At 35.6% G+C, this 72089-nt stretch overlaps 4 protein-coding genes across 6 annotated transcripts in view; 2 read left to right on the top strand and 2 right to left on the bottom strand.

Moving 5' to 3' along the window:
* The window catches only part of LOC128219934 (uncharacterized), a 14532-nt gene extending 3941 nt beyond the window's left edge, over window positions 1-10591 (bottom strand). The window contains exons 1-3 of the mRNA XM_052928120.1: window positions 9608-10591; window positions 5136-5285; window positions 1231-1343 (exon numbers count right to left, since the gene is read on the bottom strand). Coding sequence (XP_052784080.1) covers window positions 1231-1343; window positions 5136-5285; window positions 9608-9983 — 639 coding nt within the window. The 5' untranslated portion in view covers window positions 9984-10591. The remainder of the gene's footprint in view (window positions 1-1230; window positions 1344-5135; window positions 5286-9607) is intronic.
* Window positions 10592-16810: 6219 nt separating this feature from the next.
* LOC128220461 (renin receptor-like) lies at window positions 16811-27126 on the top strand. The gene is made up of 8 exons (XM_052928870.1): window positions 16811-16892; window positions 18115-18257; window positions 19593-19727; window positions 20243-20341; window positions 20979-21167; window positions 22180-22329; window positions 23124-23252; window positions 25164-27126. The coding sequence occupies exons 1-8, from the start codon at window positions 16844-16846 to the stop codon at window positions 25362-25364; spliced, it is 1095 nt and encodes a 364-aa protein (XP_052784830.1). The 5' UTR covers window positions 16811-16843; the 3' UTR covers window positions 25365-27126.
* Window positions 27127-29407: 2281 nt separating this feature from the next.
* Window positions 29408-36214, bottom strand: LOC128218839 (zinc finger protein 560-like). Of its 3 annotated transcripts, none has more exons than XM_052926562.1 (4): window positions 36177-36214; window positions 35340-35391; window positions 34476-34621; window positions 29408-33543 (listed from the first exon to the last, which is right to left on the bottom strand). In XM_052926562.1, the coding sequence occupies exon 4, from the start codon at window positions 33431-33433 to the stop codon at window positions 30827-30829; it is 2607 nt and encodes an 868-aa protein (XP_052782522.1). In that variant the 5' UTR covers window positions 33434-33543; window positions 34476-34621; window positions 35340-35391; window positions 36177-36214; the 3' UTR covers window positions 29408-30826. The 3 variants fall into 3 exon arrangements, with proteins under 3 accessions (XP_052782522.1, XP_052782523.1, XP_052782524.1); XM_052926563.1 differs by having other exon boundaries at window positions 36074-36209; XM_052926564.1 differs by having other exon boundaries at window positions 36186-36203.
* Window positions 36215-61210: 24996 nt separating this feature from the next.
* The window catches only part of LOC128219559 (uncharacterized), an 11867-nt gene continuing 988 nt past the window's right edge, over window positions 61211-72089 (top strand). The window contains exons 1-5 of the mRNA XM_052927377.1: window positions 61211-61369; window positions 64658-64790; window positions 67140-67280; window positions 68700-68783; window positions 71654-71864. Of these exons, the coding sequence (XP_052783337.1) occupies window positions 61352-61369; window positions 64658-64790; window positions 67140-67280; window positions 68700-68783; window positions 71654-71769 (492 nt within the window). The 5' untranslated portion in view covers window positions 61211-61351 and the 3' untranslated portion in view covers window positions 71770-71864. The remainder of the gene's footprint in view (window positions 61370-64657; window positions 64791-67139; window positions 67281-68699; window positions 68784-71653; window positions 71865-72089) is intronic.

A 72089-nucleotide genomic window follows, 5' to 3' on the forward strand; every position in this document is an offset into this window, starting at 1 on the left:
ATTCTTACATCGTAACAGACATGACGTCATAATTTGGTTCCCCACCTGGTGAAAACTGTTTATAATTTGGTTCCCCGCCTGGTGAAAACTGTTTATAATCGAAGCCTCATAATTTGGTTCCCGGCCTGGTGAAAAATTTAATGATCTAAGCGTCATAATATGGTTCCCCGCCTAGTGAAAACTGTTTATAATCTAAGCATCATAGTTTGGTACCCCGCCCAATGAGAACTATATATGATCGCTAAGCCAAAGGGGTACATCACCCATTTGATCTAAGCCTTTTAAATTCTTAATGACTAATGCGCATCCTCTGCCCTTCTTTATCATTAAGATTTAACAAGATATTTTTCTAGCTATTAGCTTAACGGAAAATACATTTGAATTATTAAAAGTGTAAAAAAACGCTCTCAAGTGAAGCAATAATTTGCATTTTCGAAGCGTTTACTATCACAATCTAAGTCAATCTGAGGTATGCTTATAATGATGCATTGTTGTTTCAATTAAAAACTGAATAAATCAAGTATTTGTTTAATGAAACCCAGTTTGTCACAAATGTCAACTATATGTTATATATTATAATACACCATGACGAGAAAGCGTTTTTCCCAATAAAAAAACCCTTCACTCTGGAACAACGTATCACGATTTCTGTTGTTTGTTTTGTGTTTTCTTTCTTGAGATCAAATAAATGTTACAAGAACAGTGTGTGTATACCACGTGATAATCACGTCGTATATGCTACGTCGGAAGGCAACACTTTTCTTAAAATGAAGACTTAAAACAAAGATGATTTCTTTTGCTACACAATTTTAATTGAAACAAACGGCCGTCTAGTGTCGCTTAAAGAGCCATGCCTTCGTTTAACTACCGAAGTTTGATGAGGTGATTAGTTTCATCAAACCTTTCGGAAACCTGTTTTTAAAATAATGTTTTGACAGTGCTCCATCAGACGGCCATTTCGTGAAAAAGTTTGTCGAAGTGTTTTAGAAAAATAAAATCTGAATCAAACTCTTGTGAAAGACCGAAGGCGGAACTCCGTAAGTGGCGTAGACTGCGCTGCGTTTCATTAAAAATGGTGAAGAGTTATCTCTGTTTAAAGTCTTCATTCGATGCAAAATGTTGCCCTCCGACGTAGCATTTATGACGCAATTTATCACGTGGTATACACACACTGTATAAGTTCCAAAGAATAACGAATAACTGATAAACAAGGTCTATCATGACCTTTACCTGAAGCAAAAATGACGTCTTGACGATGCCCCGATGAACACACAAGTCGGCGGCGGTGGATAGGAGATATTGCTCGCTGGCCGTCACCGCTACCGTTACCCAGCACGTTATAGCTGAAATAGAAGAATGAACAGGTCAAATATACAAGCATCCACATGTACGTTCCGAATGCGGATTCAGTGGAAAGGTCGCACCCGGAACGTGCGCATCCCCCAACCCCCGGGCTCAATTTACCGAGAATACTCAATATTTCGAGAAAATAATCATAAGATACGCGCGACATGCACCGTTACTGACTAGAAATTGTTAAAATTGTATAGGGGAGTACCCACAAACCTCTATGCCAACAATTAAACCAAATAAATTTTCGGTTTTGATGGAAGGATGCAAGTCATACGCCCCCTGAGTTATGCCCCCTCTAACGTCAAACCCTGGAACCGCCCCGCATTCAACATTCGGTCAAAACAAGGAAAGATTAGTTGTAAAAATAACATTGAATATAACATTGCAGAGAAGTTGGCGCACGTGTCTACGGCGATGTATTATGTATTTTTGACGTCACGTTAAAATGATAGAATTTGCCGCTAAAGTAGTGAAAATATAACATTTCTTTTAAGATTGGTTACTGCAAAAAAACAAAGTGCGCCGTAGGATGAATGGTAGGGTTGTTATGGCAACAGAAATATAGCAACTAATTTTAATTCGTAATTTTATTTTGGTTTTGTTTAAAGTGTAGATTTTAAATTATTTATAGGAGAATTTTTAAGACGAACACTCCAATATTATTATCATATTTATCCTTGTGCACGGACTTTTCGGACAGCCCTCGTAATAAGTTTCGCAGAGGCGGAGATGGTATTATCCACTGTTCATTTAGTGATTTATGCGACTTATTATTTATGTGATTTGCATATGAAAACAGTTCGATTAAAAAAAAATGATAACGATGCATTGGTTGTCCGATTTTATAAGACGGCGTCAGAGGTCAACATCGGCAACAGCTTGTGTGAGCATATCGTTAGACTTAAGCATGCGTACAAACAAATATGTTACGTTGATTTGCAACAGCTATTTGTCATAAAACATATTGCCGGTGAACGCTTACAATACCTGTCATAACAAGGAAACTGATACTAGTTTATGGAACCTGATTTTCACATTTTTTTCCACCCATTCCCGTGTAAATGACGTACACCTAGGCGAGACGGTGGATGAATTGTTCAGTAATACTTTGAACCGGTAGCAGTGTGTGTGTACTACGTGATATATTGATAAATAAAGATATCTTCACTATTTCTTCACCATTTTTAATTAACCATAGCGCCGTTTACGGAGCCCCGCCTTCGGTCTTTTACCAGAGTTTGATTGAAAGTTTAGTTTCCTAAAACACTTCGACAAATCTTTTCACAATACGGCCGTCTGACGAAGCACTGTCAAAACAGTATTTTGAAAACAGGTTTGTCGAAGGGTTTAATAAAACAAATCACCTCATCAAACTCTGGTCATAAAACGAACGCGGGACTCTTTTAGATGCATAGACTGCCCTTAGATTCATTAAAATGGTGTAGTAAAAGAAAAGTTATCTTTGATTAAAGTCTTCATTTTAAGCAAAATGTTGCCATCCGACGTAGTAGCAAATATGACGTAATTTATCAAGTGGTATAAACACACAGAGTAGAAATGATATTAAGAGTGACCTTGTGGTGTATGTGACTGGCTCTTTCCTAAGAAGTTGTGGATTTCCACATTTTTTTCACCCATTCTCGTATAAATAACGTACACCAACGTGAGACCAGGAGCGTCGCTAGCCATCTATTCATGTGGATTCATAATTGTGCTAGGGGGTTCGGTGGCATACCCCCTCGGAAAATTTTGAAAACCATGGTGCAATCTGGTGCATTCTGGGCATTATGAGGTGCTTTATTTAGTACTGGAAAATGGACAAATTTAGGATCAAGTAGTCAAGTACGCATACGGCAACTTTGGCTGATTGTTTATATTTTTGTCAGAATCATGTGGATTCAGCGGCGTACTCGCGTATAGGCAGCTACGCGCCTGGAGACGGTGGAATAATTGTTCTGTTATACAAGTAAAAAGGGTTATTGTTAAAACGCAATTAGTCACTTCATAACGACTTCGTTGTTGCAGGATTGCTTGATTGATATTATCACGTGATGTTATCAATGTACTGTTTAGATGTAAAAGTTTCTACTACTTTTGTTAAAGTCCAGGTGACCTTGTGGTTTAGGCATCGGTTTTCTAGTGTGTTTTTCTTGACTTTATTTACGTGTGTTAGTACCCCACTAAACCCCAAATACTTTTCTTATACTGTAACTGTATTTTTTCTGCAATTTCGATATCATGGGGTAAAATAGTGATAAATTATCTCGGGGGTTTCATATGCATTAAAGAGAAAACTTATTTTGGGTCCAAAGCGTGGGCGAATACCTTTAAAATATGAAAAACTAATATACTTAGCCTTGTCACTGTTCGTTCAGATTAACATTAAAGCTGCACTCTCACAAATTTACCATTTTTACAACTTTTTTTATTTTTTGTCTTGGAAAGAGCAAATTTTTGCGTAAATATCTGAAAACCGATGATAAAATACTGCTGACAAAAGATCAGATCGCAGATTTTCATATTTCCGTTTGAAAATTAATGTTTTATGGCTTAAACCGTGTAAGAAAATTGCATAAAACATCAACTTTTGAATTTAAATATAAAAATCTGCGGTCTATTTTTTTTTCAGCAGTCTCATATAACTGGTTTCCATGGATTTTCGTAAAAAATGGCTCGTTCCAAGACAAAAAATAAAAAAAAGTTGTCAAAATGTTCAATCTGTGAGAGTGCAGCTTTAAGTGACGTCCAACTACTTGTTTGTATGCATGAAAGCTCTATCGAGATGATTTAAACTTCATACAGAGTTCCGTATCGTACTATATAAATTATTCACTATGATCATATTAAACTCAAATCCGGAACGAGGGTAATTATTGCATGGTTATATTTTATTAAACGATATCTAAGTGACAGACAATGTACTAACGGAGAAATTTTACGACACGGGGATACACGCTGGATTAAATGTGGATGGCCACTGAAACTGGAAATATATCTACAGTCGAACCCCGTTGCCTCGAATTCGCTTGGCTCGAATTCATCATTGGCTCGAACTTGATGTAAAGGACCGATTTCATAATACTGAATGTAAGCATTTCCGCTTGGTTCGAATTTTCCGAGGCTCGAGGTATTTTCGCCGGTCCCTAGGAGTTCGAGCCATCGGGGTTCGACTGTACATGATAGTTATAGAGGCCGGTAACAATTAAGATAATGTCGAGAATTGTTTGATAAAATTAGACTTTGTTAAACCCGATAATAATTCGAGGTAATTTCAACGCCTTCGCATCATTGTGGTTCCCAGGGACAATACACATGTGTAAAACTAGGCGCATAAGTCTGACTTTTATAAATGGTGAAGTATGCATTTGTCACTGAAAAAATAACAACAAAAACAGACGGGCGTTGGTGTTCGCTCAGGGGCTCTCCTTTTTATTTTGTGACTTAAATTTAGTAGTAGGTTGACAAGTAAGAGCACAATTTTTGCGCACATTCATCCCAGGGGTTCAAGGGGGCGGGGTGCACCCGGCGCCGCCCCTAATATTGTCCTAGATTTCTTTTTTGTCAAATATCTGAGGAAAAGGTAAATATACGCTCAAAATACACCATTTCGGACTAAATATTGTTAAAATGTTCTCTAGGGTGTATCCCCAAATCTACCTGCTAACATTTTAAATCATTTAAATTTCGGTTCTAAGGTAGGGACGAATGTAAAGAGGTTACGTCCCCTCTAGTGTCAACCTTTGGAGCCGCCTCTAGTAGTTGAGATTTAAAATAACACTTACATGCCACAATCATGATGGTGGAGAGGCCATAGTACACGAGCCTGGAGGGACGACTTGACGCGCAGCACGTGCAAATGATACCGAGCACGAGGAAGACAAACGTCAGTACTGTGGACAGGCTCTTTGGCAGGATGCTCTCAACCAGTAGCCCTGAAAATAGACACAGGTTGCTATGGTTATCATTCGGAAATGACGTCATAACACCGGAAATGACATCTAGGTGAATAGCAGAATTATGAAACCGTCCCTGCTGGTTTGACTTTCTGTCGACTAATGATTTGTATGATATTTTCTGGTCTAACTTATGCACTAGTCAGTTGTAACCACGCCCCCCATAGCGGATGTTCTTTAATATCGTATTTTTTGACAAATACAATATCGGACGCTATGGTAACTTCTCGGCCATCTCCGGAAAGGCCAATTCTTAGCATACTAGCCGACTGTTTTTCGACTCCAGCGGTGGGGAAAACCGACTGTTTCACGTTCACACAAATCTACATGAAAATACCAAGGAGGACTTTACACGATCTTTATCTTAGAAATAAGACAGGATATAACCCTTGTATTAGAAGGACCCTTTCATTGTTTGGCTTTCAATTATATCCGGAATTGATTTCCGACCATAACATCTTGATTTACTTGATATATGTGTCGTTCAGTTTAAAATTAAACCTCGTCATACATTTTGAAGAGGAAAAAACAGTCAATCAACTATTCAACCGTATTCGAAATAGGATATTAAAAATATTGTTATTTATACAAAGAAATGCTTATTATGCATGAAAATGAACGAACATCACATATTTTGCATCCCTTTTAGTTATTGATGTTTGGTATCACATTTTAGATTATAACCTGTATTTACAATCAATGCCTACAATCAGTACCACGCGTGACCAGTGAAATATGACTTTTATTTCACTGAGAGTAGAGTTTATAATTCACCAGTCAATTGTAATCCACCCCCCCCCCCCCGGACCCGGGGAATAGCGGAGGGAGTTTCGGTTCAGCCAAGCCCGGGTAAAATCCTCGCCCTGCGGTGACGAACTGCTGGTAAAATCCCCGCCAAATGTCCCCGCACCCTAGGGACCCTAGGTAAGGCCCATTCCCTGCTAGTTTTGGCACGAAGAGAAAGCCACCGCATTCACCCGGCACTGGTCACCTGGAAGGTTAAAACACGGCCGATTTCCACGACTATCCCCGGTATACCCCCGGACCTGTGTGGCGTGGTTATACAACTGACTGGTGCATAAAGGTCTGCCCGCGCCCATTGGCTGAACTATGGCCTAAACAACGCTTAATCGCTCGAACCCGCAGTTATATAGCTTCAGCAACATAACGTCGTGGTTAGGAAACATCTATTAATCTAAGTAATTTCGCTCGGTCCGCCCTTCTTAATCATTAAGATTTTGCACAACAGTTATATTATAACCATCACTCACCATTTCTTTAATATTTACCAACAGTTAAACATATATGCAAGTTGTATAATTTAATTGGCAAGGATGAACGTTTCAAACTCTCAAAATGTACTTTCTGCACCTGAGTATTCGGTGATTTACATAAACAAAACCTTGAAGACATTCTCTCGTTTAATTAGCTTGTATTTTTTTTAAATGTCGAGGTATTGTGAATATCGTTCTTGTGCAAAGACTTTAACTTTAAGATATTCGAATAAGTAGAGGATAATTGTTTGTTTAATTGTAAGATTGAAATATATATTTCACCGAGTGAGCACTAAAAGTTATATTTCATAAAAGGCGCAGCCACGAGTGAAATATTCACTTTTAGTATTCACGAGGTGAAATACTGTGCGATTTTGCATTAAAATAAACATATTTTTTTTTTTAATTTATTACATAAACAAGATATTAAATGACATATAATTGCAGTATTTCAGAAAATCACCTCAACAAAACGTCATTTTGGAAATGACGTCGTTGAAACTGTGCCCAAGCCCTGCACGCGCAGAAGTTTGATTTGCACGTGAGAACGGGCTAAAATTTCAAATCAGTGAAAACTGATATTTTCACTATTTGAAACAGTTAAATATGACTTTTATTTCACTAACAAGTCCCTATAAATCATCGGAAAGCTTATAATAAAAACTTGGTACACATGTTGCCAAAGATAATATGCACAAGTACAGCAATGTTGACATGTTCTGCAAATAAGATTTATTTCTGTCTTAATGCCAATGCAAGCTGTTCCATCTATATCAATATAAAATGGAAAGTTGCATATAGCTATGTATTCTATTGCACATGAGACAATGGTTACAGACAAGAATAATTCACAGAATACTATAGCAACAACATCGTTGTTATATAAAATGAAATAGTTGATGATAATTTGATGTTCTTTTTGTGAACGCTGTAAAGAAACTCTTTATTTTTTTCGGATTGTAATAAAATACAGCATTTGCTACAGCTGTTACACCTATCTCCACTTGTCCTGTAATGGAAGACGCAATTGTTGCTCATATAATCCTTATGTTTTATATCTAAGGACAGCTTTTATTGTATTCGACGGACCTACCACCATCAACTATGGGCCCAGTTTACGATTTTTATTACCTCCACAGTAAGTTAATATAGATGTATTTTTACATTAGAAAATCTCCATTTGGTAGAAAAAAATGCACATATATATATACTATACACCGGAATACTATATTAGCCTAAGTCTTTGAGCAACCCCACCCCTCCTTCCGCCACACTCACAAGCTATCAGATACTATTCATTCAACCTACCATCTGTTGGATTCTTGGGTAGGGCGCAAGTCCAAAGTTGCCCCCCCGCCCCCCCCCCCCCTCACAAATACACACACCGATCGCCAAATAATTGCCCTGTCAGTATATAGATATTATACGCACATTGAGGCGTGTGTAAACTGACAAGTTTGGATCACAACCTGTATGGTATTATGATGCCCACGATGCTTTACGTTTTTAAAGAGACTTGATCATGTTTTGAAAAATGCACTTTTTATGACGAAATACAGTGTGGCAAATCATAAGGATTGTTGAAAGAAAAGAGACTAATGAAAAGCTAAGGTGTTTTTTTGTGTTGGTAGTAAACTAGTTTTGGTTTTATATCGGTTTCACGAACTGTGTATTTGTTGTAACAGTTTCAAATATAATTAAAACCGGTTTAATCGTTTGTTTTACAAAAACACTATATAACTATCGAAACCCCCTCCGGAGGCAGTTTCGTCGGTTCGTTTCATCCGAAAACTAGTTCATTTTGAAAAAACACAAACATGGCAGACAGTGACCCAACAAGTGTGTTCAAACACTAATTAGTTAAAACAGGCAAACGACTATCTGCGGTATCATTGTGGAGATATTTAGAAATAATGGTTACATGCAAAGGATCCGCCATGATGTTCAAACTGTACACAAAACCATTCGTTTGTAACATCAAGCAAAGCTTTCGAAACATGTTTCCAAACTGCGGCGAAACCCATAAAACAAAAACTGAAATTGGTTTGGAATTAGAAGATTTTTTTGGATTTTTAATTTTTTATTGAGTTTGAAACTCCGATGCCAGTGGCTACTACTTGCTGTAACGACTAATTTAGTGGGGCCAACTTATCAACACACGAATCGTACGATGTCCTTTTTCGAAAAAATATATATCTTAGTAGTTATACCATCTATTGAAAAAGCTTTTTCGGCCAGGATTAAAATCGTGTATTTAATAGATGAAAACGCAAAATATTAAATGATTCGTGAGTGCTAAAAGATTTACCGCGATTTACTATCGTCTCATAAGGTAGATATATCATGTTTTCTGCATCTTTCTTTCAAATTAAACTCGATATCCTTCATAAGAACCATTGCCTTCGACGATTATTCATCCTTTTTGTATATCAAAACATTTGTAACAATTGTGGTAAATTTTATTTGGAAGTTAGAGAGCATCTTTAAGGCAAAGTGTACTATGTTTTTTGTTATGTTTAGGCTGTTATTTGGTATTGGACTTAATTGAATTTAAGGACGATGAAGCTAATCGGATTATTTGTTTTTAATAACTGCCAAATAGAGTGAATGAAGTCAATGATGTATGACCATAAGATTAACTTAAATGAATTAAGTTGAATATTTAATAACACCCCAGGACAAGAACATCTTAAGAATAACAACAAAGATCTTCATTATGGATTGTGATCCTTCATTTACAAGCATACACCTGTTTTTGCCGATAAATGATACAATATTCTGATATCCAAAACGACCAGTTGCATACCTTCTATATTATGATGATAATCATTTACATTTTCGTTTCAGGCATAGCGGTTATATGACGAGTGTAAAACTCATATAATGATTATATACCATCTGTCATATTTGCATAAATGCTCACATCTCCGTATTGTATTTGCATAGTTGATTTTGTGGTAATTAGTCTTTATATCACTGACTTTGTGAGAAAAATATAAAATATACGTAAGTATGTTTAAAACTTACCGTCTTGAATGTACTGCTGCACGGGTTCTCTGTGAGCAAACACAAACGGCATGAATACATGAGCATTATTTTCTGGACTGTCCACATAAATATTTAAGTACCACAAACTCGCTTTGATGTATACCGTTGTAACTCCCCCTTTCCATGCCTTTCGAACGTGAGTGGCTACGTAACTGTCGGCTCGTGCGCACGTGCTGAAATTTGTCGTCTGCTCCTCGAGGACGTACCAAGCTGGAACCGATGTCGCTATGGAATAAGCTACCATAAAGGACATGGCTAATGTCAACAAAGTTTGGAACACATATTTGTCTGGGTTGAACCCCAACCCAACATAGTCCCTAATCACATTTTTGCGAGCGCGTTTAAAGTTCTCCATTCCTCAAGAAATACCAATCACGAATCCAAACTCCAATTGTTTAAACTCCAGTCACGGAAATAATAATTTACATGTATAACGGATTCACTTATTTATCCAAACAAAATTAAACCTTAGCTTTAAAAGTAAGATATACTTCTCAAAGGTAAATATATATACACACTTTCACCACAAGTCATCACGTGTGTATAAATGCAGTCTGTCGCACAGTGTCAACTTATAACGTTTGTAAAAAGTCGCCTGAAGCAATATACCGCTGTTAAACAATACATCATAGCCATTGAAGCATTATTCACTTATAAAAACATCTTAATTGCCATCGGCAGTTATATCTTCTGTTTTTGCCAATAAATTAACATAATTAAAAAAATATATATTTTAATTTTGACATGTATATCCTTCGGATCAAGTATGTCACACTTTACGGTAGTAATTCACTTTTCATTGTTCTTAAGATGTAACTTAGATATCCTCACTTATCATGCTTAAATAAGCTCACCATACCCACTGTTATGTTTAAACGTTCGAAAATGTTAACACAAGTACATAGAAGTAAAAGAGAATTCCCTCTCACGTATAATCCGAATGTTTCCAATATAGTTAATCTGCCCTATTGAAAATCTGTTTACAATAACATTTTCTTATACAGAACCTTAAGCCAGTCAAGCTAAAACCACCAAGTTGACACAAATCTAAATAGTAAATACCCGCTTGAATAATAAATTTCTCCCTGGTCTAATGATCTTACTGGTCTAGATGCACTCCGGTTATTTGATATTCCCGAGACAATTTGGATGTTAAGTTAACTTTATACAGGACCCTTTGCAACGAAATTTGATAGTCATCACTGTTCAATGGGTATTGGACCGTACAAAGGATGAGATATTGTTGCGCCGGGTGCGCCCCCCCCCCCCCCCACCCCCAACCGCTGGATCCGCTTGTGACATCAAACAGAAACAGAAAGATGTGCGGAAAAAACAATTATACGTGACATGACTTGAAAGATACTCATTTGAATACTTTTAATAAAATATTTTTCAATTAACATATGTAATGATTTTTGTAAAAAAATGATGTAATAACAAACTAGTAATTATTGTATTGTAGAAAAACGCTACTTCATCGGAATAAAGTTACTTTTAGTTTTAGACATCGTGTTTAATTGGTGATATAATTATCCACGGTACATATTAAAAATGTTCCGTTTAGAGATAACTATAACAGAATAAATAAGTGTGTTTCAAGCTCGTTTAATATTATTTTGTCAATTGGGTTATCAATATAACATTTATTGCACTTATACCTTAGCCTAAATAATACATTTGGTTCGAGTTACCCGACCTTACCAACGAAAAAGGCGCCAACCCTACCGTTTTATAGTCAGTTGTTAAAAAAATGAAGAAAAAAATAAATATTAAAAACTAAAAAGAAAAGTGTGTTCTAATATGTAGTTTGAACGCTTTAAACAGAATATTGCTTTAAAGCCATTCTCCAATGATGAAAATAATATTTTTATATAAAGCCTAATAAGAAAAAAATAAAATAAATAAAAGCCTAACTAGCCTAACTATTTTTTAAAAAGGATTTAACCCTAACCAAACCATTTTTAGACCCAATATTACTACTTAAATTAATCAGTAGCTTTAACGTACAATACAAATCCTTTGGCACAGGGGAATTCGGTCAATTATTTCAGATCAGATTTTTTTTTAACTTCGATTCTCCATATTGTTTAGACTAATATCAAATATCTATGGAATAAAGAAAGCTAATTTTATGGTTCCGTTAAACAGACAATGGAACAAATAATCAGGCTATATTGAAATTTTAAATGTTTTCTGTGCATTGTCTTTCTACGCTAACATTTATTTTTAATCTGATTTGCAGATATTAAGATATTGTCAATTTGTCACTGTCCGTTTTAATTGACCTTTAGCGCCGCCGCATGAACTAACCGGTATTTTGGGTCAATCGCAATACGATCGGCTATTACACGACCCTGCCGGCTGAGATGGCCGAGCAGTTACATTCCTTTAGGGCTCGGCTGCGGGTAAATGTCGGACGAAACTGTGACATTAACTGAAGCCGATCTTTACCCCTTTGGTACAATTTAAGATACATGTATAGCCAATTGTAAACATTTATACCATTTCCGTATCTGACTCAGACTGATGTAGATATAGTTATTTTTACACGGTTGTGATAATTAAAGCTGTACTCTCACAGATTTACCGTTTTTACAACTTTTTATTTTTTTGTTTTGGAATGAGCAAATGTTTGCGTAAATATCTGCAAACCAATGATAAAAGACTGCTGATAAAATATAAGATCGCAGGTTTTCATATTTCCGTTCGAAAACTAACTGATGGCTTAAAACGTTACTAACGGTTGAAGAAAAATGCATAAAACATCAATTTTTGAACTTTATAGATTCATATGTGACCACTATTTTGTCATCAGTCTTATATGACTGGTTCACATGCCTTTTCGCATAATCTAGCTCGTTCCAAGACAAAAAATAAAAAACATTTGTCAAAAAGTTCAATTTGTACTAGTGCAGCTTTAAATGTTAATTCGTATGTACACCAGTTCTCCATAGGACATCATATCGCAGGCAAATTGCTTCAATGGAATCATTTCAACCGTTTCCGTATTTTTCAACAAAACGAAAACAACTGTGATAAACTTTGTTAAATAAATCTGCTTAATATATATCTGCTTTAATGCGATACGCATGTTTATTGCCATAAAGCAATGCAATCAATAAACACAAATTGTACAGATTTTGCAAGGGATCGCCATGGGTCATTAGCTTAATATCACTAGCGGCTTAGAGAGAGAGAGAGAGAGAGAGAGAGAGGGAGAGAGAGAGAGAGAGATAGAAAGCATCCACCGTGACACAAATCCCCTTATGAAATATCTTCTTTGAAATAATTTAGGGGTGAGTAGGGTGGGATATAAATGATCCATAGCTCGAAGATTCCAAGTACTAAGTGTATTGATTATTTGGGGCATTATAGTTCATAAGGGATGCTCTTTCATTCATAAGGTGAGCGGACTATGATTGTAAACAAAAAGATTCTATGTGTTTTGAGCTGTCCATGGCAAATAGAAAATGGGGTGTTTATATCTCTGTATAAAACCCCAAGTACAAAAGATACCATGTTTTAGAATATATCTCAATATACCTTGACAAAACGTTGCTACGCTATGACCATATTTTAACCTTTGGAGATTTAAATTTTGACAGCCAAATGCAAACGCATGACACATACAATGTCAGAAATGTTGTCAAGAGCTCAACTTGCCATATGAAAAAATGAGCCATCAAGTTTAGGTGATATTCTAACAAATTGTTCAAATTTGCTTTGTCATACCATTAAGTTTAACTCTGGTGTATACGATTGTCACAACTTTATAGCTACAATCGCAGTAAGCAGTGATAACCTGTTAAATTAAAACATGTTGATTTTGATCATACAAACATTTTAACTCTGATTATTTTGATACAGTACCCTTCTATGTGGCACATTCTTTGGTGACATTGATGTCATTGGTGACATCTATTGGGCAAAATAACTTGTATTAAAGGACATTGTGAATGGTCATGCTGCTTTTAAACAGAAAAGGTAAAGAAGCACGCACCAGTTTATAAATGGGGATCTTAGACAGTTTATTATATACATAAAGAAATAACTTTTCTCAATGCAAAAATGATTTTAACTGAGGTGCTTTTGGAAAACAAAGAAATAGTGTACCAAACTCAAGAGAGAGAGTTTATGCAGGTCTACTTTACGATGCAGGATGGACACATTTCAAAACTATTTTGGACAACTTTAAAGCCTTTTTATAAAAAAGAGTTCAAAGTAGCCAAAGCAATTCAAAATGAATACAACACTCCTACTTGTATATCTGATTCAAATCTGTCTGCAATATTTTGAATGATTGTTATGTCAACACATAAAGACATAGGTATTAACAGCTGGACAGATGTCGACAATACATTCCGAGCATAGAAGCATTCAAAAGAGAATAACCCAAATGTCAATATATTTAACTTCGAATTTGCAGATAATAAGTATGGACATAAACTGTTACACAGTATTTATTCTACGAAAGAGCAGATACTCTACCACAAGGGTTATAAAAGCAGATGCAGAATCACCGACGGAACTCCTAAAGAACATGGTCAACATAGTCAACAAGTCCATCCCCAATGTCCATAAACTTGCCCAAGTTACACCTTTACTTAGAAAAAGATGACCCTTTCTAGAAGAAAAATATAGACCCGTCAATTCTCGCTTGTAAAGATGTTTAGCGATCAATTATAGGGCAGTTTTGTTAACATCTTGAGAATATATCCTACACGTTCTTGTTTGCTTTCAGTGCGAACTATTAATGTCAAACAACACTTCTTCGACTAATAGAGGATTGAAAGAAGACCAGGAAAATCACGTGTTTGTTGTTGCTATACTTAAATACCTCTCCAAGACCTTCGAATGCCCCTCACGACCTAATTGTTCACAAACGTAACGCCTATGGGCTCTCTGATCAAGCTGCTAATTCATACATAATCATATACCAAACCGCAAGCAAGGTGTATAATTAATTGATTTTTTTCTTTTAAAAAAGGTGTTCCACAAGGAACCATTTTAGACCCATTGATATTTGATATCCTCATCGATGATATTTGATATCCTCATCAATGATTTATTTTACATCATCCATCAAAATTAAAACTTGGTTATTCCGATGACACTTTGTCTCATTGTGATACCGACATCAACAATCTTAAATGACATTTTATAATATGAAAGTTCTATTTTAAATAAAAAGGTTTGAAGATAATCTTCAGCGGGCAAATCCTTATAATTTTCGGTCTATATGAAAATCCACAGTAAAAGGTAATATTATTTTGTTTGAAATTTTAAACACAGAAATACCTTGAGAAGATAGTGTTAAACGTTTACGTGTAGAAATAGAATCATTGTTAATTTTGATGTTCATGTTGCGAATATTTGTAAAAAAATCAGCAAGACAACTTATTGTTCTGTTAAGCTTGTCGAAATGCCTTAAGCAAAGTACAAAAATGCTCACATTGAAAAGTTTTTTTCGTTCAAAGTTTGACCTTTACTTGGGCACTTTTAAAGTCAACACAATACATGAAAATAAAACCAGAAAAGGCTTAAGTACAAAGCTTTGAAACTTGTCTTATTAATGGCGGAAAAAAACTTTTAGAAATGGTAAATATGTCTACAGATTGGCCACCTGAGGCAAATCGCTGTGAAAGCTTTCACGTTCATGTAGCAGGGTATATGATATACCAATGCTTATCAGAGTTCTGTATATTTATTTTTATGGGACAATTACCTATATATATATATATATATATATATATATATATATATATATATATATATATATATATATATATATATATATATATATATATATATATATATATATATATATATATATATATATATATATATATAAAACTAAATGACATCAGGCATATACACATATTTTAAATGATATACAATACAATAAAAGAGCCACACCCGTACAATTTAAACAATACAAATCAGGCTTTCTATTCATCTAGCTATTAATCAAACAAATATCCGTGCAAGATAATATATATATAGCTATAACCCGATATGATCCGACGAAGCCAACCTTACGGTTGTATGTATGTATTTCTTTAGACCTTGCGGTCAAGGATAACCCGTGAAAGTGCAAGCACTTATTTCCAACGGGGTCCTTTGTTTTTGCTGAAGGGACAGCACGCTGAAGAGACAGTGGTGGGATACAAGGAAGTCCGGGTGCGATACCCTAGCTCTTTTTCGAAGAGACCCCTTGGTTCTTTTACGTGCTCGGTGTAAAGCACCGATACACGGGGTACAACTTTCCTGGGTTAAACCAGTACTGAGTACACCACTTTTCCAAGCACTACCCTTTAAATGCCGAGCGCCATGCAAGGGAGCTACTTGTACCAATTTTTAACGTCTTTTGGTATGACGCGGCCAGGGATCGAACCCACGATCCTCCCGCTCCGTAGGCGGACGCTTAACCACTAGGTCACGGAGACGGTTCGACTTCTAGGGAGAAAGAATGACTATTAAATGAAGGGAATGAGAGGAGGGAGGAAGAGATAAAAAATATAAACCAGTGAAATTCTTAGCATAAAATAAATGTACCAGTTGACTACTTTAAAACGTCAGCCCACTCACTTTATTATTAGCATAAACCTGACTTAAACATGGACAGCACAAGTGACATAACAAAAGGGGCTGCTAGCTAGGGTGAAAATAATCCGTCTGCACACAAAAAAGGACCTTTTTTCCTGTTTATGTCCAAAAACATGATCTGTTTAATCTAATAAACAGTAATTAAGATGCTTGAGGTAGCAAGTATTAATACAGTAACTTATGATAACCTATGGTAAAAAAAATCGGCTGCAAGCCGTCCAAGCCGATTACGTACAACAGATCAACTTATAAGCATAATATTGATGTTTGAAAAAAAATGTTTTACTGTTTTTGTAGATATCATAATAAAAAAATGCGAAATGGACATTAATCAAAGCTATGGTTTTAAATAAGACAAGTTTTAAAACGTTTGTTAAAATTATGATAAATAAAATGCAAACTTGTTAATACGGCATTTTCTCTGAGATTCTCAGAGAAAAGTACATTAACGGAGAAATCATAGAGCAAAATCAAATCAATAAACAAAGGAAAAGAATTTACGAAAAAAGTTGAATTATGATTTCGGTACGTTTATGTACGGGAAACACATTACGGAAATAAGGATCCGTTGTCTTACCGGAAGTTGACAGTCTGTCACATGCAAACAAAATGGACGACCGTCTTCCGGCAAAAATGATAATTTTTGTATTATCCATAAGTATGCGTTTATTCCTTCATACCTTAATATTTTGCATTAATTTTACGTGGAAATAATTATGTTTTGCTTTAATATCACATTTTATAAAATATGTTTTAATTTGAGTACTGCTAAAGTGTTTAATTTTTATTTTTTTTATTTTATTTTTCACTCTTTTGGTGGTTTAATGAGCAAATTTTATCTCCCATTAATGTCAAACCCCTTGTTTGGACGTAGACATTTGATGAAAGGACAACAAATGTAAATCAACAGATTGAGATAGTAGGAGATCCAGGTATTTTTTAATAGACCTGTTTCACATGCGGTAATGGAGTACTCCACATTTCATCGGTACTACCCTGTAATGCCAAAGTAAGGCTAAACAGCTACCAGTTTCATTTGCACGGTCGAAATTGGACTTGAATAATTACTCGCCAAATGTGAGTGAAATTTGAATTGCGAGTGACATTATCCCAAGTTCGCAAAATTCTGCGAGTAGACATCTATCTTCTCAGATCAAAAGTACAGCACTTGATTGTGAATTAAATTGTCAAACTGGCCTGTTTGGTACAATGATAGTAGTTATACTGACTGTATCTGATTTCAGACAAAAAAACAGCAACTTTAGTTCCTTCATGGAACCATGCATTCAAAATTGATGTTTTATCACATATAGTCTGGATGTTGACGTTCTTCATTTACAGAGCCTGTATTGAAAGAAATTTGGTTAGCAGTCTGTTTTAATGAAGCATCATAGAAAAAGTATATTATAAATTTATAGTTAAACGCAAGCCAGAAAGTCTTGAATATTTACTTACATCAATAGAAGTACTTGTTGACCTTGGTGGCCATACTGTCAGACCAGAAATGGTGGTAAAAAACATTTTAATTTTCCTTAACAATTTCTGGTTGGAACAATTCCTTATGAATGAGATACTTGAAATGTGCCAGGCTTTTTAAAGACCTTACTGAGTTAAGAGTTAAGGTTTACAAGCCTCAAAGTCATGATATTCAAATTCAGAAATAGACCAACAAAGATATCCTGGGACACCTATTAGTGTATGCAAATGAGATAGGGCATTTACGGTATGTCAGTTTTGAAATGAATTACACAGTATCAGTGGTTTTCATTGAGAATTGAGCATTGGCCATGTGAAAAGGTTCTAGGGATTGTACTGTGTACATGGCCATATGATGAGTATTTTGAAATGAGTTGATGTAACTTATTAAATTTAAATTTCAGGTTTGCTATCACTGGCCTCTGGTCAGAAGATGATAGTTGCTCATGCCCCTCAATATGTCACATTCCAAGAACAAGGGAAGCCTCTGCCTACAAGCGATGTTTCAAAAATGATCTCACATACTCTTGGCATGCCAACAAAGTCTGTAAGTGATCACATTAAATTGTATGCTAATTCAATGGACTTAATGAGACGAAAACATACTTTCATTAGAAGTTATATACCATAACTGAAATTTTACCAGAATAGTTCAATTTTTAGCTCTACTGGCCAAAGGCCAGAAGAGCTTATGCGATGGTAATGTGTACGTAGTATGTGCGTCCGTGCGTCTGTAAACAATTTCTTGTTAACGTGATACAGTCTTCAGTTTTGATTGTATCTAGATGAAACTTGTACAGTATTTAGGTATCAATTAGAGCTTGGTTCCTTTCGAAAACCAGCCATATCCGCCTATGCATGCCTAGATTATGGGCCTTGAAAGTTTTAAATTAAAGAAATACTATTTTTAGTTAACTTATTTTAAGCCATGCAGGTCTTCATGAGCGAATTCTATTTTTAACCAAGTTTACATGTACATGTAAATTCAAGTCTAGGACTAAGTGAGAGAATTTGCTTTTTGTACTGCAGTTGATTTTGTGAATTACTCTGCCCTGTTCTTGTTGAAAGCCCAAAGGCCATTTTTTAAGCTCTAAGTGTCTGTAGTTTGCGCATTCATCTTAACAAAATTGGTTGTGAATATTTGTTCAAGTTATGCACCTGGAGTCATTACTGGCTGCACCCAGGGTTCACAGGTTTGGTAAAATTAAATTGGGATAGGTTTGAAAATCTTTTTGTATGTTTTTGCATCCATCTCAGCACAATTGCTTGTGAATGTTTGTTCAAATTGATCAATGTTGTCCTCGGTTGCCCTTGACTTTGACCAACTTTAAAAAAAAATTAAAACTACAGAAATTTTTACCATGAGTACAGTTTTGAAAGCATTTTTTTTGTCAGATGACTTTTACTTGGCACATATTAAAATAGCTGATGCAACTAATCTGCTTACAATTCTTTCTGGGCTCAGATGTTGAACGTGCAACGTTTTCAGGTAACCCAAACACAAAATGTGAACTATATGTCTGTTGCCTTTTACCCATACATACCCGGTACATGCTCTGGATTAAAAATGACCACAAGAGCCATGCCAGTAGAGCATAGGCCCTTTTGGGCCTCTTGTTTAAATTAAGTAACAACCCTGTAACAACATTATTTTAACTTATTGTCAATAGACATGTACAAGTTATAACATTAAAAATATTTTGAGGTCAACTGTTTTTTGATGACAAAATTTAACATCACCTATATAAACTATTTATTATGGGTAATTGGAATTTAAATGTAATTTCATTTGTAACACAAACAAATTAATGTATATTCGATAATTAAGCCTGTAAGGTATATTCGATAATTAAGCCTGCTACACCTTTTCTTGTCTTTACAGGACATGACATGGCATGGAATGCAACATGGTTCAGTGTTTAAGCGTCCTAAGGCCAATGTGCTGGTCACAGTTCTGACTGTTGAGGGTCAGCCAGGACCAATGGTGACCAGCAAGGCCGAGTTTCCAGTGGAGCTGGTGAGTCAGGCCTTTCTTCATGAAGTCTATTGTAGACTATATGCATGATACAAATTTATGTTAACTTGATCATATATACCATGCATATTGCATATATATATAAATCACGCCTCCAACATGAATGATGCAACGCAATTGGTTCAGGACTTGTCTCGCATTGACCCCATATTGGGTCACTAATCTTAAAGTTTATATTGTACCAAAATGGGGTCCATGACGTCTTCAGCAGTGGAAACAGGTTGTCAGCGTGATATGTAAAATAAATGTACAGGGTTAGTAGGTGAGACAATTGTGGATATAAGGGGCTCAGGTCTGATTTTAGAAGGAAATATGTTGAGGAATTATTAATATTGATAGCATTTGAATGAAACTTGTACACATGTTTGCCTAAAATTATCAAGTGAGCGTTGGTGTTTTCTGACGATCTTGTGTTCATTCTTATTCAAGTCCATAGGATGAATTTTCTTAAATAAGAATATGCATGTTTTACATAACACTGTGCTTTGACATTGCAGGACAATGCTGGAGTAGACATATCAGAATTGATGAGCTCATTAAATGGAAACTTCATGGGCAAAACACCACTTACGGTGGATACGGGTCTGGACAACAGTGTAAGTTTATGTTTGGCATCATGTTTAATTTAACCTTGTGAGTCAAATAAACAACATTAACACAGTTGTTGGCGCATTCTCTTTTCACCAAGGCAACCTGGGTTTGTTTCTCAGCCTTGGCGCATGTGAGTATGGTTTGTGGTCGCCAAGCCAGACAAATCATGAAATGGGTTCTCTTGTTTAATTTTCCCCACAGCAAATGACCACACTGTTAAGCAATAATGCATAGAAGAGTGGCTTAGTACATATTATTGGTTAATATAACTTTCTTCACATTCCTTGTAAAATAAATAATCTTTAGATAGCGCTCCTATATATATGCTTTATTTCTACTTCTTGTCAAAACTATTATTCTTAATTTTGATGAAAAATGCTGATTTATTGATCACTTTTTATCTTATAATATTAGTTTGTTTATTTACTGATAACCTCATGAATTCAAAGCGGTATGTATCACTGAACTGAAACATTGCCGACCAGAAATGGTCTGATGGCTATTAACCTTTCAATATCTTAAAACTGACGTTCAGGGTTTAGTTATAATACAGGTTAAATTAAATTGTTAAAAAGGTTTTTGAGTAAAATGGTCTTGAGAAGGTCCAACATTTTCAAGCTGACTTCATTGTATGTTTTTCAGATATTTGATGTAAGGTCAGGGTTTGACGTGTTCAAGCGCATTCCCAACACATTACGTCGTATGTCTGACCGACTGATGGACGGCGATTCAGTAGCTCAACAGCACACGGTGGGGACGCTTAACTCCAGCATCAACACCGACCTCTCTCTGATGGGGGAATTACAAGTTATACAGGATGTTATTAACACGGTATATTGTCTCTCTGGTTTTAAGATTTATTAGCTTGTCCAGTGTGTGTATACCACGTGATAAATTTTGTCATGTTTGCTACGTCGGAAGGCAGCATTTTGCTTCAATTGAAGTCTTAAATCAAAGATAACTTTTCTTTTACAACACCATTTTAAATAAAACAAAGGGCAGTCTATGCCGCTTAAGGAGCCTCGTATTTGTTTTATTACCGTAGTTTGATAAGTTGATTAGTTTCATCAAATACTTCGACAAACCTGTTTCCAAAATAATGTTTTGTCAGTGTTCCGTCAGACGGCCTTATTGCGAAAAGGTTTGTCGAAGTGTTTAGAGAAACTAAACTCTCAATCAAAATCTGGTAAAAGATCGAAGGCAGGGCTCCGTAAGCTGCGTAGACTGTGCTATGTTTCATTTTAAATGGTAAAGAAATAGTGAAGATATCTTTGTTTAAAGTCTTTTTTCAAATCAAATTATTGCCTTCCGACGTAGCATTTATGACGCAATTTATCACGTGGTATACACACACTGTTGTCTGTTTTTGAAAGAAAAAACTTTTTAAAAGTCGAGGTATTTTTAAATAGATTGGTGTCATTATTGGCAGTGGTGGTCAGCATTGGCAGCATCGTCACTGTTCAAAAACTACTCTTCAACTTAAAAAATGTTCAAGGTATGTAAATGATACTTGGTTCAACAAGACCCATATCTCTTTAGTGGTGAATTTAGGCATTTTCATAGATGAATTCTGCATTCCTGTTTTTCCTTATTTTGTTTTAATATTCCTCCATGTTTATTAGTTGTTGACCATATGTTTATTAAAGTTTATGAAACATATGAGTTTGTACAGATGTTTAAGGAAAAAAGATGCATGTTAACAGCTTTGGTGTTGACAACTTTCACTGTATTTGTGTCGTTGTTGTTGTGCAGAGTTGTAAGTTTCCAATTCCTTGAAAATCAACCATTTTTCTTATTCTTGATAAATATTCATCACTTTCATTCAGTTATCTTTTCTTAACAGGTGAAGTCAGATGAATCATTCAAATCCTCAGGGACCCCAGATATTTTCAGTTTCACGATATCTGGGCTACAGGGCTTGGCACAGGAGCACGGGCAGGACTCATCACAGGTGGCCGATGCGGGAAACCTTATCTCTAGCTTCTTAAATAAGGTAAGGAGGAAGAAAAGGGTCAAGACATTTTCATAACCTTAATGTTGTTGTCATTGTGCAAAATCTTTAACCTTGGCAATAACTTAAAAATACATTATAGATTATTCATAGTCAAATGAAACTTCGTAAACATAACCAGAGACAATACACACATGTATAGCAGGGTGTATAACTCTGACATTAATAATTTTTGAGATATGTTCCTTGTTTGACTGAAGAAAAACAAGAATTGAAGAGTGCTTTTGTTTTTATAAGTGTAACTTTTATGAAGCCTTTGTCCTTTACAGTGACACTATTTAATGCATTTAACACCCCTCTGTTTGTTTTGCAAAACTATAAAAACTTAACTATAAAGTGTTGAATAAGTCAATTTCTGACTGTTTTTATGACCATTATTCAGATTATAAATTACCGTACAGATGTGAAAAATAATACTGGAAAAAGATATTATAAGTTACGGGGTAAGTAGGTGACCTATTGTGCCCTGCGCCCTGTATATCCCATATCGGTCACCTACTAACCCCGTAACGTATATATCACGTTGACAACTTGTTATCATGTTTAAATGTTTCATTTATTCATTGGAATCGAAAAATTGACGCCATTTTGGTACAATATAAATTTGGTGACCCAATATGGAAAAATATGGGGTCACCACGTGACCGGTTCTGGACCAATGACGTTGCGTCATTCATGTTGGAGGCGTGATATACACATTTGTAGTCACTGCAGTGTAAAAGTTTTTTTTCAAATATTCTTATAGAAGAATACAATGCATTTTTCATAACTTTCAGATGACAGAGCAATTTATCACGCTGTACAAGGATAATGTTGTTGTGGAGATTTTACTGGTCACACCGCCTACCGGATATGTGAGAAAAGTTCGTGCTTTGCAGCAGGCAACAACACCTAAACCTGCAGTTGTAAGTTTAAATAATATTCAGTTGCTGCGATACTGATACACAGATTATGTGTGTGACATGTATGTGTATATATACCGTCACATGGTCATGTTTATTAACACAACTTTACACAATTTTTAAGATATATGATAATGGAAAAAACATTGTTTTCATTTAATTGACATACGTTTTAAAATATGGAAAGAACAGTGTATATTCAAATGCCCAAAATGGGTGGCTCGGCTCACCTGCTTTATGAACAGATTGATTGCTTCTTAACTTCAACCTCTATAATTTTGGTATGAATCAGAAAACTTTATTGTTAAGACATTGTTTTTTTCCATCATCAATTGATATAATTTTTTTAGCTCATCTGTTTTTAAAAGAAAACAGTCCAGGGCCCAATTTCTCAAAACTTTTTAAGCAACTTATAACAGGATTTAGCTAAGCTCACTATTTTTTTTTCCAATAATTTCCATAACATTAACTTTTTTTAAGAGTTTTTATACTTTTGATAGAAATTATCTTTATCTTAATATGATAATCACAATAAACAATTTTTAATTCATCCAAATTTGTTTTAAGTATGTATTTCGGCTAATTGATATAAGCTACTTAAGCCTTTTAAGCTTAAGAAGTTTCGAGAAATTGGGCCCAGGTATTTGCATAGCCTTGGCGCCGTTGATGGCTGTAGTGTGCAAAAACTTGAAACTTGGCCATAACTAAAAAATATAATAAATAAACTTTCTACGAGGGTTGTCCAGAAAGCTTTGAGACTGTGTCTATATTTCAAAACGTTCTCAATATAAGTCAACAAACAATAAACAGCTGTACATATAGACTAATCACGAGTTTCATTTTGAAAATTAAAATTATATAATCTAATAATAAGGAAGGAAATGGTTTTCAAGACAACCCATCTAGCACTTCACGGAGCACTTTGAAATTGACGTTTTCTGAAAATTGTTCACAGCTCACATATGCTACTCGGTCTGAATAATAGACGTCAAAACGTCACGTCAAAACATATAATGAAATGACGTCAGCTGCATCACTGCGCAAATTATTGACGCAATCGAACTGTAGACATGGTTGTAACGATCAGCGGAAGTAGAGAGGTATTTTGAAGATGTCAGAAATAAATCTAACGTTGACGTCACGCACAGAGCAGCGCGCTATGATCAAACACTGTGTTTGCAGCGGGATAACTCCTACAAATACTTACACATTTCTAACACGGGATAAATCAAAGCCAACATGTTCAAGGGCTTTGGTATTTCGCTGGCATGGACGTTTCAGTGACGGGCATGAAAATGTGTGCAATTTTAAGCGGAGTGGCAGACCGTCAGTTGTGAGTGAAAGTGACGTAAATTCAGTGCAGGACAGGTTGCAGGAATACCAGCAGAGGACAGTGGAGGAAATTAGCGAATCCGTTCAGCTAAAAAGGACAGTTGTTCATAATATCATAAAAGGGTGGTACGGACAGATATTCAAGCAATTGATTGTCACCGTAAGCTTGTACGTGCAAGGAGTGATTTTGAAAAACTGTAAATGACGTGACGCAATGAGACAACGAAGTGCTCCGTGGCTTGTGACCTGTACTTTTTGTAATGTTTGTTGTGTACATTCACTTCGTAGTATATTGTTGAAACTTTCAGAATTTGTTTAAATTAGATATAATTGGCAGCTGATAAAATTTTAAATGCATCCTGTAAATGGTAAGTTTTTTATGAATGCAGTCTCAAAAAACTTTCCGGACAACCCTCGTACACACTATGACAGAGCCAATATGTGCACCTACAACATCATTACATGGGCTATAACTCCAGCTTAAAAATGCTTTATTTCTGCCTTTTTTTTACTGAAAAAAACAGGCGAGCATTCACATTCCCTTGATATGCTCTTTTTATCAATTTATCTTTGCCATTTCAGCCAATAATCAGAAACGAAACGAATAGTAAGGTTGCTCCAGACTACGATGAAAACTACCCTGTGATGTTCAACATTGTTCTGTGGCTCATGATTTTTCTCGCCGTCAGCATGCTTGCGGTCTCATATGGTATATGGAACATAGATCCTGGCAGGGACAGCATCATCTATAGAATGACCACTACTAGATTGAAGAAGGATTAAGAGATATATTTCTGATTAGTATTTATGTTATTACGATGTTACAATGCGAACTTTACTTGGTACCGGATACAATCAATCTTTCCGCATTTGTTAGACAACTTGAATGTGCTGTTTCAGTTATGCATAAGGCCATTGTAAATGAAGTTTGTTTTGGCATATGACCAATGTATCGCCAAACAAACTTTTCATTCATTGTGGCCTTAAAACGCTTCTTTACCATTCCGAGGTATTTCGTTGAAAATACCATATTTTCTAGCTAAAGGAATTAATTTTGCAGTAAGTTATTTGATGTGGATGTTAAACATTTATTTTGTTACCATAAGTTCTGTAGAAGGGTAATTTACCGTATGTTTTGTAATAAACGATTATTATCCTTATTGTTATCTTGCTTGTAACATATCTTTTCTCCAAGAACAATTATTCACATATGCTTTTACCTAATTAGATTTTGCAGGCAATGTTATACTTTAATTGCGTGTATATTACAAGAAGATAAAATAAGGTTGTTAAAAAAATACTTCTTTTCTTCTGTTTTTGCACAAGTGTAAGCAAATAATGGGAATTTAGGAGCTGTTAGATGTTGAAGTGTTAACCGTTTTAAGTAATTAATTTGCAGTTTAATATATCAATATTGTTTCTGTATCTTACTTGTGTGTTATTAAACAGGCATATGTTAAGGCCAAAGGAATTGAAATCACATTTAGATTTATATGTTATAACCACACTTCGTAACAACGTTCTTTGGTTTAATCAAAGGTCACACGCATTTGTTTATTGTACCAAGTTATCACGTGACTAGTAAAACATCTTGTAGGGCATCATGTCCACTGCTATGTTGTTATGGTAGAAAAAGCAATGAAGTACAGGTTAAAGTACTTACATTGTAAATCTGTGATGCTCTGATCAAATGAGTATCTATTGTAGATGTGTATCTTGATCAAAAATTATACTGCAGGGCATTTCTTCAATATTTCTAAGGGCTTTTCCATTTAAACATATAACCCACAGGGGGAAGGCACTTCTTATGTATGCCATCCCCCCTACAGAAGCAAATTGACCCTTTTGGGGTTCAAATTAGCGAAAAAAGACACCCACCCATATATTACTATGAAAATAATTGCCTTCCCCAAGTGGGTTTATATGTTTTACTGGAATAGCCCTAAGACACTGGCCCTAAGATATTCAAATGCAAGCAAAAAAAATGTTTTAATAACAAAAATTGCAATCAAATCTCTGACAGTAAATAAATATAAAACTTTAATTTATTTAAGTTGCATTTAAAGTCATTGCTACTAAACATTTCTTTTTGCTTTTAATAGGTCTGTTAATCAATCCATTAAAAAAAGTTACTCTTTTAACCCAAGCTCCGAATATCATTCATCATTTTTGGACTTTTTGTAATTAATATGTATGTACTATGTTTCCAAAATTTGTTTCTCAAGAAATCCAAGTATGTGGAAAGGAATATGAAACTTATCTTACTTAGTTGTTCTAGTCTACTTGTTGGGTGTCTCCTTTTTTTATTTAAATCTGTGTTGTCTACCTTTTTGATTTTTAAATCTAGAAACAAGAAAATGGAAAATATAATGATGAAATTTACTGTAAATGCATTGTGTCCATTTGTGTGATATTTTGAGAACATACTGTGTTTAAAAGACTGTAAATGTATTTAAGTTACTCATGTGATGTTTTGAATGAGTTTTGTTGCAAATGTGTCATAAGATGTCTGTATAATAATAATAATAATAATAAATCAAATAATTTATGTTGGTATGCTTGTAATACTTTATTGAAAACATGAGTGCTTCAGTTATTTTCTCGCGACTGTCATTCCACATTCAATGCCATAATTGTATCACAGTATGACTGTTGATAATTGTTACAGTGATCGTCAAAATGAGTGATTTTTTTGTTAAAAAAATTGGACTTGAAATGTTAGACTAGTGGCTGTATTTCATAACCAACTTGGATCTTACTTATGTGAGTAGAATCCGAGTGTTTTGATTGGACTGTAAAAATAACTGGCCAATCGATTGAGGCACATCTAAGGATGTGGATAAGAATAGTTTAAAATGCTGCCCAAGGTTTATAGGAATACAAGTTAAACTTTGAATTTGATATCTGACTATCGCTTTGTATTCAATTGAATTTCCTAACACGACGATCTTTTGACATCATTGCTTGATAAGATGGCTACATTGTCCTATGAATCACTGAAAGCAAATACATTCCTTCAGGGGTATCTTCTTTCCCATTAAAGAAGATGAAAAATATTGGGAGGCAATTATGTAACAGTGATAAACAAAAACAAATCTAATCGTAAATATGACGTAATATGATGTCAAAGTAAAAGGTGTCAAGGTGGTGCCTATAGGATGACATGCTCAGTAGGTCAAGGTGCCCATGTGGTGACCTACTTAGAAGGTCAAGGGCATTTTCAAGGTTATTCACTGTTCATTTAAACAAAAATTAATAATAAAACCCATTTCTACTTGTTGGTTCATATTATACAGATAATGATGTGTTTAGTTGTATGTGTATTCCGTAGATAACTACATTGACATTTTGTTATAGCTATTGTATATAGTGTTTGTAAAATAATGTACACAAGATATATAAAATAATACAGATGAACTTCATACTCTTTTGTTATGTTTGGAATGCATCCTTTTTAAAAGGAATAGATGGTACTTTTATAATTTTGACTATTGCATTGACATTTGTCATATTTGGAGATGGACTACCATTATCTCGTGTTATTTTGTAATATTGAACATAAAACTAGAAGTGCCACAATACAACGAAACCAGGTTTTTAATATGGTTAATAGAAACTATAGCCAATTAGTTTCTTGTATAAGTTAGTTATTGGGCAGACAACAATGTTTGACAATACCACATCCTGCCATACGACATCCCGATTCCAGTAACCGGGTTTTGTTGAAAAGTTGGTTAAAAAAACAACAATATGCATGAAGTATGCCATAGAGCTAACATCAACATTTGTCTGTTTCAGTCAAATAATGGGCATAAGTGAACCATTATTTAAGTCAGAGTTATGGGCCTTATTGTCTCAGGGAACATGTATACGTATTAAGTTTCATTTGAATACGGTTTTTGGATTATGGCCAATGTTCCAAGTATTTGCACTAAAACATTTTTCTTTTTCTTTTAAAAACAGACAAGCTAGACATTATATAAAAAATATCCACTCTCAATAACAAATTAATAATTGCAGTGGAAATGGTCAATTCAATATTGCAATCATCAATTTATTTATGATGATAGGCGCCTATCAACGAATAATCGTTTACCGCATGATCACTAGAACTGCATGTAAAATTTTACTACCGTATGCTTAAAGTGATGCCGCTGCTAGGGTGCCTGTTATAGCCCCCCAACCGGGCTGGACAAATCTCACTCCAGACCTGTCCTATCAACAGGATCATTTTGACATTTTAATGACCATGTAGGATTTGAGGTTCAGACCTGGGTCTTGGGCCCAACACTCTGCCTCATCATGCTGAACCTTCATGCCAAGTTTTTTGAAAGTCCTATTAAAGTGCATGGTCAAGATACAGGCAGGACATGGATTATTTTTAAACCAATAATGCGAAGTCAGGGCAAGGATCATTTCAACCTTTGACATCTGACCTTGACCCTTGAGGCCTAGACCTGGGTCTTGTGTGCGACACACCGTCTCATCATGTGGAATTTTTATGGCAAGTTTTATTAAAAATTAAAAAATGCATGGTCAAGATACAGCCCGAACAAATTTAGTCCAGATAAAACGGACACATCCACTCACACACGCACGCACTGCCATTGTGACAACTAGGTTGCTCACTGCAAGTGAGTTTGACAAAACATTTAAACATTCACAACCAAACTAAGACCCATCTTAGCCAGATATGTAAACCTGTTACACTAAACAACCCCATCCTAGCCCCTAGCAACACAGAGCATCACTTGTGGTATCCATGGTGATACCAATTGTTATTCAGGTTGGCAGATTTGATCAATGAATGTAATCTTGCACTTCGATCCTTTCAAGAATTTATATGATATATTAAATAATTTCATCTTTTATTAACTAATAACAAAAACTTTCTCGTTAAATAATGTAGGTGATAAAAACAAGAGGGCCAAGATGACCCTATATCGCTCACCTTATTGGACCAAGGGCTCTTGAGTTATTGATCAGACAACATACTGGACACCTCCCACCCGTACGCCGCAGGTGAAACTATAATATATTTTGTTCTTTAAACGGGCTTATAAAAACATGAAAAATATGTATTTGTTTAAAATGTTACAAAGGGCAATAACTCTTACAATATTTAAGTTGGAGTTCTATAACTGGTCACTAAAGAGCATTTTGTAACTGTGAATAAGTTCATGAAGTTTGCAGTTGATAGCTTCATTATTTGAAAAACAGTAAAGAAATTATGAAAAATAAAAATTATTTCGATAAAATGGTAACATCAGGAACATGTCTGTGAAAATATTTTCTGAAGAGAAGTTTTCCATCACACATATAAACATTGTATAAGGAAATATAGCCCTGGTAGCCATGTTTTTTATGAATCACAATGGGGTGAAGGAATTTGATATGTGGTGGTCACCTAAGGAACATTTCTGTAAAATAATTTTAAAATCAGGTTCATGGTTTCTGAAGAGAAGAATTTCAATTTATTCCATATAGGCAAAAATTAGTAACTAGCACCGCCCCTGGCAAGCATGTTTTTTATGAATCAACATGTGGAGAAAGAAATTGACAGAGGGTCATCGTAGGAACATCTGTAAAATTATTTTGAAATCGGGCCAATAATTTCTAAAGAGAAGATTTTCAAAGTTTTTTCTGTCAGTTGCCATGGCAACCAGAGTTCTGCATGGAACCACTTTTATTGATGGAATCTAGAAGAAAACCACCCAAGGTACATTCCGGTGAAGTTTGCTTAAATTGCCTCAGTTATTTAGGAGGAGAAGTTGTTTGAAGGAAAATGTTGACGTTGGATGGGGATGACAGACGACGGACAATCACCCTATCACAATAGCTCACGTTGAGCACTTTGTGCTCAGGTGAGCTAAAAATATATCACAATGATTTTTTAAGCATGACAGTGATTTTACTTTTATTGTCAATTATCAAGAAGACTGAAGAAAGCCAGGATTGAAGGATAATACAGGTTAGATTGGTGAATCCAATCAAACCCAGATCGGTGGACCATGCTTTCAATATCGATGTAAAAATCTGGGTTGTACGTATGGTCTTTCATTGAAGGCCATATAGTATGCCAATTGGGGCTATATGGGCTTTAAACCTCTTTCAATCTAGCATGTATGTTCCTCAAGCCTGACTTGTATTGTCTTAAAGTCTGGGCAGTATAATTATATGCCATATTTATTCCAGTTTAGTAGCCTGGGTAACTATCACATGTACTTTACTGATGAAGATCCACATCATTTGATCAATTGAGACTTGTTTTGTTCCTTTCTTATTTTTTTATCCCTCTCTTTAAACTCCATATGAACATTGTGTTTTTCAGCAGTATGCTCCACAAGCTTTCTGTGGCTTCGAAAATATATTGCACAATCTTCGCAACGAGGCCTTTGACCAGTGTGCGTCCACATGTGCTGTCGGAGGTTGCTTTTACATGAAAACTCTTTTTCACACACACTACAATGCACTTTCTTTTCTGAATGCTGTCGATTAATGTGTCTAGTTCTAGCCATGGCTGACCCAAATATCTTACCACAATGATCACAGGTTTTAATATCTGGTAATGGCTGTTCATCAGTAACATGATTATTTGCCAGTATGTGTTGTTTATAACTATCTTTGTTGTAATATGATTCAGAACAGAAGTGACATGTGAATACTTTACGGATTCCACCTTTTGGGTGCTTTTTCACTCCATGATAGAAAAAGCTAGTTCTGTTCTTAAATTCCGCACCACATTTGTCACATGTCCATCGTAAATGCTTCTTATGGGTCCTTAGATGGTCACTCATTGCGGATCTTCCACAATACATCTGGCCGCAAATATAACATGGATGCGTCACAGGCTGGACATGGTTATAGTCCATGTGGATTTTCAAACTTCTTCGATCAATAAAAGAACTGCCACATATGTTGCAAAGTTCTGCTTTAAGTCCATGAGCGTCCCAATTATGCGATACAAGCAACTTTGTACTCTGAAACCATAGGCCGCAATTATCCATCTGACATTGAAGACTTTGGCAAGCTTTGAGTTTCTTTTCATTTAGCCACACTTGTTTACCACAGTAATGTTCCTGTAAGTGAACTTTACATTGAAACCATGACCCACACTTTTCACACTTGCCTTCAGAAATAGAAGGGTGTTTCTCCAGGACATGCTGTTCCAGATTGTAACTGGAGATAAATGAATATTGGCAAATAAAACACCGTGTTTTACTGTCATTATCCACTAATGCCGGATTAATGTGTTTGGCAAAGTCAGCAATATTCGTAAATTCCATCCCACAATCTCCAAGATGCCTATACACAAAGATATGGTTTTGCAAAAAGTGGTATTTGAGTGAAAATGTATTATGGAATTGTTCCTCACATTCAACACAAGTCGCTGTGTCCTTCTCCTTGTCATCTTTGCCAAAACAAAGCTTCATAGTGAAAGCTGCTACTTCGTCTCTGATATCTCTGACCCAATAATTAACCTTATTTGTTAGACGAGGGATGTCACAGATACAACAGTGAAGTGCAAGCCACCTTGATGGCAGAGTGATATGACATCGTTTACAAACTTCTACAGGTTGTTTTAATTTTGCCATGTGTGGTTGAAAGTGGTTCAGGCAAAATGCCTCTTCTTTTGACTTCAGATCCATGTTGCAACAAGGACAAACATCAAATGCTTGTTTGCTTTCACACAGAAAACCATTATATTCTTTATAAAATGACACTATTTCAGATGCAAAACCTTCAATATTTTCACCATTTAAACTCTTAACCTTGTTCTCGCCAACAGATTTATTGCTATTTAAGTTGTCCTCAAGAAAGTCAATCAACGTCTTTCCATTTTCTTCGATACATTTTCTTTTAAATATCACATTTTTATCAAGTTTTCCAAACTTCTCCTCCAATTGATAATTTCTTTCACATGCATCAAGCTCAGACTTTTCTGACAAATCTGTAGCATCTGCCATTTTCTCTTTTGCAGTGTTTATATTTGTCAACAATGATGTATGTTTCAAATTCTTTTCCCTTTCTGCAATGTCCATTTCATTTAACAGTTGTTTCTGCTTTTTCACCATACTGGGCAATTGGAAGACGACAGTTTCAACATCTTCATGTTCATTGCCATAATCTGTAAGTAAAACTTTCTTCCTAAGTCCTTGTTTGTAAACAGGCATTTCAATAGCAACAAGTCTCTTCTTTCCTTGAAGTTTTTTTTTACCCTGCTTAACTACAATATTTGTGTCCTGACCATTTACATCAGTATTTGACCTCCTTTCAACATCATCATCATCATCATCATCATCATCATCATCATTTACATCTTTATTTGACTCTTTTTTCACACAGCTATTCTCATCATTATTATCTTTATCTAGCTTACCCTTTGAGTCCATTATTTTCCTAACATCAAGCTTTGGCGTTTTGCTTTTTTTCACACTGTCTGTAACTTCTTGGTCATGAGACATTTTCAACAAAGACACATAGCATTTTCTCAAGCATTTTCTCATGCTAGTGCAGCCTTTTGAATCAGGGGGCGTATCACCTTTTATATTTGCATTTTTAACTAGTGAACTAACATTACTGGTTATCTCATTTGAACTATTGCCCAAGCTTGGAGTTTCCACTTCAGAAAGGTCATCCATATAAGTTTCATTGTCTAAGTCACTTAAGTGGTTGTCAGAATCATTGCTTACAGGTAAGTCACTTTTAAAGCAGTTTACAGCATCATTATACAAATCTGTATCAACTTTGACTTGAGAACTGTCCTTTTCCTTGCAAGTTTGAGCCGTCCATCTAATCTTCTTACCTTTTGCATCCTTGGAGCTTCCAAGTTTTAATTTTAATTTAATCATCGGGACACCAGCACCAACAACAGTCTTCCCTCTTTTTAGTGGTGTTTGTTCTGATGTCACAGAATTCCCTATGGTAACCTCTTGTGACAAGGAAACTTGTTTTGCTGAGCCTGTGGATTGTTCAACAAGCATCATTAAAGAGGCAATATTTAGGCTGAACCGGCATAATATAAGTAAAAGGAGCACAATATAGTTCAAAGGGCATTATACATGCTAAAGGGACATAATATAGGTTAAATGGGCATAATACAGGATAAAGGGGCATAATACAGGCTAAAGGGACATAATATAGGTTAAATGGGCATAATACAGGATAAAGGGGCATAATACAGGCTAAAGGGACACAATATAGGTTAAAGGGGCATAATACATTGTACATATCAAAGGGGCACACTTTAGGTTAAAGGGGCATAATACAGGTTAAAGGGGCAGAATACAGACTAAAGGGGCATAATACAGGTTAAAGGGGCACACACTTGTTTAAAAAGAGGCATAATACAGAGGTTAAAGGGGCATACTACAGGTTTAAGGGGCAGACTATGTGTTAAAGGGGCATAATACAGGTTAAAGGGGCACACTAGTATATTAGTTAAATGGGCATTATACAGGCTAAAGGGGCACAATATAAGTTGGTGCCAAATTATTTTGTTTATTTTTAATGCATATTAAGTCCAACTCATTTGTCTTAAATGATCAAAACAAATAAACAACAAATGCTTGTGTACAAATAAAAAACATAAGCAATATTTTGGCATTTTGATCATTAAAAGCATATGCGTTAAACAAAACATAATAGTGCAATCAATTATTTTTTTGCATCAACCTCTATTGTGCCCCTTTCATAAAGAAATAAGCTTTCATAATCAAATGATTCAATCTGGCTTAAAATCACATGATCAAAGGCATGAAAGCATCATTTATATAATTTCAATGAAAAACACACAAAACTCATATTATTGAGCTTATAAATACGATAAGGTTTGCGTTAAGCATTTTCAAAAAAAGACTACCGTACATCACAAACAAAAGATATATATAGTACCTCTGCAGAAGTCAGGAAATTTGAGAAGCTGTGGTGTTTCCTTGAGAAATTCTTGGCCCTTGGGTGCCCTCGTAAATGAATGTGTCTTCCTTCACATGTGTAACCAAAACAAGGACTTCATATCCACTTCGGAGCAGGGATGCAATCTGAACCAAAAAGTAGTTATTAAGTAAGTATTCTACATCTATTTAATATATTATATAAACGTCCCTTTTTTTAAGACATACATGATTTGTATCATTTGTAATAACATAATGTTGACCCTCAAATACCACTAAGACATTCAGTATACAGCTGTCAATAAATTTCTCCTTTTTGTATCTTTGCAAGGAGCTGAGCCCCCTAAACCATACCCAGACAGTTTCTATTTGCACCTCCTGCAAAACCTACAGGCCTAACCACTTTAATCCAATAAGAACATTTCAGAGAAAACACCAGCGTTTGTCTATTCTTTTGAGTTGAACAAGGGGCATAACTTGATATTACCATATCTACCATATCAAAACTAGAGTTCTGGCCCTTGTTATACAAAATATAAAAGTGCAGATTGTCTCTTCCAACATGTGAACCAGGTTCCATTTAAATATCTTGAACAGCTTCAGTTGTGGCCAAGGATTTGCACAATTATGATGAATCTGCCACCAACAACGAATCCATAGCAATGACATTGTGTTCTCATCGGCAACTGAACCCTCTTTTCCGCAAGTAGACACTCAAAAGGTATTACTAAAGATCTAAGCCTAAATAAAGTGTGTAGGAAGTGCCATGTATGGCTGATACTACATGATCAGTACATATCAGTAGATTAACTTGTCTGATTTATTAATAACCATTTATGATGGAGGGAAATAAAATGTAACCAACCAATGTTTTAATTTTACGATGTGCCTCATCCATTTCCATCTTTTGTCAAAATCTGCAAATAAAATTAAATAATAAATTATATTTGATAATATTTAAATTGAAAATCATCAAGTGGTTGATTGCCAATACAATCTAGATGCTACAGCCAAAACATTTGGCATTGACTGAAATGATTTGAAGGTTTGATAGAAGATTAGCTAGAATAATGAGGGATCAGGGATTCTCTTTTTTATTTTTTTGACATTTCTTGTGTATCCCTGTTTCGAGTCTGCCATAGTAAAAAAAAATGTCAAAAGACTCGTTGACGGCCATTTAGGTGAACTAGAAAAGAGATACCTAATCAAATGACCATAAAGCAAAGGTTAGAAGACCGGCCATAAGTGTCAGATCAGCAGACCTAACATCCAGATCGACACTTAACACCTTTCTTATCCAAGGGACAATGAGCGTGTTTATTCCAAACAGTCAAACCTCCGCAACCACTCCCCCATGGTGGACCACCCCCATTATCACTTACACAAATGACAAGTTTATAAAATTAAATAAGCATGGGGCAAGAAATACAACTTTTTTTTTATCTGTTTTGTTTTGTAATTGATTATGGGTGGAGGTAGGGGTGTGGCATGATTATGGCAAAATGCAATCTGTCCTTGTGATAATATTTATCAATAGATGAAAATGTGTGTGTTTAAAAAAAATTGATCATTTTACTTAGAAGAATAAACATACAGTACCATGGTACTGCAGTTTAAGGCACACAATAATAGATCAGCGGTGGCTACAATAGTAACGAAACAAAACAAAAATGAGCTTGATATCATGAGCAATTGAGTTTACATTTTTTACAGAAAAAGGTAAACAAAGTTGGAGTTACTTGCCCAATGCCGGGAGAGTTAACTCTCCTTCAAAACCAAATGTATTTTTAAGACAACCCGTCCAATATAAATCGGTCCCTAGACTTACCGAAATACGATTATTTACCGAAAGACGGATAAAATTACCGAAAGACGCATGAAAGTTACCGAAAGACGCCTCCTAATGCATTTATTTTATTGTTTTTATATTAATATTATACAAATACATTACCAAACCAAATTTTAGAGAAAAATATTAAAATATAATGATGTAATAGGCAGTTGAAATTTCAGTGTTCGAGATCGAATTCCGCGTGCCGACTCGCCAACCGAAAGACAGATAAAAGCTTCCAAAATAATCAATTATTCCAATATATGATAATCTCATAATATTCATATAACTAAAACACACTCATAAAAATGAAAAAGTTCATGAAAATATTTACTTATTGTTCAATTGAATAAAGACAATGTGTCAGTGAAATGGTTGTCTCCCTTCGCCAACCGAAAGACGATTTAACGCAGGTAAAACTAATTTATTAGTTGTTGTATTATGAAAATGATTATGAATTTGGATTCAAATAATAGCATTTATATTCTTATGGAAATGTTAGATCAATTGTATATACAGCATTTGAAAGTATTTTGGAATATACTTGAAACATTGCCTTTGAAATAGGTCGAAAATGTCGCTAAAATCATTTTCTTTAACTAACTTAGATCTACAGTATAGTTAAGGGCTTTCAAATTTTAATTTTTGTTTATATGAAAATTGAAAAAAGAAGTTTTTAAACAGCGAAGTTCTCATCTTCAGATAAATTAGCTTACTTATGGACAATAATAACCAGACCACACCAAATACACAAAATCAGGCGATGTTTAAAACAACATAATTATCACCCGGTGTATGACACCCCACAAAGTAGCGGCACGTTTTTTGGGGGACAGTTTGGTATTATTGAAAGTGTACATTACGTGTACATTTATAATTGCGGGTGATTTTCACACAAATTGACGGCTTCATTTGAAGATTCATAAATAACAATTGCGAGTAAAAAGGTAAGTTATTGCTGTAAGTATTAAAGAAGTCCAAATTAATATCATATTAATGATTACACAAAACAATTGGATTTGGCTACTGTGTCATATCGGCAAATCAGTGGGACTGATTGGTCAATTGATAGGTTTTCTTTCACATATACATAATGTGTTTGACTGATTTTGGGTATTTGTAGGGGAAGGTGAAAAGACTGGGTGTCAATTTGTACGACATTCTTTCATAATATGTAAGTGGCCCTGAAAAGGGCACCTGAGGAAAACCTGGTTGCCCTCATGCGTTAGGTGCACACCGTTGCTTTCAATATGCCTGGTTGGCACAACCCTTATAATGCAACCGTCTTGACCTTGTCAGCTGTGAATTGACGAGCAGGCAGGCATTCCGCTCTTCAGCTGACGTTAGTCAACTTGGTAGAGGGTCGACGACACTTGATAAGCTTGATACACTTCCCATATATCTCAAGTAGATCCGCGATTATCTTGTCCGCCACCCTTTTGGAAGAGGTTTGGCCTCGTGAAGCTGTGCTGAAGCGTCGGAGGTCTGCGCTGTCGTGCCTGGCCTCGATTGATGTGTGGCATCGAAGAGCAACAGCGACATCATTGTCCCCGAAATGTACGACGGCATGCCGCACCGGCCCAACTCCGCAGACTGGCTTCAACCGCTCGATCTGGTTTCCTTTAAAGAATCCATTGGCAGCCTCGCCACCAGTTGCCAGCAGCACAGCCCACCCGCCCATCTTATCCGCCAGTCTTCGCATGTGACTTGATTCAACGATTGCCGTCGTCATTATTAGAAGTATAGTAAAGTTTGATACGCAGTCTTTTTAAACATACTTCTCAAGCTACTCAGTTCAGGGTTTTTCAGTGATTTGGTACTTGTAAGCTTAAGTTAAAGAATTTATTGTACTTTACACGTATTTCATTATAATTACTGTAACCGTTATGGAATCACTCTCTTGGAATGCATTCAATGATACTAATTAATATGATGGCATATAACTGCCGTAAGATAACCTGTTAACGTTCGCGTTTCGTGTTACTTTTTTTGGTAAGATAAATATCATAATACGGGATTGAACGTGCCCAGAACATTAGAGCTATCACTGAATGTTATGAATATTTCGACACACCCTAGTGTCTAAATGCCAAATCATTTCAATTCTGACCTTGTATGCCAAAGAATTGGTCGGACACAATCTATCATCAGTAAGACTGACATAGCAAAACATATTACGTTCTGACGGATGTAATGACCTTGACCTCGAAGATAGGATCACGGTTCTTGTGTGCGAAACCTTCTCATACAGTGGTGGTCACTATTGCCAAATAATTCAAAATGTGACATTGTATGACAAATATATGAACCGAACACATAATTATCAGTGAGGCTTATATAGCAACAGCATCCAAATCCAACGATTGTTGTGACCTTGACATCGAAGGTAGGGACAAAGGTCTTGAGTGTGAAAGATCCTCATGCTATGGTCTACATTTTTAAACTTGGAAACTTGTATTAAACGAAAAAGACTACAAGTATCATTGATGGTTAGATATTGTATAATGGTGGTTCGGTATATGCTTTTTTCAGGGGTCAGTAGAATTTATTTCTTTAGGGCGCGTCAACGTCTTATTATCATTGTTTTCACCTGCCGACGATGTAAAGACATTTCAACGGCAGCAGCAGAACCAGAATCAGTGGAATTTCGCTTGCCGAGAGCACATTCAGTGCGCTCCATTCTACACTAGCTGAGGTACAAACTATATGTGTTAACCCCCTTACGTGTCTCTATAAATATAATGCACAATACAAGAGTTGAACGATACTTAAACGTCATAGAAAATAAACAAGAAAGGCCGCAATGCAACGAAACCAGGTTTACAATGATTGACAGAAGAACTTCAGCATGTGTCTGTTTTTTCTATTTTTAGTAACAGTGACCTTGACCCTAGAGACCCCAAATGCAATCCATTGAAAGGTATCCAAAAACTCTTCCTTTATACCAAGCTGTGTCAGGATATGTCAACCCTAACTTAAATTATTCAGTTTCAATCATTTTTCTATTTTATTAACATTGACCTTGACCTTGAATCTAGGAACCCCAATCGCAATCCCATGAAAGGTATCCATAAACTCTTCCTTAATACCAAGTTTGGTCAATATATGTAGACCCTGACTAAAATTATTCAGTTTCAACCGTTTTTCTATTTTTAGTAACAGTGACCTTGACCTTGACCCTAGGGACCCCAAACTTAATCCCATGAAAGGTATCAATAAACTCTTCCTATTGACCAAGTTTGGTCAAGATATGTCAATCCTAACTAAAGTTATTCAGTTTCAACCGTTTTTCTATTTTTAGTAACAGTGACCTTGACCCTAGGGACCCCAAACACAATCCCATAAAATATATCCATAAACTCTTCCTATTGACCAAGATTAGTCAAGATATGTCATCCCTAACTAAAGTTATTCAGTTTCAATCGTTTTTCTATTTTTAGTAACAGTGACCTTGATCTTGACCCTAGGGACCCCAAACGCAATCACATGAAAGGTCTCCATAAGCTTTTCCTATAGACCAAGTTTGGTCAAGATATGTCAACCCTAACTAAAGATATTCAGTTTTAACCATTTTCAGTAACAGTTACCTTGACCTTGAACCTAGGGACCCCTAACGCAATCCCATGAAAGGTATCTATAAACTCTTCCTGTACACCGAGTTTAGTCATGATATGTCATTTGTAACTAAAGTTATTCAGTTTCAACCGTTTTTCTATTTTTAGTAACAGTGACCATCACCTTGACCCTAGGGACCCCAAACGCAATCCCATGGAAGGTATCCATAAACTCTTCCTATTGACCAAGTTTGGTCAAGATATGTCAACCCTAACTAAAGTTATTCAGTTTCAACCGTTTTTCTATTTTTAGTAACAGTGACCATCACCTTGACCCTAGGGACCCCAAACGCAATCCCATGAATGGACTCCATAAACTCTTCCTATTGATCAAGTTTAGTCAAGATATGTCATCCCTAACTAAAGTTATTCAGTTTCAACCGTTTTTCTATCTTTAGTAACAGTGACCTTGACCTTGACCCTAGGGACCCTAAACGCAATCCCATGAAAGGTCTCCATAAACTCTTCTTATAGACCAAGCTTAGTCAAGATAAGTCATCCTTAACTAAAGTTATTCAGTTTCAACCGTTTTTCTATTTTTAGTAACAGTGACTTTGACCCTAGGGACCCCAAACGCAATCCCATGAAAAGTACCCATAAGCTCTTTCTATAGACCAAGTTTGGTCAAGATATGTCAACCCTTACTAAAGTTATTCAGTTTCACAGGTGAGTTTGACGCCGCCCGGCCGCTCGCCCGCCCGAACAACGACGTTCGCCATTCTAATAACCAGGTTTCACTATGTGAAAACCTTGTTAAAAATGAAATGTTTTGTTTTGGTATTGCAAGAAGAAATGATATGTTGATAAGAAATGGTTGTTTATTCGATTAATTATCTGTCACCACCAAGGGAAACTCTACCGGCGATGTCCTTCAACCTGGAACCCTTACATATCATTATTAATTTATAACATACATGTTACATAAACTATGGCATGATTTATTAAAGATTAGGTTTATATAATATTCTTTAATGCAAAGTTTACATTCACCCTCTTTTTCAGTTCAATGCTGACCATCTTGGTGTCGCGAAAAACGCGAAATTCTTATACGTTTCATGTATACCAATTATGCATGGTATAGTTTACTTTCCCGCCCAGAACCATTTAAACATCAAAATCTTTGTACTTTGTATCTCCGTCTTTAATGGGCGGAGATGTCTCCAACTGTAATGGACGGAGATGTCTCCGTCTGTAATGGACGCAGATATCTCCTTCTGAACGGAGATCTGATATCTGACATAGTTATTAAGCACGTGTGCTTTCGCGGAGATAGTTAGACTAATATATTTAGCATGGTTGAGTTGTTTAAAAAACTTTACAAAACCTTACCTTACAGAACTTTTCATTACTTTACATGATACTTGGATATAAACATCTGTTAACGAATCAAATTATAAATTGTGAACATTGTAACAAAAACAACTTAAAGGTTATTTCTGCTTTATTTTAGTTTAAATAGTGATTTGGAAAGAACATCAGTACAAGCTTTCCAATGTGAATGTGAATTAAATACAGTCCAACTAAATAGAAATGAAACTTGGGGAGGAGTTCCTTGTGGAAGATGTTCGTGTTGGAATGTGGCCGACCAGCTACGGTTACTTCGAGGGCCTAAAGGAATACCTATAAGAAAAAAGGTAAACAAATCAGTAACTGCATTCAGGTCAACATTCTTTATTACTGAACATACTTACATATACCTATTTCACACGATGTTATTACTCTTCTTGTACATCCAATTTGTTTTTAAAATTTCTTCACAACTCATAATACAAGAACAAAGAACATTTCCATAATTTACCTTCCAAACACAGATGTGTTTCAACAACTAAAGCACAGAGTGGGTCAATGTGGACATTCGACAACTAGTGCTTGATTCTGCACACAGTGCTCCCAAACAGCTACGGACACCAGTGCGATCGTTAAATGATCGTGAAAGCTCAGTCTCCATCAACAATTGTTCGAAAAGTTACACAGGTAAGTCTTCTTTCAATACCTTTCTCGCTGGAATGTTGGACTGATAGTTGCTTGAAATTCTTATGTCACATGTGTAGCATTGCAGCCATAATGAGAATCAAGATGGAAAATGTCCTGCTGATTAATATTGATGTGTTGTCATTTGTTTCCCAATCTTACTGTCAAGTTTATTCACTCAACAAGTTAACAGTACATTTTATTTCCGAACTGTATAACAAACATTTTTTCGCAATAACAGGCATCCCCACTCAAGATGATGCATTTACAGCCAGTTGTGCATAACAGAGGCGTACCCTTACAATAAAGGGCAGTTATTTTCAACGAGGAAACGAGCCAAGGTTGAGTAATTCAAGAATGTTTGCATATTGTTTCATTCATCTTTTGGAATCTTGTGGATGCCTTTTAATATGTTCTACATTAATTACAAGAATGCTGTTGTTTTTTTCAATAGTTTGATTGTTTTGAGTATAGTTGTATTCTCATCATTCATTGTGTGAATATTGAATAAACACTAATTGCTTAATTAGAATGAGTGTCAGTGTTAACAGAACTTTAAAGCACACTTTAAAGTAAAAGTAAAGACAAATGAAAACAAAAGGAAATATTTCTTGCATGAACATCATGAATTACTTGCATTATTTGTTTCTGCACTTGGAAGTTATTCATGATTGAATCAATTTTCATTCCAAAAGACCACATCACTATAGATGTGTCTGGCATACTGTCCAGTACAGATCCAGACTTCTTATTGGATGTGGAAAGCACTGACGATTTCCAGGTGATGGTGGTCCAGTCTGTTTACTGCTAACAGTGCTGCGATAGACCAGATACTTCATATAGTGATTAAAGTTGTTCTGTATAACACTCAAGACATTTGCATGCACTCTAACATATCATAATTATTCAAGTTTACATATACATTTATTTCACAAAGGCTAAATTCTGCACTCGTTTCCTTTTTGTTGCCATTGTTGCATCTTTTCTGTCTTTATTAATACTATTGATAGCAATTATTTTACGACAAGTCATCAATGTAAGAAATTGTTGATAAACAACAACTTGTGTAATTTTTCAATGCCCGTATAAAATAAAAAGTCTGCACTTCCTTTGTCTCTAAAGTTTTAACTTTTATGAATTACAGCCTGCAGAAACAAGAAAATCGCAGATGGCAAACGTCCATCCTGCAACTACATGCCCAATAGTGATCAACTTTAAGGTTTAGCCATGGCATCCTGAAGAAAAAAGACAGGTTTTCAAAGGTGCGCTTCTTCATGGTCAACCTAAAGAAACTGTTCACGGTTGATGACATTACAGATTCGAATAAGCTTTTACAACAACTAAAAACGCAAGTACGTGTGACTGCCAGAAGTCATTTTACAAACATAGAAGAGAAAATCATCTCTGTAAAACGCCGAATTGATACATTACTTTTTGCTATTGCTATTTGTGTTTTTGATAAAGTGAAGAAATATTTTGAGTTTAAAATTTGATACCTCTATTGCTCATTTACTTCACTCGTACATTTTCAAGCTATTTCAGAACTTGTCTCAATTCCTTTATGAATGTCAATTTGAAATAAGTAATATCAAACATTTTTAAGTCTTATTCCTCTTTAAATTAAGATATTTTTTACATTTACTTATTATTCTCACAGATTACATAATTTGCTATCTCATAACTTGTGTTATATTTGCATCTGTGTGCTATTTTGCATTTGTACTGTTTACATTTCTGCTTGCCATATTTTTAAGATATTGAACAATTATCTGTCATCACATGCATTGCTTTTGAATTCACACTTTGTCAATCGCTGCTAGTAAACATTCTTAATATGTAATCTAAAAAAATGGACATAATCCATGTTCATATCTGTCTTTTCTTCATTCCTGTGATTGCTTAAAACAATGTCAAATACTTATAAAAGCATATAACTTATTAACATAATTATTAACATTTTAGATTTTTCAGCTCATATTTGTTACTTTAAATAAAAAATCACTTGCTATTTACAATTCCTCACAGAACATTTATGATGTGAACTACATCACTTAAAATTTTCTTACATTATAAAAACAATACTTACAAACATCATTATTTGCACTTTTTTATACCTTTAACAGTTGCAAATCATTTCTTACGGCTATCAACATTGCCACTTTTGCCACAGGTGCAAATCACTCCTTACGACTATTGACATTTCAAATTTTGCACACCTTAGTATATAAACTTTCGAGTTTTGCTCACAAGTACTCCCCACTTGTGCAAATCACTTTTTACAGTTATTGTCACTGCAACTTGTGTACACCTAAGTATTTGAACTTTCTCGTTTTGTTTACAAATACATCCCAGAGGTGCAAAACACTCATAATGGCTATTGATACACCAACTTTTAGTATTTTAGTATTTATTCGTTCGAATCTGTTGAAAAAAACTTCGAACAGGTGCATTTTAATCTATTAAGCAACTATTGACACAACAACGTTGGCAAACCTCATATATGAACTTTCAACATTTTGACACCAATATTAACACCATGTGCACATTAAAACATAGATTGCTTATAAATTAGGGATGGCAACGAGTACCCGAGTACTCGATCGAACGTCCGGGTACTCGAGTACCAAATCACTACTCGAATACTCGGAAAAAAAAATCAAAAAAATCTATAAAAATCACCAAATACACGATTTACAGACAAAATATCAGATCTGGTTAGTTGCGTAGAGGACAATTAACGGTCCCTCTAATCCCCGCTGTGTACACAATTGACCTCAATCAATTAGTTCAGAGTTGTTGTGATAGTTGCAAACTGTCAACAAAGGACCCCTATTTCAAATTAGCACTGATGTCAATTAGCGAAGTTTTGATAGCGGTACTTTCACCTACACAATTCTATTGTATACCAATTAGAGACCTTTCATCAAACAATGGACGCTAACGAGCAAGTATCGACCGTTACGAAAATTTATTGATTTCTTAACGGGCGTAATTTAACTATTTTTGCAATGATTATCATAATTGATTGGTTGATATTTTAAATCAAGAATTATGAATATTAATGAGGTCAACAACAATTACACAGTACGAAAAACTATCATTTAAAAATTAAATTATAGAGTGAACAACTGAACTTCGTATTGAATTTCGTTCACTATTTTTATGTATGCTTTTAATTTTCGTTCATTGCAATTCTGATTGTTGTTCATTTCTGCAGTGCATACTTGTATAAATATGAAACGAATAAGACAAATTAAAAGCCTGAAACAACATTTGTTTTCTTTTTATATAATTTTTTTGTTAAAATACGTAATGAAAGTTTACTTTAAAGGTGAAAATGACCAATAATACGACCAACGCACAATATACGTCATTAACGATACATGTATACACAATCTTGTCTTTGCGAACACATATTCATTTTTTCCGAGTAATCGAGTACCTGAGTACTCGATCGAACGATCGTCCGAGTATTCGAGTATTAATTTTACTACTCGTTGCCATCCCTATTATAAATATAATACACAGATTGCTTACAAACATGTTCTTTAATGGACATTATTTTAACTTTGTCTTTGAATTTAAACAATTTGCGATCTCCAACAGTAAAAACGAAAAGATGAAGTGTTTTGTTTTGGTATTGCAAGAAGAAATGTTGTGTTGTTAAGAAATGGTTGTTTATTCGATTAATTTTCACTATGAGCGATGACCTTCAACCTGGAACCCTTACATATCATAATTGCTTACATGTTATATACAATATGATATAATATAATATATATATATATATAATATTATTTCATTCAAACTTTATATTTACCCTCGTTTTTCAGTTCAACGCGGACTACCTTGGCGAGGAGTTCCTTGTGGGAGATGTTCGTGTTGGAGACGAGCGCCACATGATGTACGTAACGGACGACCAGCTACGTTTACTTCAGAGGGCACGGACGTGGTATCTGGACGGCACATTTCGTGTGGTCAACAAGCCGTGTTCGCAGTTGTGGTCCGTCCATGCTTTCCTTCGACAAGGTGCCACGACAAAGCAGGTCCTCTTTTTGTGTGTGCTTATGTCTCGTAGGAGAAAGAACGATTATGAAGCTGTAAGTTGATACATTTTATTAAATCATAAACTATAAACGTAATTTAACACAGTGTCATTTATTTGTCACTGTTTCTACGTTGGCTTATAACATTCTCTTCAATTTAACAGGTGCTGAGAAAAATCGCCGAAATCATGGAGGAGGTGCCAGTTGTAGAGGCGTTCACGATGTTCTTTGAAGTAGGTAAATTACTTAATAAAAATGATATATAACCATATAATAAGTAAACTAATTAAATAAGATAACACATAAATAGGTTCATGCTTGTTTATATTTCTCATTAGGGTTGTGGCAGGCTCTGCGAGAGGTGTTTCATTGGGTAAAAGCGATCCAGCGACGAGTCCAGGCAGTCGGTTGCAGGCAACGTATGAGTGACGGGAAGGCGTTCATCAACATGTGAGGAAGCTACTGGCCCTCCCTTTCCTGCCGCCTGGAGCCATTCCACGGGCTTTTCAGAAACTTAAGGACCGCTCGGATGGCAGCTATCAGCAGCTCCGGGTGCAGTTCTATTATGTGAGCGACCAGTGGATTGACAATTCAATGTGGTCACCTGACGAGTGGTCCGTGTACAGAACAAACGTCAGGACAAACAACGATACGGAAGGTAATTTTAAATATTAAATGGATCAATCCTTATTTGTATCATTAACACTTATTTTATAAAATGAATGCATTTTTGATTTATACATTACTTTTATATATTTTATCTGAGCGGGAAGGGGTGAACTTTGATTCTACTTTTTGCTGAGACTTACTTCTAAGGACACGAATAGATGAGCTGTGGGAAAAGCATGATGCTCATGACATCTTGTGCGAGGACTTCCTCGGGGAGTTTTGGGAAATTTATGGGTAGTCTCTGAGCAAAAAAATGAACAGGCAAACGTTTTAAGATATTCAGTGCAAATATATCATAATGTTTAGTATTACGCTGTATTTCAACAATGTATTTTTTGCATATTTTATATATTTATTATATATTTTTTGGAATTGTTTGTTAAATTTTGATTTTTAATATATGCTTGATTTTAAAAATAAATTACAAAATTCGTTTTTGTGGTTATTGTTATAAGAAAGGTGTGATATCAAGGGGTTGAAAAGTTTTCGTATTAAGGGGTTGAAATGTCTTTGTTTTAGAAGGGGTTGAAAAGTCTTAGCTCTTTTTGGGTTAAAAATGTCAAAGGGTTGAAAAGTCTTTGATGTCACAAATGACAAAGGGGTTGAAAAGTTGGACAGCTGGACACGATTGAAAGATCTAGACTCTTAGAGCACTAGCTCATAATTCCAGTTTTAGAAAGCCTTACAATTATCACGCCCACTCGTCAATGTCCCTGGTGCGGTCTCTGTTTTAAATCGAACCCCACTGGTATTGCTGAGTGATGTACAACGATATAAAGAGACATAAGAACTAGCTATCTATGCTAGTTTCATACAATGTTACCATTTTCATGGCTCTTTGAGTCATAAATGAGGCCGTGAAAACACAGCACTTATAAATACATTTGTATCGTGAAACACTTGTTTATTGGTAGCACATTTCCTTTCCAGATGATTTTCTGTACAAGGCAGTGCCTGGCCTCATGAATGGTGTTACTTTTGATGTTATCATGAGAGAGCTCTGTAGCAGTTCCATTTGTGGTCATTGTGGCTTAAATAATGACGGAAGACATCAGAAAATATGGTTGTCACAACACAAACAGATAAAATAAATATATTTTGTACTAGTATAGAAGGGCTCGAGTTTGATCATTTGTTAAACATTTCAGTCCACTGATATGATCATACTGATATCCCCCAAAGTAAAGTGATGGTTATTTCTCCAGGTCACTCTCCCCTTTAAGCTGGTGGGTTGCATATCATGGGCCCTCTCCAATAGACCGAGATTGGATTCGCTTTCACAGCAACAGATTTTTATACTAAGTGGGTAGAGACCTTCACAATCCAGACAAAATCATGCATAAAATAGCTGCTCTACAGACATGGTTCAAGGAATGCAGTTCTCACTGATCAAGGGGGGAGTTAATGAGGAAAGAAATGACTTCGGCTGTGAAATCATGTGTTCGCTGTGACTGATATGTGCTATTATATGTTTATCTGAAATAATGAATAAGATTGAATCTAAGTCTCATTTTACGCAAGAATTATAAGAAAAATATCATATCCTAGAACCCTTTGCGAAATATATGATGTTATAATATAAAATGAAGAACTACAGCAGGCTCTTGGCAGTATATTACAAATGCATAATTATTCAACTTGGTAAAACGATTTATCTAAATAAAGTTTTTGACAAGTTTGAAACACGTTGTCGTACAATTTAAGATTTTATGAATCTTCATGGAATAGTGAGAAATAATCTCTCAATAATATATTGGACAAGTTTTATCCCAGATCACATTGTTCAATTTAAAAAAGATTAGATTTACAAGTCTATGCGCTGAATGGGACGTTGGTCACAACTTTGCTGCAGCCTACCATCCACAGACCAATCGGCTAGATGAAAGGACAAACCAGACCATTAAACGGTATGAATAATAGATGATTAGTATGCACTTGTTTTACAAAAACCAATATTGCCCCACATGACATTGACATCAAGACTTGCAATTAAGACTCTTTGAGTGTGCATGGTTGCGTCAATGAGTTTGTCCGTAATTGTGCCTCAGGAAATTTTGTCTCTCCTTTAATGCAATTCTAGTAAATATGGGCTCATTAGATATTTGGGTAAAACAACTGAGGTGTTTACCTGGTTGTTTGATTTCTGCCGAAACAAGTATGTTTGGAGAATTAGCCAATTATTTAACCAAAAAAGCAGGATAGTAATACCTTGCGTTGCTTATATCATGAAAGCTTGAAGGAATGTTATTGAGACGGATTGGGATTTTCGTTTAGATCACGAATTGTTTTCCCTCCGGACCAAACCCTAGGCTTCCACAAAATATAGCACTTTCTTTCTGTTGTACAGAAGAGAGTCACAGTATCCAAGTCAAATGTCTGCAGACTTTGGGTCTGATTTAAGTGATTCTTATATTAAACAATAAATAACATTTAGTTTTGAGTAAAAATATTTATTATTGGCCCCCATAAACACCACAGGGGTATAAAGCCTTCCCATGGTTTGTCCAACTTTGATTCCGTCAATGAGTATTGTAGTTTTGAGGTCACAACTCCAGATCTATTTCAGCTGGAGTCCATAAACTTGGTAGAATGCTGCCAAAGATGCTTTTTCAGCAACCAGAAGTAGTGCATGTACCTTGTTTGATGGTTCATATTCTTATTTCTAAGTTGAAGCTGATCACTGCAAGTGTACGTTTACTTCTTTTGGTTTTTCAGGAAACTTCACAACCTGTCCCCATGAAGAAGTAATCGACACAGGCACAAGAAAGTCAGCAGGCTTGGACCACCGAAAAGATTAAAATCAACATTGACAAGGCCACAGCCAAACAACAAAGAGACTTCAGAAATGCACAGGAAAAGTAGAAACGTTACAGGTATTAAAGTGTGTGATGAGGTGTTAAAATTTAACAGTGCACGAGCTGGACGGAAAAGCAAAGCTGGCCTAAGTTGTAACTATTCTGGGCCATACGTTGTTTTGGAAGTAGTTGGATACAGGCTCAAGTTAGAAAAGGATGGTAAACTACTTATGAGTCTTGTATCAGTGAACAATGTAAAGCTAGTACATGAAGTGGCAATACTATCAATCGTGAGCAACATAATATGCGTAACAACGCTATCCGTTTGTATACTGACAGTTTGGTTGCAAAAACAATCTAACAATATGTCTTCTTCAAGAATGCGCAGCTATCTGCAATGCAACTAAATCGACCGTTCGACTGTTAAGGTTTAAAAACCAAGTGGAAGCCTGTCCAGTTTTGTCTTATGACAAAGAGGTATGTAAATAATTGCAACAATGTACTTTGATTTCTGTCAGTAACATTATATTACGGTTGAGCAAAAAAAGTACACATCTTCTGACGGTTGGTGATAATTAAAGGCTTATTTAATCATTTTGATAATTTACGTACTATGTCCTGATGCCGATAATGTACTGAATATTTAGCTATTAGTAATATGGTTACATCATTGATCATGTTTGTATGATGAAACCTCAAATGATACTCATTACGCATGTGTTCATATTTTGTGTAGCTTTCAAGTGTTGAGTGTTTTGCTCAAAGAAACACATACTTGTGTGATTATTTCTTTTGCGAGGACCCGTAAGGTTGAAAACTGAAGCGTGATCAGTGTGATGTATATTATCGTTGAGGCCCCTTTAATGACAACTATAGATAGCAATTAGGTTATTACTGTTCAGTTTTTTCTAAAGAAGCTTCAGTTATGAAGTGTACATTTCTACTTCAATATGACATGTAATTATTATCATGAATATGAAGAGAGACATTCAATCAGCATGCAGCTTGGGTAAAAGCATGTATCTTTGTATGTTTCAGGTTGATTTTACACAGTATGATTTTGTAGTAGTTCCATGGAACAAAAATGGCAACCACTGGGTAGTTCTTGTGGCTCGGACTGAAGATTTGACTGTAACAGTTTATTACTCCCTTGGAGCAGACAACCGTCTTCTCATTGGCAAGAGTCGGGTAAGTTGATGACCATAACCATGATGATTTTAAAATTACATCTAAAAAGGTGTTTTAAAATCACGTTCATGGAACAGGGTTTATTTTGCTGATTTTTCTTGATTTATTGTTTTCATATGAACTTCACATGAATTTCATGGAAACATTTTCAATTTTCACTCTCTTGAGTGCCTAGTCGAATGAAAGGCATTATAGACCCTGCACCAAGTGCACGTGCCATTGTCAAGACGTTACATCACAGACAGGTTACTCTTTTGCTCAAAGAAACACATACTTGTGTGATTCTTTCTTTTGCGAGGACCCTTAAGGTTGAAAAGTGAAGCGTGATCAGTGCGATGTATATTATCGCTGGTGGCACTAAACATGTTGCTCAAACCAAGATGTAACAATGACCAACAACGAACAATTCCAGTGTGAAATCTGTGGTGCTTAGTATGGATAATATATAAAGGTGAAACGACACTATTTCCATGAATTGACCAAGCTTGATTTTGATATTTCCCATAAAGCTATTACAGTGGTACTTGCATATTTTGTTGTGAGTAACAATACGCAATTTTAATCAATAACAATCACTTTAAAGCATACCTGCTACCGATGGTGACTTCACAATGACACTCGGCACAGAAGGGATTTTTCAATACGGACATGTGTAGTGATTGTGAAAGAAAAGTGCTTAAGTATCAGAGTCTCTCATATTCTTAATTAAAACATGTACCTGCAGCCTTGTCGTGGATGCGTATTGTATTCACTATACTTCTAACTTGTCGACTGTAATCGTTGGTTAAAGTCACATGCGAAGACTGGCGGAGAAGATGAGCGGGCTGATGGCAACTTGGGCGAGACTGCCAAGGGATTCTTGAAAGGAAACCATTTCGAGCTGTTGCAGCCAGTCTGCGAAGCTGGGCTTGTGCGACACATGTCATGGACAATGATGTCGCTGCTGCTCTTCGACGCCACAAGGCAGCCGCTTCGGCACAGCTGCACGAGGTCAAACCCCTTCCAAAGGGGTGGCGGACGAGATCATCGAAGATCTACTGCAGATCTGTGGGCAGATCCGCCGTCTCAGCGGGAAGACAATACTTATCAGTGTCGTCGACCTTCTACCAAGATGACATACATCAGCTGAAGAGCTGAATGCCTTTCTGCTAATCAATTCACAGCTGACGCGGGTCAAGACGGTGACAGTCAAAAGGCTTGTGCCAACCAGGCATATACAAAGCGAAGGTATGCACCTTAAGCACGAGGTCAACCGACTTTTGCTATGGTACCTGCGCCATGCAGTACCGGGAGTTTAAGAATATAAGAAAACGGCCCTTTTCATGAGCACTAACAGATCATAAAAAAAACATCTTACAAATTGTCAAACACCAGTCTTGTCACCTCTCCCTACAAACTCCGAAAATGTTTTGCTCACTTCATGTATTTATTCCATTCTACATTTATGCAAACGGCTACAAGAGCACGGTATTCGATGAATTTACATTCAACCTTGTTATTTTACACACAAATTGCTTACATTACCAGGCGGAGCAATAATCCAGCTGTATTATTACTGCAATGTTTTGTAACGGAAAGATCTATAGGTATGACGGGAATTAAAACGTTTAACACATATACTTTCATTGATAATTTGATGTAAGTCAAATTAAATTCAACGCAATAAGAAACCTTCTGTTGTGCTGTACGATGACGACCAACTTCAGGATTTAAGGATGTCTGTTGTTCTGGCCAGACCGTTCTCGGATTGACACCACAACCTCATATGACAAATAAGTCGTATCTTGCAGCACGAACAGTGTCTCTTAATTTGACAATCTCAAAGGTCTTGGAAATGAATATAATAAACGTCCGGTGCTAAGCTACCTTAATATTAACAGCATACGATACAAAGTCCATGACATTCGTAAAATTCTTGATGATAAACTTTCAGATCTGCTTGTAATGGGTGAATCAGTACTGGATGTGACTTTCAACGACAAAACTTCCACCGCAGACATGGACAAGCTAGAAAGACGAGATCGCAAATGCTATGGCGGAGGATTGATGGCCCTCACACGAGGTGACCCCACTTTAGACACCACAGGGACCTGGATAAGTAGCAAACATCGACAACAAAAATCGCAATCGGAATAAGTGAAAAATATAAAGTAACGTAGTAACGGTTGTAAAATCGTTGCATTTTTGGAATATACAACAGTTGCAACGGTTGGCAAATTGTTGCGTTTAAAGTTGCAATGCAACGAAAAGGAATAGCACGCCAACGGCCATAATTATATGAGCCATGATATCAACGCACAGATCGTACGATCGTTTTTTAATTAGTTGCATTAAACCGGGTCAGCTCGGCCCAATAACCTTTCGGCCTAGTCCAAATCGGCCCAGTTACCATTTCGGGCTACTTTTGTATTATTATTATTATACTCAGATTCGTTTTTGAATATGTATATTAGATGACATCAATATTGTATGTTTTTTTTCAGACATTCTATTTCCTCAAGAGACAAAAATGGAATCAGAAAGAATGTGAAATACGATGTATTTAAATACTTATTTCCGAACTAATACACTCTGCAGCCAACACACATTACAGAATAAAACAATTATTGGTGACCTCTATAGAATCCGCAAATGTTCATCATATCTTACACCATAAATCCCTCAAACAGTTTGGAGGAACTGTGATGTTTTGAGTGTTCCATCCAAATACTGTTCCGAGCATTCGTTGCTTGACTTGTCCAGCTGCGTCGATCTCTTGGAGGATCTACGATCCAAATCACCGCCATCAACTGCTTACTTTACTTATCCCGCCTCTCGTCTTAGTAGCGGCACAAGGCGATATAAACCGAAGTCGACATACTCTGCTATATATAACTTTCCATTTGTATATGTGTAACGCACAATTGAGCCTTTCACTAAACATTTTATTGATTAATATGCATTTATCATTGCAAAGCGTATCCTGATATATTATATATTATGAAATTGACTTGTTTATCTTCCACGTCATTTTTCGTCCTGATTGTTTGTTTGAAAACTGACCAATCCTGCGTCGAACGCTGTTGTTTAGCCATTTTCGCGTAACGCAGTCCACAAGTTGCTCTATCGCTTTTCCTTGCAGTGCATCCCTACTCGGGTGATGTGGACCGCAGGCAGAAACTTGAGGGCCGGTAGCATCCTTGTGCACACCAATTCTCCGTCGGTTGGCTTCGGCCAGCCCCACTGATTGGACAATGGCGTTACACACCCTGACTCCAGTGGAACGCGCAGCCCTTCACTTTAACCCCCGGAAACACGTCTCGCACTGCTTGCCATACAGCTGAATTGAAATTATTACATATTAAGACATACATGAGAATATGAAACTTTTTAAAAACATATACCTATATTCCATCTATTCACTGAAAATACAGAAAGCTACCTTGTTCATAATCTGCGACAAAGTCTTCGACAGATGATGTCCCGATCCTCTCCTTTATCGACTCCAGAATACTGACGAAGTCTACCTTTGTTCGTCTACTCATCAGATAAAACGACAGGGGCATCTGCTTCAGCTGACCCGCCTTCTCGATGAACGCATGTATTGAAAAAAGCTGGCCGTTTCGTCTGAATGGCTCGCCAACTACCTGAAAAACGATACATAAATTATTGTACGATATTAATATCATATCGTACCGTATCGTAGTATATATCATAGCATGCCATTGCATATCATAAACCTTGAATGTGCCATCGATGTACCAGCGTTTGGCTTCACAGCAAAGACAACTGATACTCCGTCGCGAATACGAAGTGTCGCTGGATGTCCATTTGAAGATCAGCAATTAGAAAGTCGTCCTTGTCGATGAAGGACCGTCTAACTGAAACATGGTATCAGTACACTGACAAAATTTAAATATATAGTGTTGTAAAGTGCAATGCAATATTCCTTAAGAAATGTTTCATGTTTGCAAATGCTTGCATTTTTGTACCTCAAAATCTAATCCCTTATGTTCTTCCGGTTTAAGATTTGCGCGCGCACGATTGACAGCCCATTTCAAGAGGTTCTTCTTTGGCCGCCCCACGTCATCTGGATCACTGTTCTTCAGCTATTATCATGGCTTTCCGGAACACAACACTTTGTGCGATCTGGCGAACCTGTAAAAAGGAACAAGTGTCAAAATAATTTACTTGAAGTACATCAATACTTACCGGCAGCTGAACATCAAGGACGGTGTCCTGAAAGTAGGCCGCCTCTTCGGTAGTGGTAGACTCGGCCGTTTCCTCAGGGGCCTGAAATAGCATTTCATGCAATATTGTAATTGTATAAGTAATGCAATTAAAATTAAACTATTTTAATCATTTATTGATAAATTACCTTATTGCGCTGGCGTGCTCAGTCATACACTATTAACAAACAGTACTTACCGCTATCATGATGCTGATATCCAGGGTCGGCATCTCTGCTTGCTGGCGTTCGCTTACAACTACTTCACTTAGCCCGAGGGTTGGCATTTCTAGGTCTCTCTGGAGCAATAACTTGTCCAGATAAGGCCGGCAAACAAACGGCAACCCCGCCTGTCTTGGACGCCTGTCTGCACTCGTCTTGGGAGATCCCTGAAAATTTTCATTTTATGCATGTATCGTATCATCATTATTATTAAAGCTATATATACTGAAATATGAAATTCACCACAGTATAAACATGTGAAACATGCATTTTTTTGGCGTCCATGTCTCTTTTATTTGTCAAGTTGCGGTATCAATAATGAAGTGACACCCTGTCACTGACACGTGTCAACACATAACCGTAAGTAACACAATACTTAAAGTAACTAAGCAACGGTTTTGTTCATGAAGAGATCATAAAAGTAAGCTTATTATCCTCATATTTAATCTGAAAACATATAGTTCTACATATAATTATGTTCACGCAAATTCAAAACTTCTTACTTGTTCCGCAAGTTCTGTGTTGTCATCGCTGGCACCAGTTTCATTGCCTGCTGACGTTGCCTTACTTCATACAATACACGGATACATGATGATAATTAACCATACGTTCATGTAAAATAGATTTTCATAAATATTAAAGAGACCAGTTGCAGAGCCTGCAGCAACCTTAAAATAAACCTAATTAAAGCCATGGCAAAAGCACCTAGCTTTAAACATTACATGATTCAAGCTGCTTTGAAAAACAGAAAAAATCAACATTAGGATGAAGCAAAGCTATTAACTTGGTATTCATCATATATTCAAACAGCAAATAGTTTGACCTTAGCGTGACCTTTGGTCTATCACATATTCTAAAAAACATATTGGCATGCCATAATGAATATCTGTGCGAATATCTGTGTGTTCCGGATAGAAAAATCCGACCCGAGGGCACCTGCGTTGCCAGGTAACGAGCGTGCCCGAGGGTCGGATTTTACTAACCGGAACGGACACACATTATAGATATTTTTTCTAGCATAACTTGAATTACTTTTTTTTGTGTGAAAAAAAGTACATAGAAAAGAGCATTTTTGTACATTTCACCAAAAAGCGCGTGCGATGATGTTTATTGACGTCACGATGCGCAGTAATTTTTATTCACTGCATACGTCAAGAATTTCCTTCAGTATGACGTCATTTAAGGGTTATTTTGTTTTGTTTTACAGATTTTTTTTGTAAAATTAATGTTTCTGGAATTAATCTATTGAAATCTCATATTTATGGTTATATAAAGTGTATACTAAAAGAAATAAAAAGTATTACGTCACAGCGCGTGACTCATCTGCATGGGGGTGTGCCAGATGGAATTTTCCAGCACAGCTGAACTAACCGGAAATGCCTATCCGGTGTGCTAGAAAATGGTTTATGACATCCTCAACAAGCCAAAATAATAGAATACTATATAAAAAATATAATTAAAAATGACTCAAGAGCATAATTGACCAACATAAATGATCAAATTTTGTCTTGGAACGAGCAAATTTATACGAAAGTGTATGGATATCAGTGATTTAAGACTGCTGACAAAATATCATCTCGCAGATTTTCATTTTTAAGTTTAAAAAAAAGATGTTTTATTCATTTTCTTAAACCGTTAGTAACGCTTTTAGCCAGAAAACATTAATTTTCGAACAAAAATAATGCTCCTTACAAGACAAACTAAAACTGTATATCTGTGAGAGACCAGCTTTTACAGCAACCTTTATACATGTCAGGATTGAATCCACTGCGTCTTAGTGGTAAGCATGATCTAGTTGAATAGGTGTCCGCCTCTAACCAAAGATATCGTAGTGGAAAATTATTTCCAGCTGTCAAAAAGGAAACTTGGGCGCTATTCAATACAAAACCTTACCCAGTACTGGTTTTTGCAAAGAATTTAACCGAACCCACTGTCTCTTAGGCGAGAGACGGAAAAATAAAGTGAATGTGTTTCGCAAATTAATCACAGTAATATACTGCCAAATGCACACAATACATAAGGGAATGTTAATGTAATAAACTACTAAATATTAATAAGCATGTTAAATAAACGACGAAAGTGCATCATACAAAAATTATAATTGTTCATCGATTTGGTCTTTATTTCAGCTAAAATCGGACATGAATGACACAATGAGAAATTCAGAATCAAAACGTTTGTGAATACGGACCGCAGAATTGATTTATTCCTTCATAATGTATTCACTGTTTTAGTATATGTATATATATATATATTTAATGTAAAGGTCAGAGTCCTTACGAGAATGTGTTGTTAATGTTGTTAATGTTATTATAAACATTCGATTCGATACATTCGAGAGAGAGAGAGAGAGAGAGAGAGAGAGAGAGAGAGAGAGAGAGAATTCACTATATAGATAAATATATAGATAGGTATATAAATAAAATATATAAACATATTTTTGGACCAAAAACATCATTTGCTTTTCGGTATAACAAAAACTGTTTTAAACAATCTGAGCATTTGCCCACGACTTTGAAGAGAAATACAAATTGCTCAATATATGGCAAAGTAACCGCGTAAAGTGTACATTTCTAACATTAGCTAACGCTATGTTTTGTAAAACATTATCTAGAAATAACGAGTTTACAGCGATAATCCCATTTGAATCGAGATTTGTTTTGTTTCTTGTGGTAACCAAATGTGACGTCACAAACCACGTGGTATGTCCACACTGGCATTGTTACTCACAGATTTAGACGGTAAACAACTTAGTACTGTGATTCTATTGTGGGCATGGGGTCGTTTGCGGATCGCTGAGAATATTCAAAATTGCAGCGGATCAAGTCAAACATTTTTGACAGCTTATTAATTATTCCAAACAAACGTAGCAAATCGATATTTAACCGTTTTAACTGATATCAAACATCAAATAATCCAAATAATCAATCTATTGAATTATATTATGTATTCTTAAAGAAATTAAGTTGCTGGTGAATAGTGTTGAAATATGATTTATTTAAAAAAAAACACACCATACATCTCAGTTAAACTCACCTCTACAACAAATATTTTAATTCCAAAAGAAAAAAAAAATGCGTCAAATGTTCTCTCCAAGTCTACATCAACTTTCTTGTAGGTGAAATGAGGATAAATATATCATAAAATTTAATATTTAGTTTCAGCGATATTTTGTGAATTCGCCATAAGCAGTAATTCTTTAAATGGCTAAAACAAGTTTGTTTCATACTGCATTGCAGAGTTATGAAACATACTTTCCTTTCATTCATTTATTTCAATATATCTTCCGCGTGGGAGATTACAACACAATGTAATATATATAAGCATGTTTAAATATGTCAGTAGAAAAAGTTAATTCATGCAAGAAGTAGCATGAGAGTAATACATACATATATACAATGGGTTCAAGTCAAACACAATATTTATGACAAACTAACAGCAATTGTATGATCATACAATATAGACATAATCATCTTACGCAATATATGCACAAATGCCACTGTTTCAGTATTATTTAAACACTATCGAAAGTATTGTATACATTGAACGCATCTTGAACATAACGAAAACTGAGCTTGCATAACAGCAATTGATTATAGTCTTTATTTTGTATGTACTTGCTCCCTAAAACAAAATCTCTGAAAATTGTCGAATCTTTTTTAGCTAAGTCGGATCCGACATGTTGACCAAATACTATGTTTATATCACAATAAAAACTATCGCGTACAGCTTCTGTACACGGACAAGCAAACACGATATACTCGGTTTTGTTAAAGAACACGCGTTTGCAAATTAAGCAGACGGAGTGCAGTAAAGAGGGCTTATCTAGCCACAAGTTAGCAATAAAATGCGCAAGTTTTAAGTCCGAGCGATTATTTGCGGACTGCCACACAACACATGGCTCAATTTGTTTATGGAGATTTTTGAATAGTAAAAATCCCTGTCGCTAATAAGTCTTTCGCGCCATAAAGTAAGTTCTGTCTGTTTCACGGTTTTATGAATAGAGTTTTTCCAGCTCGACTTCGAACGCGCGACATTATGCAATATGAAATCGTTAAGGCTATCTTGTAAGCGGTATTTGTTTACCAAAGCGCATATGTCAGGTATAAAGCCAAGCATTGGATTACTTGTTCCGCGATTAAGAAATGTTATATATTTCCTTATAAAAAGTTGTCGCGTTAAACTATCGGAAGGCAACGTCATTATCTTTTGCAGAAAAGATAAATTGCGGATCTCGACTAAGCTTTTAAGACGATAAAGTCCCACCATTGACTCACACATGTCGGAACGAGTGTATTTATTAAACCCTTGAATCATTTTTGACAACATAATGTTGAGTCCTATTGATAATATCGAGATCTGATGACTTGAAGTTATTTCACAATTCGCTTCCATACAAAATAGTTGGAATAATGACTTTTTTATATATGCTAGTGGCAGTTAATGGACTAAGACCTTCGCCATGTAGTCCATAACCTTTCATAGCATGGAATGCGTTTTTGCCCTTTTGGCACCGTTCTTCAATACGTGTTGTAGACCGCATCCCATACTTAGAGTTAACTAGTATCCCTAAATGAGTGGACGATTCGACGTAACTAAGCGGTTGTCCGGCAAATGTTACTATTAGTGGAACTGACAAGCGTTTTGTGGAGAACGACAAGCAACAAGATTTTGTAGTATTGATTTCAAATTTGTGAAGAACTGCATAGTCTTGTACGAATCTATCAAATCTATTTACGATGACACGCTCGAATATTTTGCAAAACGTAGAAATAAGTGAAATCGGCCTGTAGCTACTAGGACTTGACCGTGGCTTGCCATTTCCTTTATAAATAGGGATGATGTAACTACGTTTCCATGACGCTGGATACTCATCGTAGCGTACTATATCATTGAACAGAACCTTAAGGGCCATAATAACTGGTTGCCCACCGTATAAAACGTGTTCATTTAAAACCGAGTCTGGACCGGGCGCGTAGTGTTATCTGGTAAAGATTCGCGAATCTTTTCATTAATTCTGTCTTTAACTTCGCGCTCAAATTCTGAAAGCGTTGGTAAATTATGACCTGTTTTCATAAATTCAAGATAACAGATTGTCCTAAGGAATACTATACTTTACCTGTATAGTAAACACTTTTCTGTAGACACCATACCCATACCATTCATATTGGGGGTATTAACCGTTGTTTTCACGATTAGGATTATAAATTTCATCACTAGTATAGTACTGGTCTGGGACTGCTGTCGCCCATACCAAATATCCACCCACTTTATAAAATCGTTATTTAGCAAGTTATTAAAAACTCCACTTCCGGGCAAAAAGGAGTCCATAAGAGAATAAAATAAAAAATAACCCTCAATGCAGCACCTAATTTTTCGAAACTTTTTAAGTTGCTTATAACAGGATAAAGTTAAACTAACGATTTTTGCGTAATGTTTACTTCCATCAGAGTTTAAAGACTTTAAGTAGGAATTGTTTGAATGAAAATCACTGTTCACCATTTTTCATTTATCAAAAATAAATTTATAGAAATACTTTTGGTAATTGAAATAAGCTGCTCAATCCCTGTTAAGGTATAGAACTTTCGAGAATGTCGGGGTCTTTCAGGTAAATAGATGATGGCACAATTGAAGCTCGTGCTGTCGAATTTTTTTATGTCTGTTATATCGATTTTTCTTAATCTCGAATTATTTCCCGTGGCCCTAACGATTTCGACATAACAAGTTTTGACTGTAATTGGAATATCTACAACAACAACATAAAAAGATAATTAAATGATATTTCCTATTCAAATGTGGAACAGATCATAACTGTTCTCCAAAACGTTGTTTATTTTCCATGAGGTTTATACTTAAGTTTTAACCTTCACATATAAAATCATAATTTTCTTATATCATAAGACTATCTTCTTATATTTTTCTAATTTGCATTGATTTGGTAATATTTCTTATACATAAATTAATACAATATGTTGTACAATGGAAATTACAAGGCGTTATTAATCTAACATATGGTACCGTAATGAGGTAAAAATCGCTATCAGTTTCATTATCTTATTGCGTACGAATAGTTTAATGACATTTATATTCATACGCACAAAATGGTTGCAGGCTGCACAATTGACTACGTGCGCTTTCGGACGAAGAATGTTGTATATGCGCGCGCACCAGGAAATGACAGCTTTCTGGGCTTGCAATGGATGCTTCAAATTAATACCAGCCCAAAAGTTTGTTTTTTTACATTTAGTATATATCGGTGGAACGCAAGATTAGTTGGGATATTGTCAGGATCGAGAAAAAAGGTTGCACTCTGATATAACAGATACTCTTTAAAATGTTAAGGATATTTCTCGTAAGTTTGATTATTACATTATCAAGAATATAAAATCACTTGCAAAATGTAAATACGGTGTTCTAAATTTTTCGATTGGAACTGATGTGTCACAATGAAATTGAGTAAAATGCAATTCAGTTGTAGTTTGATATTAAAATTAAGACTAATGATGAATTAACTATACAAACACTCTCTTTCAGCCTTTCAGCTTACATAGTTGTTAGAAAAATAGTTGTACCGTATTGGTTAAAGCATATTTGTTATGTTTAATGAAATGAAAAAAAAATGAATGAGCAGTTTACAAATACAAAAAAATATAAAGCGTTACTAAATGGATCTGAGGACAAGCATTTTAATTGCTAACATTAAGTTCCTTCCCATTTCGCAGTTGCCTTGTTCTAGACTTCGAAACGGTGATTAAGTCAATTTAAAACCAACCAAACACAAAATTGCTTTTCTGATTTATTCACGTGTATACTAATTCTTATATCACGGAACGGTAACGTCAATACAAAGATATTGGTACAGCACGACTCAGGTACAATTATTATCCAATATACGCAAAGAACTTATTGGAGGGTAGGATTGAGACATATACTGAACCTAGCATAATGCATGACTCGCCATTAACCCTCGTATAATTTTAATAGAGTAAGAACTGTTTTTTTTAATAATGCAATAGTAATTTAATTTCAATAAAAAATAAGAAAGTTAAAAGCGAGAACAAACAGGATTAAAAGCATAACATTTTCAGAGAATAGCGATGTGTGGCAATTTACTTAAGCATGTGTAAGATTAAATGCGTTTTACAGTGTGAAATAAAGCACAACAAATGTACAAATAACAAAGTCATGTTCCTCTTTTCATTTTCAAATATATGTACTAAAATACCTATAAGAGCCGGTCTTAATATAAATGACATATTTTGTTTTTCAAATTTGAGTAAGGAAGTCCATCTACAATGATAAGACTAAAAATGTTTAAAAAGTAAATCACTTGAGATCATACTCGTACATGTACCTGGACCAATGACTATTGCTTTTCATTGTCCGTGCTTCAACATTTGTTTGAAAATCGATTAGTAACAAGCTTTTATGTAAATGATGATATGCTATTCAGGCAAAATTAGAACACAATTACAAATATAGTAACAGGTAAAACCGACATGACAATTAAAGCTGCACTCTCACAGATTGACGCTTTGGCAGCTTTTTTATTTTTTGTCTTTCAACGAACCAATTTTTGAGAAAATCCATGGAAACAAGTTATATAAGACTGCTGACAAAAATAGATCGCAGATTTTAATATTTAAGTTCAAAAAATGATATTTTATGCATTTTTCTTAAACCGTTAGTAACGGTTTAAGCCATAAAACATTAATTTTCGAAAGGAAACCTGAACATCTGCGATCTAATTTTGTCAGCAATCTTATATAATTGATTTGCAGATATTTACGCTAAAAATTGCTCTTTCCGAGACAAAAAAAGTTGTCAAACTGGCATATCTGTGAGAGTACATCTTTTTTATGCAAAAATAAAAGCTTTTGAGTAACAGGTTGTCCGGTTAGCGCAGTTGTTAGCGCACTCGCTTCTCACCAAGACAACCCGGGTTCGATTCCCGGCCTGGGCGCATGTGAGTTTGGTTAGTTGTCACCAAGTGGGTTTTCTCCGGGTACTCCGGTTTCCCCCACAAGATAAGACCACACTCTCGCGCAACATCGTGCCAACTAGAAGGAATTAGTATAATCATAGCTTTCTTCACATCACAAATGAATAAACACATCTGCAAAATCCATCACATTTATATATACACCGTTTTGTTCAGATAATAAAACCCCCAATTCAAATCAGTTTTCTTCATGCACTTGACAACACACACTCGATCAATTTTCACACAACGTTTTTATGTTCATATTTATTGGTATGGCAATATATGGGATGCATGATTTAAAACGTTTGGATTAGTTGTTCACATCTATGATTTTATGTTACATCCAATTACATTCTGTGATACGAGAAGCGATCTGTTATGTAAATATTTGGCGGTATTTTCTATAAATACGTCATGTTTGGATACCAATCGGAATTAAAAGTGTTCATTCTTTGGAAGCATCTATAAATAGCATTGTTATAGTAGAGAGGACAATTTCAGACAAGTAAAGCACAATGGTCTCATACCAGTGTAAAAGACCAGCGTTTAAAGCCTAGTTTAAGGATTGTTTGGCATGATAATTCTCTGCTGTGCATCTTCATCTAATTGCACTGGTGTCACAGAAGGGGCCAATTTCCTGTGTATTCGTTTATCGGCTCAAGGCCTTTTAGGGTTCATTTCAATAATAAAACATCTCAAACTGCACAGTAGGATACTCAGAACGGAGGTCTGATAAGAGGGATTAAGGCAAGTAGATTCGGACCAATACACAGAGGTTGTGTACGGAAAACAGATTTTTTATTTTATATATTTATATATATATATATATGTATATATATATATATATATATATATATATATATATATATATATATATATATATATATTTTTTTTTTTTTTTTTTTTATTTTTTTTTGGGGGGGGGGGGCACTTAAAAAAGGCTTAAACTAGGCTTTTAAGAAATGTTTGGCATGATAAGTATCTGCTGTGCATCTCTTTCCTTTGTAGCATGTTTTTGCTCAGAGCCATTCAGAGTTTACCCTTTTAGGGTAGATACATTCAACTAATACATATACAACTATGCAGAGCGTATGAGTTTATGAGTTGACCGATAGGATAAATAATAAACAAATCAGAGAAATAAGTATTTCAATAGTTATATAATTCATATTTATTTCAATCCTCTTCAAAACATGCTTACCATTATAATATCCAAATTGAGAATGGAAAAATAGCATCATTGCTACAAGATTGCATAAGCATACTTGACAATTTTTAGTAAGGATGTGCATCTAGAATGGTTAACGGATGTCCCCCTTATACAATAGCCCATATAACACAAGGCCCCTTTTCCCCTAGTATATAATCTAGCCCCTAAGATCCCTAGTACCTTAGCCCTGCGACAAATTTGCTTTTAACATGGAATTTTAGCCCCTTAACAATTTTCCCTAAATTGACAAACGCCTCTTCACTATTCAGCGCATCTCATTTCTGTTTACATCACGTTTTAACCACGTGGTATGTAGACCACCTTTTAATCATTGTTATCATAATGCCCGAAATTTTAAACCTTAATCGACCAAACCCGTATCAATCTCCGGAAATAAACAGTATTTAAAGGGAACAATTTTAACCCTATTTTTCATTTATAAACAGGCCGTTGCTCTTCTGGCATCTGAATCCAGCGGATATTCAAGCGAATCCTCCAGTGAGACCTCTAGTCCAACCCCTAGCGAATCCTCTACATGTGAGGATACTCCAAGCGAGCCATCACCCCATCCGTGTCCCCGTAAGTAACAAGTAGATAGCTAATGGAAACTTTCTTCTATTTTTGTAGTCGAACCAATAATCTAATATTTTGCAGTTGGGCCTTTTCAGACTTTGGAATATTTAAAATTAGATTTTTTGGCCTTGCATTGTCGTCCTATATATGTATTTAATGCCGTTTTTCATATTGCTTTATGCATGTACAACAACAAGTTGACCGGCCTTTAAAAATGAATTATGTTACTAATTTTTATTTTCTTTCCAGGTTAGATAGTGTTTGGATGCTTTTAGTTATCTTTGTATTTTTTGATGCATGCAAAGTTTTACAAATATTATCCATTCAATCCTCAAGTATTTCGTTATTTTTCATTAGTTGTGTTTATGTGTCGGCTGTTTTTAACATGTATTAAATGAGAATTTAAGGCGAACTAGTCATTGTAGAGAAGGCTTCGAAGAGAGTACATGCCCTCAGATTACTTAACTTCGACCTAGACAGAAAGTCCTTGGAATAAGCTTATAAGGCCGACTCTATAATATTTCAAGAGTTATTTAAATCTACTCAAACAAGTAAGGTTAGACTCACCCAGAATCATCATTGGTGACACTAAAGTTGTTAATACTGATAAGCTTTATAAGGAGGCTGGGTTAAAACCACTTAAGTCATTCCAAGAGCAACACAGACTCCAACTGTTCTATGAAGATGATAAATACCACGCCAACAACTTTCAACTTAAGTTTCTCGCCACGAACTTAATATAAGATGTAACGTCTTTTTATTTTCGGAATTCAGCTTCTACAAGAAATTACTTTAATTACTGTTATATACAGGCTTTTGCAACGTCTTTCATCTTATAGATCTTCCTTTTAATATCCTAGGGTCGGAAACAGTGTCGAACTTCAAGTTAAGACTATCCGCACTTTATCAATCAACCTATCAATTCATACTGTCAGTGCGGCCAGATAAAACGACCGAACTCTTCTTCTTCCACTGCTACCTCTATCGCATCCAGAGACAGATTTTCTTCCAAAATATCCAATTACCTCAATCTTTTATTAGCAAACACTCTTTATTTGGTATTCCTCATTCTGATGACATTACAAACCGAAACTTCGGTCGTTTCGGTCACAAGTAAATAGCAACATCGGGTTTGTCACCGAACAATGAGCGCAAACAAGTTCATATGTACGTCCTTCTCCTACTAGCTTTTTCTCTCTTGCCATCTCCTTTCTCTATCACAACCTGCCAAAATTCCAAAGAAAGAGCCTTAATACCCTGCTTGTATGAATAATCACTGTTTAAACCTAAGAGCTACAGAAAAAAGAAACATTGATAGTAGCATTTTTTATTTTTTAAAAGGGTACCATACAGGTTGATGATTTCATTTTTCTATAATGCACTATGATGTTTTACTCATTTGCAGTAAATGTAATATTAAGATAACCTGAAGTAAATTCCTCATGATTAAAAACGGTGGAAATGAGCGTAGTGTACGAGATATTTCGATTACCAGTCGCTCCACTAAAGATACTTATCGTCTTCCAGGAGGTCGCCAAATGGGGGTCCCGTGTGACAGTGCTTTACACAGGTGAAAGAACCTGGTTTGCTATAATCAGTAATTGCATTCGGTCTGTGCACAATGCTTCAAAAATCTAAATTGACTAACAATCTTATTGGAACACTCGCCAAATGGGCAAAGCCGGAGTGCGAGTCTTTATAAACTTACACACCAAATATTCCATTGCCTTTATATTTAGGTTGTAACCTAAGGTCAAAAACATAATTATAACAATTAACATAATTATGATTTGTATCAAGGTAAACACATATTCGCGAATTTGGCGATTGTACAATGTATACAACGAGTGTTGGCTTTTCCCTATATCATTGTCACAATTGCGGTTTGATGTCTATGCGTTCATACGTCCGTCCGATTAAAGCTTGTCTAGGCTATAAATTGGCTACGAACTAAGGGATAAAAAATAATGATGTTTGTCCCGAGAAAAAGCTTATCTCGTACAAGGATAATGCAACAAGGTCAAGGTTCAATTAAAAGCCAGCTTAAAGAGCAATCGTTTTCATAACTGTTGCATAATTGTGAAATTCCTATTTAAAATTTGCGCGAAGGTGACTGAACTTTAAGCGGAACCCGAGTCAGAAATTGTGAAAAATTGATAATTTCTATCTACTAAATAGGTTGAAACGAGTACAACATTGACACATCATTAATGTCTTCATCTAGCATCTTGTCAGTGCCCCCCCCCCCCCCCCCCCCACCCCACAGCTGAATATTGAAACGCATTTTTTTTCAATCCTTCCTTATTGATGTTTATCTATTTCTGTAACAATGACGTTTGTATTTTCTATATTTAGCGGTCGCCGTCGGCCAGTGTTGTGACTACTGTCCATTCTGTAAAGATGAAAATGCTATATGTGCCACATACGGATTGGCTCAAATGTGCATCTGCAAAACTTACTACACATTCGACTATGACTGGAATGAGTGCGTCCCTGGTTAGTTTAGTTTACATTACTTCATAATTTTGTTGAGGTATTTCGAAGTTATTGGATTTTAGATATATGTCGTTGGTCTGGATAACGGAAGGGGGGCTTATTACAAAACCAGGTGGTTTCCACTCAAAATCTTTAGTTCTAATTGATGGATAGATTGTACATATCTTATTGTGCCAATATTATTTCCATTTTTAAACAATTTATCCGTGCACCATAATCAGAAAGTACTTTAGTTGGACATAACATCAAATTATCCATTGAAATGAAATAACAATTAACGAAAATTCAACAAAACATAGAACTATTTCATTCAAGTTTAATTGTTCTACACAAAATAATTATGGTTTCATTATTTTACATTATACACCCACAATACAACACAATATCAGAACGAGTTATGATCCAAGAAAATAACGTGCACTGGGACCTGTTTTAACAAGATATGTAAATTATGTTACATTATACACCCACAATACAACACAATTCAAGAACGAGATATAAGAAAATTACATGCGCTGGGAACTGTTTTATCAAGCTATGTAAATTATGTTACATTATACACCCACAATACAACACAATTCAAGAACGAGATATGATATAAGAAAATTACATGCACTGGGACCTGTTTCAATGAGATATCTTCGTTGTTAACATTACGCTGCTTAAAAGTAGATGAAAGGGCATAATTTATAAATAAATGTTCAAGATAACGATATTTGAACTGAAACGCAGCTTGTTCAGAAAAGTGATTAATGCAATTGCGTCTCACCAAAGCCACCGGATTCGAATCCCGGCCTTGGCGCATGTGGTAAGTGGCCACCAAGCCTGACAAGTGGGTTTTCTCCGGGTACTACGGTTTCCCAATAACACAAGACCAAACTCTTGCGCAACATCATACCAACAAAAGTGACGTACTATAAGATAGGATAAGAGGTGGTGCAGACAAACTGGTGAAAAATCCCAGTAAATTTACATTTTACTAACAGTTCAAAGGCTGTTCTAACAATCCATGATAAACACCCCTAGTGTTTAATATAGAATATATGTACTGTGTTGTTTGTGGACATTTGTGCTGTTGTCCTCCATGTTTCAGGTTTGTGATTGTTTTTGTTTTTGTTCGATGTCTTTGGCGTTTACCCTTTACCCGTAAACGGGGTTTTAGATTGTCGACTACTGAGCATGTTTCTGTAGTTGTTCATATAAATATTATCATTGCTTTCTTCACAATCGTTGTAAAAAATGTTTAATCTTATGAAAGGATCACATAACTTTAATACGGGATAACATCAAGCTTAAAAAAGTGTGCACTGAAAGGACTGTCTCATAAATTTGCATCAATTACATCGACATCAAAACTCTGAAAGTTGATATAGTAGACTGTTTTCTCTCAGATATTGTTTAACTTATTACACTATGCAGATGATCCCAATAATAACCGCGGTTCGGATGACGAGACACAGGACCAAATGATGAAGGTTGCACGAAATGGAGCGCCGATGCTGGGTACGTAGTAATATTACTAATTTGATATTGTATATCATGTTAAACTTTATTTGTATGCTGACTAAAATAATCTTTCATCCTTGTGTGCAAGACGCGAGTTAATTGTAAACGATGAAACAATAGGAACTATTTCTACATAAGCTGGAAATAGAAAAGACAGCAACGTCATCAGCTATGATTTTGGATGAGGGGCGTCCCAAGTATAGTGGCGTAGAAAACAGTCTATTCCAACAAGGGGGTATTTCACACAAAAATAAAAATACTGGTAAAACTCTGGAAAGGGTAACCTCATATCATTTGTTGATTTCAGCATAATATTGTGTTTAATTTCACTTGTGGCGTTGGAAAAATCAACAAACATTCTTATCGTTTATAATTTACTCGTTAATCGTGTCTTAGTGCAGACAGTTTTAAACATTCATCAATAGACTTGATATGCATTTATGTCACAAATAATAACAGTTTATGCGCGGACATATTTTTTAATTGAACAGGGTATGCATTCATGACCAAATAACCGGTTGCCGCCATTTACTGAATGGAAATTGGAATAGTCAAACCCAAAGCAAAACAAGAGCTGTCAAAGAGACAGCGCGCTCGACTATTCCGCCGCTTTTCAATGTAAGGAATGAAAAGTTTTGGCGAAACCTGCATGGATCACTGTTAGATAAGATTTTAATGCAATACATGGTGTGTTGAGATATTAACATAAATGTGGTTCCATGCAAAATTTTAACGAAAAATTTCTAAGTCTAATAATAAAGGGCCATTATTTGCAAAATACAGTTATTTAACTTGGTTATTCAATTAAGTTGGGTGATTGAATACCATTGTATAAAGTCTCAATGCAATACATCAAATAGTTGTTGAGATATTATCCTATGTGTGCTAACATGCAAGACCTTACCCAGAATTTCTAAGTAGCATAATAAAGAGGCAAAAATTATACATTATAAAAAAGATAGAGTTATCTTACTTGATTAATTAGAAGGTTAAATAGATGGGAGCCTGTGTGTAATGTTTCAATGCAATACATGATGTATTCGCTAAGGTATTGACTTAAAAGTGGTTACATGCAAAACCTTAACCAGAATTTCTATGTCGAATATAAAAGGGGCCATTATTTTAATTTAATGCAAACTGGAGCTGTCTTAGTTGGTTATTTAAGTAGATTTGATGGTTGAGTACCATTGTATAAAGTCTCAATGAAATCCACCAACTAATTGCTGAGATATTAACCTATGTGTGTTTACATGCAACCCCTTAACCATAATTTCAAAGTCAAATAATAAAGGCCCATAATTTGCATTATATTCAAATAAGTGTTATCTGGGAATACATATCTAATGTTTCAATGCAATACATGATATATTTGCTGAGATATTGACTTAAATGTGGTTACATGCAAAACCTTAACCAGACTTTCTAAGTCGAATATTAAAGGGCAATTATTTTGCATTAAATGCAAACTAGAGTTATCTTACTTGGTTAATTAAGTAGGTTGGATAGTTGACTACCATTGTATAAAGTCTCAATGCAATACCTCAAGTAGTTGCTGAGATATTAACTTAAGTGTGCTTACACGCAAAACCTTAAACAGAATTTCTAAGTCGAATAATAAAGGCCTATTATTTGCATTATATTCAAATAATTGTTATCTAACTTCATTAATTTAGTATGTAAGATAGTTGGGAATACATATCCAAAGTTTCAATGCAATAACTGATGTATTTACTGAGATAATCACTTAAAGGTGCTTACATGCAAAACCTTAACCAAGGTGTGACGCCAACGCCGACGCCAGGGTGAGTAGTATAGCTCTCCTTATTCTTCGAATAGTCGAGCTAACAAGTGTGAATTAACATTGGATTTAAAACAGATTTCAAAGATTTGGACTTTGTTTCATGACCCATGGTTATCTAATCAGCACTTACTGTAAGAGATCAGTCTGGTTCCCTTGAAGACTGGCTGTTTTCCAGATAAAGATTGAATACCACGCTCGGTTGTTGACAGAATCAGGTTATTGGTGAGTCAATTTTCCGGAAAGTTCTTCAAAGCCATACATATTTTATTGGTATAGGGTCGTAGGTGTCAGCATCTCTTTCAAAAAGATGTAGGTTCGAACTCCACCAGGGTAATCTCCTTAAGGCCTCTCAAAGCGTGTTCAAACGACTGTGTTTCAAGTTATTTTTTCACAAGCTTCTAAAACATTCAAGGGCATATTTGTATACCAACTAACGAACTTTTAAAAAAACATGCTATAGTTAGTTAGCAAAGTACTCACACCGCGAGTTCAGCATAAATTAATCCACACAACATGTGAACATTTTGAAAATGCGTATTTACATCACTGAACCTACCGTTAAAATAGAGTAATGCAAGCTGTTCATAATGCCATGACATGAATTACGTGAACAGAAATATAAAGTATGCTAAGGACGAGTTTATATCACATTTTTAGACAAAAGACAAAGAACCTTAAGGGTGGATATTATCGGTTGGGTCATTAATGAACCGGAAATATGCCATTTTTTGAAGTAATTCTACTTCTCACAAGAGATAACAAGAGAGCCACAGAGCGAACCCAAACACTCTTCTTTTTTGTTTTAGTCAAAACAAATAGTGAAACTAAACTGGAACTTAAGCAAGGTGTATTGGCCTTGCTAAACATATTTGTACTGTCTCTGGTCATACGTGTGTTTCTTAAACATCTAGAACGGTATTTGAGATATAACCAAGGATCAAGCTTACATAACATTCAGCCTTTCTGCTATTTACAATGTTAGAATGATTTAATACAGTATCGACCTAAATTATTTCATGCACAGTATGTGTATCTTTGTACGCCAGAACATCTGAAAACATTTCAGGGCTGCCATACACCCCGCCTTGGGTCTTATATCATGGTTGGAGCTACCGCTACTATGACGAGATAGCTCAGTCTTACTGCGCTTCCAAATTGAGTGTCGGATATGCCTTCGCATAACGTCGAAATTGTGTCCGCGTTGCACCTTCGTGTCGGAGCATCTGCGCGAGGGCACAGGGCAGCATCCTGAGATACATTAGGAACCAGAGAACTAAGTACATTTTTCATACATTAATTAGAACGAGATTTCCTATGAATAATCAGACTTTTGTACAAAGGCAAGTGCCTAGGTACTATTATCATTATTACTGTATTTCTTAACGTCTTTATCAAGCTTGACTGGATTAAGTTGCTGAGCTCGTCACTATTGGCGTAAAGTTCAATTACAACATGTAAGGAAACATTACTACTTGATAAGGGCAAGCCCAGGTAACACCCAG

This window comes from Mya arenaria, chromosome 15 (assembly GCF_026914265.1).
Source record: "Mya arenaria isolate MELC-2E11 chromosome 15, ASM2691426v1".
In the NCBI taxonomy this organism is placed as follows: domain Eukaryota; kingdom Metazoa; phylum Mollusca; class Bivalvia; order Myida; family Myidae; genus Mya; species Mya arenaria.

Bases quoted from the DNA above. Each gene is read 5' to 3' on its own strand.
- LOC128220461 (XM_052928870.1), top strand. From the start codon at position 16,844: ATGGACGACCGTCTTCCGGCAAAAATGATAATTTTTGTATTATCCATA. The intron at 16,893-18,114 runs GTATGCGTTTAT...TTTAAATTTCAG, and splicing joins AATTTTTGTATTATCCATAA to GTTTGCTATCACTGGCCTCT. The intron at 21,168-22,179 runs GTATATTGTCTC...TTTTCTTAACAG, and splicing joins TACAGGATGTTATTAACACG to GTGAAGTCAGATGAATCATT.
- LOC128218839 (XM_052926562.1), bottom strand. From the start codon at position 33,433: ATGATTAAATTAAAATTAAAACTTGGAAGCTCCAAGGATGCAAAAGGT.